This window comes from Oncorhynchus keta, unplaced genomic scaffold (genome assembly GCF_023373465.1).
Source record: "Oncorhynchus keta strain PuntledgeMale-10-30-2019 unplaced genomic scaffold, Oket_V2 Un_scaffold_6322_pilon_pilon, whole genome shotgun sequence".
NCBI lineage: Eukaryota > Metazoa > Chordata > Actinopteri > Salmoniformes > Salmonidae > Oncorhynchus > Oncorhynchus keta.
Window position 1 is genome coordinate 536,546 of NW_026290979.1, and position 72,089 is coordinate 608,634.

At 42.0% G+C, this 72,089-nt stretch overlaps 1 protein-coding gene and 2 long non-coding RNA genes across 17 annotated transcripts; 2 read left to right on the plus strand and 1 right to left on the minus strand.

Annotated features, from left to right (window-relative positions):
* Positions 1-9,260: 9,260 nt before the first annotated feature.
* LOC118372992 (paired box protein Pax-6) lies at positions 9,261-32,638 on the plus strand. 11 transcript variants are annotated; one of them, XM_052517250.1, is made up of 15 exons: positions 9,261-9,415; positions 15,374-15,532; positions 18,547-18,601; positions 18,890-18,943; positions 19,863-19,886; positions 22,487-22,617; positions 22,956-22,997; positions 23,088-23,318; positions 23,860-24,025; positions 28,136-28,294; positions 28,444-28,526; positions 28,661-28,811; positions 29,206-29,318; positions 29,697-29,832; positions 31,206-32,638. In XM_052517250.1, the coding sequence occupies exons 4-15, from the start codon at positions 18,931-18,933 to the stop codon at positions 31,289-31,291; spliced, it is 1,335 nt and encodes a 444-aa protein (XP_052373210.1). In that variant the 5' UTR covers positions 9,261-9,415; positions 15,374-15,532; positions 18,547-18,601; positions 18,890-18,930; the 3' UTR covers positions 31,292-32,638. The 11 variants fall into 11 exon arrangements, with proteins under 11 accessions (XP_052373210.1, XP_052373212.1, XP_052373202.1 ...); XM_052517252.1 differs by lacking the exon at positions 19,863-19,886; XM_052517242.1 differs by lacking the exon at positions 18,547-18,601.
* A 120-nt stretch (positions 32,639-32,758) lies between these two features.
* LOC127929274 (uncharacterized) lies at positions 32,759-34,804 on the plus strand. Of its 2 annotated transcripts, none has more exons than XR_008134208.1 (2): positions 32,759-32,899; positions 33,488-34,804. It is a non-coding gene; the product is annotated as an uncharacterized LOC127929274 (long non-coding RNA). The 2 variants fall into 2 exon arrangements; XR_008134209.1 differs by lacking the exon at positions 32,759-32,899 and adding an exon at positions 33,005-33,242.
* Positions 34,805-37,577: 2,773 nt separating this feature from the next.
* Positions 37,578-46,013, minus strand: LOC127929284 (uncharacterized). 4 transcript variants are annotated; one of them, XR_008134294.1, is made up of 7 exons: positions 45,883-45,948; positions 44,495-44,576; positions 40,832-40,896; positions 39,467-39,701; positions 38,980-39,030; positions 38,691-38,809; positions 37,578-37,825 (listed from the first exon to the last, which is right to left on the minus strand). It is a non-coding gene; the product is annotated as an uncharacterized LOC127929284 (long non-coding RNA). The 4 variants fall into 4 exon arrangements; XR_008134293.1 differs by lacking the exons at positions 37,578-37,825; positions 38,691-38,809; positions 38,980-39,030 and having other exon boundaries at positions 39,270-39,701; positions 45,931-46,013; XR_008134292.1 differs by lacking the exons at positions 37,578-37,825; positions 38,691-38,809; positions 38,980-39,030; positions 44,495-44,576 and adding an exon at positions 40,945-41,009 and having other exon boundaries at positions 39,270-39,701; positions 40,832-40,913.
* Between the last annotated feature and the right edge of the window lie 26,076 nt (positions 46,014-72,089).

Genomic DNA, 72,089 nt, shown 5'->3' on the forward strand with positions numbered 1-72,089 from the left:
CTCTCTCTCTCTCTCTCTCTCTCTCTCTCTCTCTCTCTCTCTCTCTCTCTCTCTCTCTCTCTCTCTCTCTCTCTCTCTCTCTCTCTCTCTCTCTCTCTCTCTCTCTCTCTCTCTCTCTCTCTCTCTCTCTCTCTCCTCCTTGGCCTTTCACTCTCCTGCGCTGTCTCCAAGAGAGGCCCTGGCGCCATACAGATGTAGGAACTTAATTTGAGCCTGTTTGCTACAGCAGAACGGTGAATTATTATGTGGACAAGGTAATCAAACGAAGATCTACATCTGTATACATAAAACATACAAACACCTCCCCCCTCAACACACACCTTTATTTTTTAAATATATATACATTTTTTACATTTGAATAATTTAGAAGACACTTATCTAGAGGAGTAATTATGTTTAAATTCCTTGTTCAAGGGTATATGGAGAGATTTTTTACCTAGTTGGCTCTGGATTCGAACCAGCAACCTTACGGTTACTGGCCCAACGTTCTTAACCGCTATGCTACCTGCTGCACACGCACACAAACACACGCACACACACCATTGTGGGTGAACTTGGCCTTATTAGTCCCTGAGGTACCAACACACTACAAGTGTAATTACCTTCCTCTGACTGCGTCCTGCAACGCGTCCAGTCGGATCCATATCCAGGCTAATTCTCCTGTTCGCCAGGTGCTGTGGTTTGCTGCTTGCCCTGCAGTGACACAGGCAGACAGGGAGGTGCTGGCTGTGAGAGGAACCAAAGGGCAGGTGATTTCATTACTGAAACCATGTCTATTTTTACCCCCTCGATTCGCCCGCTCCTCCAGAGCAGAACTGAGCCACAGTAAATCAAGATACTGCGTTGGATTAGAGTTCATCTAAATCTGCCGTAATTGCCATCCTCCCACTCCGACACACACCAGTTTACAAGTAGGTCTAACTGTGTGTTTGCTGTGTAATTGTCGGGGTATCATTTGAGGATACATGTGTCCATGCGTGTGCTTCTGTGTCTACGGTCAGTGTATACAACGGGAATGTCTGTTATACAATGCAACCTCCAAAGGGAGGTGACAAGGCAAAGGGGAAGTCTGACAAATACCGCGATATTGAACATTTTCTACAAAATTATCAAAAGCTTCTGGTCCTTCTGTGGCTCAGTTGGTAGAGCATGGCGCTTGTAACGCCAGGGTAGTGGGTTTGATTCCCGGGACCACCCATACGTAGAATGTATGCACACATGACTGTAAGTCGCTTTGGATAAAAGCGTCAGCTAAATGGCATATATTATTATTATTATAGCTTCAAATTTGAAGAATATGTGTTCATATACCTTTCATGTTCCATTCAGTCTTGTGCTCAAACTATGAACATGGGGGAAACTAGGGCATTTAGGTGAGAGATTGGGGACCGTTCACACTGCAGGGAGATACAGAGGGGTAGATGCCACGTCCTCAGATGATACGACAACCAATACATCTCCACCAGACATGTGACAGGAAGGAGCTCTAAGCATTCCGTGAGAGAATAAGCAGTATGGATGGGCCATCTCGCTCCTTCCTCTCTATTGGTCTAGATTAGGTCTATATGTCTATTTAGAACATGAATGTCTGCATCCTCAGCTGCTCTGTGAGAAACCCTGATGTTGGTCCTTGGATCACCCACTGCAGGTGGTTGTTTTATAACAAGGCCTTGGATGAATATCTATTGAAATAACTGAACGTCTCTTAAATAACACCAGGTGAACATTGGGTCTGGAACGTATAGGTAAATGATTTAAACATATGTACGTTGGATAGTGTATAGTGGTGTGGGGGCTGTGCTTTGGCAAAGTGGGTGGGGTTATATCCTTCCTGTTTGGCCCTGTCCGGGGGTGTCCTCGGATGGGGCCACAGTGTCTCCTGACCCCTCCTGTCTCAGCCTCCAGTATTTATGCTGCAGTAGTTTGTGTCGGGGGGCTAGGGTCAGTTTGTTATATCTGGAGTACTTCTCCTGTCCTATTCGGTGTCCTGTGTGAATCTAAGTGTGCGTTCTCTAATTCTCTCCTTCTTTCTTTCTCTCTCTCGGAGGACCTGAGCCCTAGGACCATGCCCCAGGACTACCTGACATGATGGCTCCTTGCTGTCCCCAGTCCACCTAGCCATGCTGCTGCTCCAGTTTCAACTGACCTGAGCCCTAGGACCATGCCCCAGGACTACCTGACATGATGACTCCTTGCTGTCCCCAGTCCACCTGGCCATGCTGCTGCTCCAGTTTCAACTGTTCTGCCTTACTATTATTTGACCATGCTGGTAATTTATGAAAATTTGAACATCTTGGCCATGTTCTGTTATAATCTCCACCCGGCACAGCCAGAAGAGGACTGGCCACCCCACATAGCCTGGTTCCTCTCTAGGTTTCTTCCTAGGTTTTGGCCTTTCTAGGGAGTTTTTCTAGGTGCTTCTACACCTGCATTGCTTGCTGTTTGGGGTTTTAGGCTGGGTTTCTGTACAGCACTTTGAGATATCAGCTGATGTACGAAGGGCTATATAAATAAAATTTGATTGATTGATTTGATGAATAAGGCCCTCTTTGTGGCGCTGAATCCAGGCCAACATCATTTTATTAACAGACGTGTAATATACATCCAGTATTTTGCGGTGCGTAATTAACTGCTGCGTTGTGGGGTTCAGGCGCCCCAACACGTTTGTATTTTGAACGGTGCAATACGGTTCCATTAAACGTTATTAAAGCGCAGGGTGTGACGAGCTCTCATTTGTCTTGTCAGGACATCTGACAACCTCGTTAGCTCCCATTTTCCCCTGTCAGCTCACAGTGCGACACGGACACTGACTTCAGCCACTCCTGGCTAGTGAGTGAGAAGTGCGCCTGCTCAGCCCCTCACGAAACACAGCATTATTGTTGCCAGCATCAGGCATCAGAATCAATCACGGGAGAGTCTGCTTGGCAGGTGTCAATCTCAAGTTTAAAAAAAAATTCAAGCCACTGTCAATCTTTAATCTAATTTCAAGGGTCAGAGATTTAGAGCAAATCCCCTCGTTAGTACTTTCCCTCTCGACTCTGTGGAAGGATAGACTGACTGACCGATAGCGCCACCACAATTACAGCGTCCACTGTACAGACGTGGGCCTTTCATTTGTATATAGCAGAGATGTGAGGTGTGAGCATTTGTGTGCAAATGGTGGCTCTTGTTATATAGGGAAGAGCAGCGCTTAATGGCGGAGGATTTTTCAGCTAGCTGCGCTTTCAGATGCAATTGTAGATCGAAGTCAGCCTTGTCACGTTGAGCCAAAGTGAATTCCTAACATCCAGGACGTGGCTGTCTACTCCGGACAAAATGCATCCAATCACCCCGGGGGAATTGGGATAATGGCTCGATCCAGGGCCAGGGAGCTGGGAGAAAACAAATCAAACCCTCCCTCCACACAGAGACGGAGGCTTATTAAAACATTTCACACATGATAGAGAGAGAGGGAGGGGAGAGACAGAGAGAGAGGGATAGGGAGGGAGAGGGGGGAGCGAAATAGAGAGAGGGGGAGAGAGAGCAAGATAGGGGAGATGGGGAGAGAGAGGAGGAGGGGAGATGGACTAATGGGGAATAGAGAGGAGAGAGAGAGAGCAAGAGAGAGAGAGAGAGAGAAATGGGGAGAGAGAGAGAGAGAAATAGACATGAGGGAGAAAAGAAGAGAAAAGGAGGGACAGAGACATGGGGATCAGAGAGAGCAGTGGAGAGAGAGAGGGGGAATAGAGAGGAGCAGTGGAGAGGGAGAGAGGGGGGAGAGGAGAGAGAGTGGGGGAGAGGGAGAGAGAATAGAGAGGAGCAGGGAGAGAGAGAGGGGGAAAGATAGGAGCATGAGGGGGGAGTGGAGGGAATAGAGAGGAGCAGTGGAGAGGGAGAGAGGGGGAACAGAGAGGATCAGTGGAGAGGGAGAGAGGGGGAACAGAGAGGAGCAGTGGAGAGGGAGAGAGGGGGAATAGAGAGGAGCAGTGGAGAGGGGGGAGAGAGGGGGAACAGAGAGGAGCAGTGGAGTGGAGAGGGAGAGAGGGGGAATAGAGAGGAGCAGTGGAGAGGGGAGAGATAGAGAGGAGCAGTGGAGAGGGAGAGAGGGGGAGAGAGGAGCAGTGGAGAGGAGAGGGGGAATGGAGCAGTGGAGAGAGAGGGGGAATAGAGAGGAGCAGTGGAGAGGGGAATAGAGGAGCAGTGGAGGGGAGTAAGAGGAGCAGTGGAGAGGGAGAGAGGGGGAATAGAGAGGAGCAGTGGAGAGGAGAGAGGGGGAATAGAGAGGAGCAGTGGAGAGGGAGAGAGGGGGAATAGAGAGGAGCAGTGGAGAGGGAGAGAGCAGGGGAAGAGGGGGAGAGGAGCAGTGGAGAGGGAGAGAGGGGGAATAGAGAGGAGCAGTGGAGAGGGAGAGGGGAGGGGAATAGAGAGGAGCAGTGGAGAGGGAGAGAGGGGGGGAGGAAGTGGAGAGGGAGAGAGGGGGAGCAGTGGAGAGGGAGAGGGGGAATAGGAGGAGCAGTGGGAGGGAGAGAGAAGGAGCAGTGAGGGGGAATAGAGAGGAGCAGTGGAGGGAGAGAGGGGGAATAGAGAGGAGCAGTGGAGAGGGAGCAGTGGAGAGGGGGAGGGGGAATAGAGAGGAGCAGTGGAGAGGGAGAGAGGGGGGGAATAGTGGAGAGGAGAGAGAATAGAGAGGAGCAGTGGAGAGGGAGAGAGGGGGGGGAACAGAGAGGAGCAGTGGAGAGGAGAGTGGAGAGGAGAGAGGGGGAGCAGAGAGGAGCAGTGGAGAGGAGAGAGAGGGGGAACAGAGAGGAGCAGTGGAGAGGGAGAGGGGAGAGAGGGGGGAATAGAGGGGGGAGAGAGGAGCAGTGGAGAGGGAGAGAGGGGGAACAGAGAGGAGCAGGGGGAACAGAGAGGAGCAGTGGAGAGGGAGAGAGGGGGAACAGAGAGGAGAGAGGGGGAATAGAGAGGAGCAGTGGAGAGGGAGAGAGGGGGAATAGAGAGGAGCAGTGGAGAGGGAGAGAGGGGGAATAGAGAGGAGCAGTGGAGAGGGAGAGAGGGGGAACAGAGAGGAGCAGTGGAGAGGGAGAGAGGGGGAATAGAGAGGAGCAGTGGAGAGGGAGAGGGGGAATAGAGAGGAGCAGTGGAGAGGGAGAGAGGGGGAATAGAGAGGAGCAGTGGAGAGGGAGGGAGAGGGGGAATAGAGAGGAGCAGTGGAGAGGGAGAGAGAGAGGGGAATAGAGAGGAGCAGTGGAGAGGGGGAGAGAGAGGGGGAATAGAGAGGAGCAGTGGAGAGGGAGAGAGGGGGAATAGAGAGGAGCAGTGGAGAGGGAGAGAGGGGGAATAGAGAGGAGCAGTGGAGAGGGAGAGAGAGGGAATAGAGAGGAGCAGTGGAGAGGAGAGGGGAATAGAAGGAGCAGTGGAGAGGGAGAGAGAGAGGAGCAGAGAGGGAGTGGGAGAGAGGGGGAATAGAGAGGAGCAGTGGAGAGGGAGAGAGGGGGAGAGGGAATGGAGAGGGAGGAGGGGCAGTGGAGAGGGGGAGAGGGGGGAGAGAGGGGAGGGAGAGAGGGGCAATAGAGAGGAGCAGTGAGGGAGAGAGGGGAGAGAGGGGGAAAGGAGGAGCAGTGGAGAGGAGAGAGGGAAAGAGAGGAGCAGTGGAGATGGAGAGAGGGGGAATAGAGAGGAGCAGTGGAGAGGGAGAGAGGGGGAATAGAGAGGAGCAGTGGAGAGGGAGAGAGGGGAATAGAGAGGAGCAGTGGAGAGGGAGAGAGGGGGAATAGAGAGGAGCAGTGGATAGGAGAGAGGAGGAATAGAGAGGAGCAGTGGAGAGGGGAGAGGGGGAATAGAGAGGAGCAGTGGGAGAGGGGGGAGAGAGGGTGGATAGAGAGGAGCAGAGGATGGAGGGGAGATGGAGAGAGGGGGAAGGGGGAGAGAGGAGCAGTGGAGAGGGAGAGAGAGGGGAATAGAGAGGAGCAGTGGAGGGGGAGAGAGTGGAGAGGGAGGGGGAACAGAGAGGAGCAGTGGAGAGGGAGAGAGGGGGAACAGAGAGGAGCAGTGGAGAGGGAGAGAGGGGGAATAGAGAGGAGCAGTGGAGAGGGAGAGAGGGGGAATAGAGAGGAGCAGTGGAGAGGGAGAGAGGGGGGGAAGAGAGAGGAGCAGTGGAGAGGGAGAGAGGGGGAACAGAGAGGAGCAGTGGAGAGGGAGAGAGGGGGAATAGAGAGGAGCAGTGGAGAGGGAGAGAGGGGGAATAGAGAGGAGCAGTGGGAGAGAGGAGGGGGAGAGAGAGGAGCAGTGGAGAGGGAGAGAGGGGGAGAGGAGCAGTGGAGAGGGAGAGAGGGGGAATAGAGAGGAGCAGTGGAGAGGGAGAGAGGGGGAATAGAGAGGAGCAGTGGAGAGGGAGAGAGGGGGAATAGAGAGGAGCAGTGGAGAGGGAGAGAGGGGGAATAGAGAGGAGCAGTGGAGAGGGAGAGAGGGGGAATAGAGAGGAGCAGTGGAGAGGGGGAATAGAGAGGAGCAGTGGAGATGGAGAGAGGGGAAATAGAGAGGAGAGGGGAACAGGGATTGATTACACATATGGGGCACATTAATTAACTAATTCGTGTGAACAGTTCTCTTAATAGGCCTATGTAGACTTATACATGCACAATTCGAATACATTCATACGGATTGCATTTTGGGCATATTAAGTCTTAATGGTGTGGCCTAATGGTGTCGCCTAACTGAGGTGGAAGACGTGATGTGACAGGCTATAGATGACCTAATTGATCTCTTATTCATTCCGAGTTCTGAAAACGGCGTTGAAATTAAAGCATGTATTGGATGTCACAATTAATAACATGTAGCTTTCCGTTCCCTTCAGCAGCTTGAGTTGAGCTCTCTCATGACGCGCCGTTTATCTCATTTTACTGTCTTGTTTGTTGATGTTCGTTTAGCTATCTATTCCATAAAAATAATAAACCATACAAATAACTTCACAATAGAGAACACACACAACAAATGTGATCGCTCCACACCATCTCGTCGGTGTTCAGACGTACCTTGCTGCCATTGCAATCAATCCAAACCAAGACGTGAAAATCCTCCTCCATTCAGAAGTCTTCAACTTTCTCCCTGTATCTCTCCGCTTCTCGTTAGGACCTTTATCTCTGTGTGCAACGGCGGCAGTAAACAGGCGGCTCGTGACGCGTATTTAGCAGCATAATGTTCTGCATGGCTGGAGAGGGGAGGATGAACATTACGGGATTTGTTTTACATTTTATCAGTCTGAGCGAACATGAGATTGTCATTCCCTGGATAGCTCGTGTTTCAATTGGACCCAAACTCTCCATCGAATTCCTTGCATTTCTGTCTCTTCGCTATTCACAATCAAAAGTACAAATATTAGGCCTATATATAAAATAATGTAAATCGGCCTATATATAAAACTATACTACATTGAAATAATTAGGTTATTATTGTTCTACTGTTATGATGCTATTGTTTTTTTCGCTTTTATTGCCACATTAATAATGTACTATAACTTTACAATATTTACACTGTAACAACACACATACTTTCAAGTATTTGCTGCCTGAAATATTTTTTTGCAGACAATTAGGCTTATTATTAATAAAATATCCACAATAAAAAAAATGTTGGGCCATCTCAACCTTTCCTATGAGAGAGAGAGAGAGAGAGAGAGAGAGAGAGAGAGAGAGAGAAGAGAGAGAGAGAGAGAGAGAGAGAGAGAGAGAGAGAGAGAGAGAGAGAGAGAGAGAGAGCGGCTGGTGTGGCTGTCTGTGTGTGCTGTTGTACTGTATGCATTAGGAAGCGGGGTGACGGTGGTAGAGGGAAGACCGGCTGGACAGATTTGCGTTCACGCCTGACCGGCTTCTGGAGAGCGGGGCCGTGTGGGCAGGGGACGGGAGCACCTGGTCTAGCCACAGCATCCCGTCTCGTTTTATTGACAGCCTGATAAGCGGGGCAAAGCCGTGCGGTTTCCAGCACGGATGTCAAGAACCCTGATGCGTTGCACGGTTTCACGACCTCTTAATGGTGGATAGTCCAAATAAAGGCCCAAACACAGGTAGTTCTGACCGCCCCGTACCTGCGCCGCCCGGACTCTTCCTGAGAGACGCGTGGCGCTGCTGTTGTCCATTTACTCTCCGACCTCCTGTTCAAATTGACACAAACGACAGAGGTTGTGACATGTGTCTGCGGGCTTTTAGCCTGCCTTTCTGAAGGGGGAAACTGGGGGCATATTACGGGTTATGGACCAATAATACATCAACTCCGCGCCACTGCCAGTGAAGATTGTAAACGTATCAACTTGTGCACATAAAGAAGAAGAAAAAAGGTTTTAGGATCACTTTATAAAACGACTAATGTAAAGGGGAAAGTGATCATTTTCAGGTTGCTATATATACATTGCTCTTCACAAACAATTCTAAAATGTTATTTTATAGCCTCTTCTCCGAACGTCAAGGCATGACAGAGGTGATACCTTCACTAAACCCTGAACTTATAGAACAATAAGTAGGTTACTGTGTTGATAAAAGAAAATATGAATTTTACACATTAACCATGTTAGTGAAATATCAATACTTTCAATATCTATTTAAAAAGTGGAAATATTTCCACATCGACGGGACATGATTTTCCAACACATAATCATGTTGTTTAATGCATATGACCCTCCGATGCTTCCTCCGCCCTCAATTCAACATGCTTCAACTCCTAGATCACCAACAATACTTCAGCTCCATGCGGACTTGTTTTTGTTTACTTGTAGGTCTTTGTGCGGTGTACTGCAAGTCAGCTTTTATCAAGTCTTATAATAATCTGATCCATGAAAACTGCGACCCCATATGCTATACAGGCCTATGGGATTCCATTTGCCATTCATGACTTAATGTGTACATTAGTAAATGGTGCACTAGTAAATATAAAAGTCCACATTCTAAATTGTCCTACTTCTATTTTGAACATATGTTCCCATTTTAACCTATCAAATAATTTTCTGAAACTTTATACATAGCCCAATGTTCAAATTCCATCCAATATACCATCTAATCAAGTTGCAAATAGATTTAAAATGTTTAAAAATCTAGCCTTTCTTTCAGTCAAAGTTAAAGACAATAAAGATGGTGGGTTGATCGAATTGTGGCGGGTGCATGTGCTCCGTATAGAACTTCCCCCATCCCATGCCTCCGAAGGTGACGTCGGACCGTCGCTCTAGCCAATCACTGCCAAGTTGAGGCTGATGCTAAGGGAAAGTTGGTGGTAAGCGAGGCAGTCTTTTTTCACTCTCATTGACATTTCAACTCCGCGGCGGATCCGAATGTAATCTGGACACATAACTTTATCTTGATTTGTTCCAGTGACAATTTGGAGGGTGAAGGAGCGAGTGCTGGTATCAGCAGGATATCGGTCAGAGGTCTGCGCCCTCTACAACCTACATCAGGTGAGTTTCACCGCATCAGGTGATTTATACATCTCACATTTCAATCGGATTCCTTACTGCATGTTTTCTTTCTTCGCTTCGGATTGTCAAAATATATAGAAGGATTTCGTTGTCCATGCGGTGTATTCTATCTATACTGTTACCCGGGATGGTAACATCAGTGGTCTGCTTTTTGTTGTTGCCAAAGCTTACAAACTTTAGAATGCATCTGATGTTTATGAAGGTGTTTGATGGATCCGTGTGGCTATACAGAAGGCTGAGTTTAAGTCGAGATAGTTTAACGTGGCTAATCTCAGTGTTACTGGAGGTAGTGTAAACACTGTTGTGCATGGTCTTTTGATGGGTCATGCGACTGTGCCTTTTGCTAGTATCGTAGCGCAGGAGTTGATGACTCGGGTAAGCGTGTAATTAGCGATCTTCACTGAGGTAGAAAGTAAGACGCGCTTACACAAGTCTTGTTATAAGCTTTAACGCGCACGGAGCTGGACATCGATATTGACATTTTATATTACTTATACTGCGATTGACGCTTTGTAATTCCAACAGTTTAGTATGAGTGATATAAACCATCCAAATGGTAATTGTGCATATTTCTTAAATGAACAAATAGCCTAACAAACCTACACACATTTTAGCCTGATTATCACGAGACTACGTTATATAATTATAATGATTCTACGTTATCACGAGTCTACGTTATAGTCTACGTTATATGCTTACTTTTAGCTCAAGTAAATTATTTGAAAGTTACACAATTTAAATATAAACTTTTAAAGAATAATTAAGGCAAATAAAATGATAATGTAGCTTTAAAATTGTTCACCGTTGTTTGAAAATGAGGTAGCCGAAGCTTTAGATCGTTAACTGAAATAGGGTTTTCAATATATCACACATGTTCTCGTCTTCAACCGAAGTTATAGGTTTTGCTCCTGTGCATTTTATAACATGCAATTACAGTGTGTTCCACGGTCCATTTCGTTCGAGCTGGTCGTTAATAAGTGGAGTACCGAGCCCTGGGCACCAAGGTCAACCTGTCGTGTTAGTTGTTATTGGTGACCGCGTTTCTCCAGCTGCCAGACCGGGGAGGAGCGCTGTGACACCATCACCTCCGAGCAGACCGTCTTCTGCCAGGAGAGGGCTTCACCGTCCATCCACACACCAGCCTTCTAGCGTCCTCGCGCCACTTTCCCTGCCAGACGTCAACCAAGGAGCTAAATTAGACAACTGAGATTACGAATTCACCTTGTAGGACTTTTCACTTCAATGCCTCACTCAGTGAAAGTTTGTTATCAAAGTTGAAGTGATGAGTTCAAGTCTATAGCTAACTTTACGCAAAGAAAGCCATTGTAATGTTGAGTACACTTTCAGCATCTTAGGCCTACGGCTGGTATTTTCACTAACACAATAACTCCCAAGTCGCTAAAAGAAGTTAGCATATTATATTAATAGAGCAAAATCAATTTTGAATCAAAGTATATGGGTCCAATTCGCAGACGTTATCGCGGGTCCAGCGAAATGCTTATAAAATGCTTTTTACGCACACATATATAGGCATACTGTATGTCGTGTTGACATCATTTCCCTTGCAGCCCAGAGCCTATAATGTCCAATTCAGTTCCCTCAGCTCGTAAGATAATTGTTTTGGGATGAGAGCAAACCATTATTCAACAACAAACTTTAGGTTGATCCTAAAATGTATTGTACGTATTTGTTTGCAGAATTCAGCTGGTTAGTGTGACGTGCGAAGAGGTATAGTTATGCCCTGACAGTAAAAGACGGCTGCATTCCCGACGGCACAAGCTTCACGGCACAATATGTCACAAAAAAGTACATTTCTAATATCTTTGAGCCATGCAGAAACCCGAATTAGCCTGGAGTTAATAAAATGGTTGTTGGTTTAAAACAGAATGGTGTGTAGGCCAAATACATTTGTTTACTTGCAAAATATATTTTATAAGGAATTATACGTCTTAAAATCTTATTTGGTGGAGTGTCTTCGAAGACATTTCGTTTTGTCGTATTTTCTATTAAATAACACAAATAATAATTATTATTATAACAACACCACATTATTATAGATGGTATATGTTAAATATGTTATAACAATATATTAGTCTAAATAATGTTATCTCCAATAATATTGGAGTAATTCAGTGCAAATGTTAATGCCAATGTAGGCTATATTTGAATGTCATTAGGCAGTAACTATAAAATAATTAATATATTAATTAATATCCCTATTATTATATTTTTCTAATCAAATGTATTTTAACCACCAAGGATAGTTATTCACTTTCGAAAAAATATGAAACAATTGGCAAATGCATTCATTTTCCATTTATTCTACGCTCATGCAATTTTGTCTGCTTGGCCCAGACTTTGTACTGTAATAGGCCTACAGAAGGAAGGGTCAGTGTCCTGAAGTCGCTGAATGATGACAGCTCCCTCCCTCTCATGGAAGACTCGTCCGCCTGCCTGCTCTACAATTAGAGAATTATTGAGATGATAAAGCTCTCTCTGTCGGTCCCAATGGCTCAACGGTCCCCATATCCCTCAAATCTGGAATCTGGATAAATCAATGGAGGCCAGCGCGCCCCTCTCAGCTTTGTTGATGTTTTCTAATAGACCACCTTCTCTCGCTCGCTCTCTCGCATGACGTCAGCCGTGTTCACCCCTCCTCCCTCCTATGATTTTTTTTCTCCAAAGTTTTTAGAGGGGCCTCAAAGACCACTTTGCCTCAGGGGAAAATAGCGACAAGATTAGGATTTCTTTTCAGGTCCTTTGGCATTGCTGCTAATCCGAATTGGGCTAATTGCTAGTCTGTATACAGTTACTCGTTTTACTACATTTTCACACTTACCCGGAAGAAGCTTCCCCTTAAACAGATAAATATATATATTTGCACTTCAACGAGCATGATCGTTCAAAAGGAATTATTATTTATTGCTATATTTGATCCGGAACTTTAAGTGAGTCAAGAAAAACTAAACGTTTCGTGAGTAGAAGAATGGAGACAACGCATATAGCACTCGGAGCGGATTTACTTTCCCAAATAAATCAATAATCTATTGGACGTATAGGCTATTGTCTGCAGAGAAAACAACTCGACACACTCATCAGGGATTCTGTCTTTCACTGAAGCGGGTTAGTAGTGAATTTTCGTCAGCTGCAGACTGCTTACAAGGGGATGGCTATTAAATTAGAATTACAATGTGGTGTGGTTACATATAAATGTCACTACTAGCAGTGTCCTTCGTAGAGACCTATATTTTGCCTGTAAATTAGCATCAATTTGATGTTATTCACTTTTTAAAGTTAGATTAGCCTAAGCATATTTAAATGCGTATACCAACATAATTCATAGTCGGTTATTATGTTTTATGATTCGTTGAAAAACAAACACTAGGCTACACTTTCAACAACACGAATCACGATTGTGTGTGTAGGATTTTGTAAAGGTGCATTCATTAAATCAAAATAAATATTGTAATTAAATAGGCTTAACAATGTTGTCATGCATTTGGGTTATAAGTGTTTTCACTGGCACAAAGTGTGCGCCTGCTGTAAGTACAACATTTCCATTCTATTCTGAAAGTATCAGGTGCAAAGTTTGGCGAATGTGGTGAATGTGGAGAATCTGGCCAATATAGTTGATTTGTTTTGCATTGTGCACAGTTCCCACCCCGTAAGTTCTTGCAACAACGATGTATGTAAACATGTGTGCTGGCATGTCATGCACGTGGCTGTAGTATAAAACTGTTCTGCTCACCTTACTGGCTGCACAAGCACTTTTAGGTTTATCATAAACTGCCAATTCCTCTATTATCAGAATAAAGTTTCCCTGAACAAGATACTCATTAGACCAACATGACTAATCTCCATGTAAAAACACACAAACACACTACCCCAAAACAAAGTCAAACACTAGAAACGAAAAAAATCATCTAGTCGAACAGGCCACCAGCTTCAGTGACTAAACACAGTGGAGGAGAAATGGGACAAAATGGTGGGTTAGTTTACAGCTTGTTTGGGGAGAAAGTTCTGGCCGAAGTGTTGTTCTTGTTCCTCACCGCAGGACTCTGGGTGACAGTTTGTGCTGGTCCTCGCGGCTCATTATCTCGCGCGCCCACTGAGGGCCCCATTCAGCCCCCCTTCAGGCAGCGTCGTTTGTCTCCTCATTGAACCCGTAGTTAGGAATGTGATGGTTGTCAGGGAGCCCTCTTTCACCTCCGAGGTAGTTTATTGATGAGCTCTGACTTTTTCACGTCAAAGGAAGTCAAGTGTAGGCCTCCCTCCATTACTTCATTTCATGCTCTGCACTCTCCAAATAAGAGCCCCATCCCATCCCATCCCCCTCTCCTCCTCCGTCTCTCCATCTCCCCCCTTTTTTGTACCCCAATTTTGCTTTGGGTTGGCTCCACACATCCAAACAGCTCGCATCCCCTCCTCCACCGGCCCTGGTCCTTTGGAATAAGCGACGGGGACTCCCAGCACTGAGACTGGTGTTTCGCAAGCTACGAGTGTAAGCTTCAACACGGGCTCGGAGGGGGTTGCTTTCGGATGCGCTGAGGTGTGTCGTAATGGCCGATAATTAAACCGGCGCAGTGAGGGAGCGTGTGGTCATTGCTGACCAGTCATTTGCTTCACTTTATTTACGCGTGTTATTTGCAGTCAGGTCATAGAAGTGACGTCGCCTTGTCTTGCAAATGCGTCCATAACAAGCAGCAGAGCTTGTCTAAAAGCAGGGGCCCTTTACGCATGGCGGGGAACCGTGTGTGTGTCTGTGTGTTTACAATGTCCATGACAGGCTGAGCAGTCAGTGAAGGTGATACAAAACAGTCAACAAAGGCACGTGGTGAAAGTTTGCGTTTGTTTTCAGCGAGTAGGTGACATTAGTGGTAATTTACAAGTGTACTTAATACACAAAGTAAACCGTTACCCCTTTAAAGGCCACAGCTGTCAATGGGGAGCCCTCCTCAGCTCATTTGTCATTAGTAGTGGCCCTGATCACCAAGGGCCAACTCACTATGCACTCCAGGGAGACACTTCACAACCATTGCAAACAGCCATGCAGAGCTGTTGACAGAAACTCAGAACCTATTTGTTTTCATGCAGACTTAAAGTAAATATGAAGTTTGTTCCAAAATTGCATTGGAACAATTAATACGTAAAATAATAGAGGCTGCATGATAGCAATACGCCTAAAACAGAAGAAAACATGTATCTGTAAGGCAAGTTTCCCACAGAAATAGCATAGCCTACGCTCGACAACGCAAGAACGATTTGAAATCAGCTCCGTGGAAAGAATGATCCATTCATGGAGCTGACTGCCTCAAAATGCGTCCACATCCTCCGTTCTCCCAGCGTCGTGCCCTCGGGTTTAGCTGTAAAACATGCCTGAGATTCCCACCACCACGGAACCAACTCGGCCTCTGCTGAGACCCACCAGGCCGTTGCTTTCTATCCAATGGGGATCTACGAGGCAATCCAGTTTCTTTGCATAGTAGGGCAGGCAATATTCAGATAGCGAGGGAAAGAGAGAGAGCGAGAGAATGAGAGAGAAAGAGGGGTATTTGCATGTGTCTGCTGATTAGTGGGTTGGGGAGACGGGTCTCTCTTCTCTCTCGCTCGGCCCCATTTCCCGCTTTGGTGGTGGGGGAAGTGTTTCCGTAGGGGCCGATGATGACAGAGGTCGAGGCAACGAGCACAGCAGAGCACAGCAGACCAGAAACACATACAGTAATACACTTGTACCATCACCAATCAGCATAGGTGTGTTCTCTCTTAGCCTCCAACCCCCTCTTCTTCTCCCATTCTTTCCCTCCCTCCCCTTCTCCCTCTCTCCTTCTCTGCCCCACTCTCTCATTCGCTATCTCGCTCACTCACACGAGCGCACATTCTCGCTCACTCCGCGGTCCTGACATCTGAGTTCACTGTCAATCTCTGTCTCTTTCGCAGGGATATCCCTTCCGTCTCCGCTGAAGATCACTGGAAAACTATTGTTTCCTCTTACTGAAAAACCACCACAATAAGACTGCCCTGCATTTGTTCTCTTTCTGTGGCACGGAGAACTATTTGACAAGGACTTTTGACAGCGGCGCAGGATGCCTCAAAAAGGTGAGAGTGGATATCTTCCCAATAAAAAATTGTCTGTGCATTTCAACCCAGTCTGCAACCCTGCAAACATATATAACTTAAAATAGGATAGATTAAATGCAGAACAATCAATAATTAAAAACGAATATATTATTATATTGCGCAATATGCATCTCCCAGGCTGCAGACTAGTATCGCTACTAGGTTGGAGTTTGTGTAGGAAGTGTAAGCCCTACTAGGCTGTTTATATTCCACTCCTACTCTGGAGTTGTAGAGTGCGATTTGAAGCGGCATTCGGGCTGGCTTTTCTGTTTATTTTATGTGCTCTTTAATGATCGGTTGTGTTGGTGTTTACGGATAGCTTAATGCTTATTTATGACAGCAAAGAGTAAAAAGTCACGTTAGGCCGAGACAGTGATCATCGTGGAGAATGGGGAGCAATGACCCGTTGAGGAATGGTGTCAGTTTGATTCATAGACAGCGGAGTCACCCAAGCGCCTTCTCTGAAATGCTCCGAGTACACGGTGGGCCTATTTATTTTTCCTCTTGTTTGCGTACCAAATAAAATATACCTCATATTGAACTTTTCTTTTAAGCAAGTGAAGTATTGTGCAGAAATATTTACAATTATCACTACAGGTATTTAAGCGTGCCTGCAAGTTACTAAAATAATTAGAATATAACAAAACAAAGCATTCATACTAAAAGGCTAAATACATAGCCTATTATAATATTGTCATATTTATGTTTTTATCAACATAGAAAGTACACATGCACAACTCAAACATTTTTAAGATAGCGTCACGTTCACTGATTCCAAATAAATACAACTGTCAAACGAAAGTAGCTGAAAGTTAGGCCTATATTTCATTAGTAGCCTAATCATAAATGTTATGGTTTAATTTGTGTCGTTAAATTAACATAGGCCTACTTCCCCTTACAAAAACGGGCTAATAACCCAGTATTACATTAAAGATAACACTAAGATGCTTAGTGCATGTAAATGCATAGTGCTCACAACTTCCTACCGAGCTATTGTTTGAGATCGTAATCTATTTCTGCATGTGAATGTTGTGAACTCGGGATCCAGCAGCCTGAATAAGCATGTTTAATTAAGACGATTGTTGTTGATTGTTGTTACGGATTAGGTACTACTAAAGGAAAAGAAATTCAGATTAGACCCTTGTTAACCTCAACAACAACCACAGAGTTTTCGACACTAAGTAAATGATTAACTAGGCCGATGGTGTCTATACAGACATGCGGGACACTGCTGAGACACTGCTGAATCGCAGTTCTCCAAATATTTAGCAGAAATATTGTTTTAAAGGCAGAGAGGAATTGAGGATTATTTTACCATTCGCCACTTCCGGGGCTGTTATGTGTATTGTTGAGAAATTTATTTTGCATTGGTGGGTTTGTACTTTTACGTAGTTAAAATATTGTAATGAATGTGGAGGAATCTAAATGAATGAGTTGAGAGCATTTGCATTTAAAAAATAAAATGCATTTTCAAGAGTTGTGTTTAACCACTTTTGGTGTTTTCAGACAGCCTACTTCAAAGATCAGGACTAACGTGAAAAAATATCGGATACATTTCCTCAACAAAATGATTCCTTCGTTTGCAACACAACAATTGTTACTGTTAACAGTTTTCTGATAAATTGCAAAATGCCATTGGAAACACGTTTTTTTTTGCAATAGGCTACTTTCTCCAGAAAGTAGGTACATGTAAGTCTCACTTCTCAGGCCAATTCATGTTTCCAAATCCTAGGTTCGGGTGCAGTACACACATGCCCACAACAGGGTTGTTTTTGCGAAAAGAGACTAAATTAAACTTCAGACTATTCCTTCACCGGCCCCCTTTTTAACCGTGCATTTGAATAGGTTCTTTATTGCGTTTGTCTTTTCTGATTGAGCTCCCCACTGAGCTCTTTTATCTTTTTACAACCGTCACTAGCTACACCATTACCTCCAGATATTTAGAACAAGAAATTACTTTTCCGTTTCCCAAAACGTAACAAACAAATCCCACATTGGGCTACGGGGACCCGAGGTCGCGGTCATCCGCTGTGCCAGTGAGAAGGTGTTGTGTGTATGGTCCCGGAGGGGGCGGATGCCTTCGGTTCTTTGTATTCTGGAGTTGTTGGTACGTTTAGTGGGAAGATGTGTTGCTAGTTGTGGAGGCAGAGTTGTGCGGCCCTGGGTTTGGGTATGGTGGTAGAAAGGGGTGCATTGTTGGGACTCCGGCAGGCTTTGTATGCCGGCCTCTACCCCCTCCTGGTTGGTACTTTTGCAGAGCATTGAGGCGAGTTAGACAGCGTGTGTCACTGTACACATTGGGCGATAGGGTTTTTATAGATTTTTATATAACTAGAAACACCCTCTGTGGCCGTTGCTTTATGTTTAGGCCTGTTTATAAGCCATCAAGTAGAACAAAACAAAAACATGTCAAGGAATCAGAAACAGGTGATCAATAAACCATGCAGGTGCCAACGAATAGCAAACCATCGCAACTCGACGTAATTGATTTATTTTACCGTCTTCAATAAGGCCTATTAAAGTGCCCGTTTCTTCGAACTTCAGGCTGCCCAAAATAAATACATAGATATAATTACAGAAATACAAATGCTCTCATATGAATAACACGCCAAATCGACAGTAGCCTATTTATTCATTACAATTATAATTCAATAATAATTTTTATGAGGCTTTACTTGTCAAATGTAACACACAGTCTTCGCTGTACTATTAGTACTAGGGCTGTACTATTAGTACTAGGGCTGTACTATTAGTACTAGGGCTGTACTATTAGTACTAGGGCTGTACTATTAGTACTAGGGCTGTACTATTAGTACGAGGGCTGTACTATTAGTACTAGGGCTGTACTATTAGTACTAGGGCTGTACTATTAGTACTAGGGCTGTACTATTAGTACTAGGGCTGTACTATTAGTACTAGGGCTGTACTATTAGTACTAGGGCTGTACTATTAGTACTAGGGCTGTACTAATATACTGTTTTGCTTTGTCCTAGGGAGACATTAAGATTGGCTAAATTGTTTTAAGCCGAGAGTCAACTCTTTTTCCAGGCAAGTTTAATGCTAAAATATATATACAATGGGGATGTGCCAATTCACATGGATTATGGCTAAGTGGAATTTATAATTACAGAGCAACATTAAGATTGGTTTGCACCAAAGTATCCGCCCTAATTGCCTTGGAATTCGAAGTAACGAAAAGGGAAAAAATACGAATTATATATATTTTTTAAAAGAGAGAACATTTGTGAATTGTAATTCCTAACTTTGAATAGCCATTACATTGTAATTATGCTGATACTAACATTGTTATCATTGTTATTTCCTTATGACGCACAGAATACCACAGCCAAGCCACGTGGGAGTCTGGCGTAGCCTCGATGATGCAGAACAGTAAGTGGATTTGCATATTTTTGTTTTTACACTTTGATACTAACCGCACGTGGAGATATGAACGCATGCAGCCACAACTACCCTTCTGTCTTTATGGGCCCTTAACATAACTTACCCTTAACATCCTCCTTAGCATATTAGCTTTATTTTATTATTTTTTCCCACAGCTTATGATTTGTTTTTAGTTTCAATATTTAAAATGGTGTGTCGCTCTTGATGTTGTTCATTTCGCCGTGTCCTTGTGTTTATATGTAATGCATGTTATATGGCCCCTTCCAGACCGCAGAGTTACTGAACATTGACAGTTAAGAGTCTAATTATATATCCTCCATTCATCTCCACAGATTGTTTTAGTTTTGTGCTATGTGCGAGAGAGAAAGAGAGAAAGAGAGAGAGAGGGGGCGAGGGGAGAGAGTAGAGGGGGTTGGGTTGAAGAGGGAGATTTTTCTTTCCGCCTGAGTTGGTATTAAATAATTGCACAGCCGTCTGCATTAGCTTTAGAGCTGACTGCCAGGCTGCGTACACTATTAGCTGGGGCGGAGAATGGGAAGGGAAAGAAGGACATTGTGTGAAAAAGGACGAATATTGATTGTCTAATGTAGACTAGTCTCCTCATGAACAGAGCCGGAGTTAGAATGGAGATTCCCTCATTACAATAACAACAGAGTAGAACTGTACTTATTGGCCTAAACTCACGGCAAAACAACAACACGATACAACATGATATTGTCTTGCATGGGCGCCATAAAGGAAAAGTGACTGTGTGTTGGCCTATATTGCTTTGTAGTCTGTAGTGTGTTATTGCTTGTCTGGATTGTTTATCATAATGGTCCAGATGAGTTGCTGACTGGCGAAATGAACTAAACCATAAAGGATGAAAAGTAACGTTATTTTCTCTCTTGTCTTGCTGCTGGACTAGAGGTCTATGACATCTGTGATGAAGGTGTGTGGAATGATTTCCTCTGCTATTCTCCTCACCTTGATGACGTGCCTGTGCTGTAACACCTGCCTATATAGTCACATTTGAACCTGTCTGAATTCAATGTACCTATAGCTAGATCATATTGTAACCTTGTTGTAGGCCGAGGTTATATTTGCAATGCAAGTAGGGAATGTGATATTGTTCCCTATAAGGGAAAATGACAACATACAGAACAAAAGGCCTGAATGTAGGTCAGATTAAGTAGGACAATTGATACAGGAATGTTTCATTGAAGACTATTTATTTTGTATCATAGTTTTTTAAACGTCTAAATACATAGTCTATTGAATATCATTTTGAACAACATGGGAAGCCCATTATGCGTCATAGAGGCCATCTTGGCATTACCCAGTGCTCTATGCGCTGACAAATGGCTTAATCACAGATGATGTTTGCTTGCCAGTTCTCCTTTATTGAGATGATGTTTTAAACGAGGCGTCGTTAAAGCTATGTACAGCCCCCTCTGCTCCTGCTTTGCCCCAAATTGATGTTAATGGGATGCTCCCCTGGTTTGGCTTGTGATTTCTGGTGCGAATGGCCGAGGAGATATCATTGGGCCCGGCTCTATGTGTTGTTTAAAGGTCGCGGCGGCCTCGGTGGCTTTTGTGCTAACAACTCCTGGGTGTATATGAAGGGGAGCGTCCAAATTGACACCATATGTTTTCCTATTAGTCGACTAGTAATAGAATACAAGGCGCATAATCAGCGCCAGCGGGCGAGATCGACGCTGCTCGCCGTGGGGAATTGGGCACATGATTAAGACTTAACCTTTGAAGAGATGAAATGGCATGCGATATCCTTATCTGACGGCTTTATCGATCCTGTGGATGTATATGATGGTTATAAATGTGTTGAGGTGACGGTGCAACCATGTAAACCCACAGCGAACCGCTGTTTAGCGCGGGTAGGCCAATTTGAGAGTAAGACGTCTATAAATTCCACTTAATCCTGGAATTACCAAAGAGCCAGAGGGATGATAATGGATTTGCTATTAATCAGGTCCACGTTGGATAAGGATCATTGCACACAGTAGCCTAAGAGCAGTGTTTAATTATGTTAAACAGATTTATTTTCACTCAAAACATGGCTTTTAATTGGCACAAAACGTGCGTAATGCGTATTGTTCGCATTTATAGCGCACATACAACGTATTCCCAAGCAGATCGCCCACTGATTGCACACAACAGGATTGTAGTGGCTGGGAGGATTTGTTGCCAAATACAAACAAGAGAAAAAAACCGAGATGTCAGATTTAATATGTTGAGAATTCAAGCGCGCCCTCGTTGTTGTGCCCGCGCGTCGCCCCTGGTCACCTTAAAACGAAGCTTCCCTCGAAGGGTAAACGAGTAGCGTCCAATTTTGTCTGAGTGATATCCAAATCCAGACAGAAAGGGTCGTTTTATCGTGCTACTATTTGTCGTGACGATGCGTTTTTCAAAAGCAGAGCTGTGTCATAAAGTGACATGCCTGCCACAAGTGCTCCAACTGATCTTTTCAATTAGCCTTCCCATGCATGATCCGAGGCGACTTCCGCCTATTTCCAGAAATTAAGCTCAAACTTGACGTGCAGCTAGCTTTATTTTAAAGACAAATGTCAGCCAGCCTCATCACATTCCCCCTCTTCTATATCTGGAGCTTATTTATTGCTAAGGAGCCTCTGCTCCCGGAGTCAATGTAGCAGGCGGCAGCGCAAGAGAAGGCAGCGGAGATCTGGAGCACAGTAAGGCACTCCGGGGAGGCATCCGTCCCACTTGGCTTCAGGTTTGCTGGCTCTTTCCATGCTTTAATCAACCTCCTTATCGACTACAACCCGCCTCTTAATTAAGTGTTTTAAAAATACTTATATTTCGATAACATTTATTGAGGTTTGTTTTATTTGAGGCTACCTAAATGGTTGGTGTTTTGGTGTGCTTGTGTTGAAGGTACATTGGTGTGTTTGTGTTGAGGGTACATTGGTATGCGTGTGCGTAACAACACATTGGAATAGCGGTGAGGAGGATTGGGGGATTTAATTTCGAAGTTTGGGGATTTGAAGACGCTGAATTTGGGGTTGGCTTGCTCACTTGGCGAAATAATGCTGGACAACTCGAGTATGACTGAATTCACCTTTGGAAAAGCCGATTTCACCTTTAAATTGCTGATTTCACCTTTCAATAGCTGATTTCATCTGAGTTGGATGGGGATGTTTTGGTCCAGATCATTGGATGCTGTTGACACTTGCCGTGCATGTGTTGATTCAAGGCTATTCCATTACAGTGACTATTGTCTAGAGTGCTGATAAGAATAGAACAATAAATAACTATTAGATATTAATTTTGGTGATAATTGTACTATTAGACTATCTGTATTTCCTGTTTCATTCTAAGTGTAGCGTTTTGTTCAAGATGAATGCCTCCCCTCAACGTTATTGTTTCACCCTTTGCTCTGAAAGCTAACCATCTGAAAGGAAAAGCATTACCTGACTCAAGCTATTTTGTTATATAACATATTGTTGTGATCATAACCTTGTTGTTACATTGCAACCGTAGCCTATAATTGGGCTCCCATTTGTCTCTGTTCAGGTCACAGCGGTGTGAACCAGCTGGGCGGTGTGTTTGTTAACGGTAGACCGCTACCGGACACCACCAGGCAGAAAATCGTCGAACTTGCTCATAGTGGCGCGCGGCCGTGCGACATCTCCAGGATTCTGCAGGTGACCAGGGCATTCTTTCTGTCTGGTGCAGGAAACCCTAGCTTTCAGTGTTTTTTATTTTATTTTTTCAAGCTACCACAAAATAAAACATAACAATGGGATTTAGTTTTCCTTACTGTAGCCTTTTTATTAATTTAAAAACGTTTTTCGATAATTGTTGGCCGTAAGAAGGCCAGACAAAGCCTAATTGCTTCTCATTATAATCTATATCCTATTCAAATAACATTACGGGTAACATATCGTAAGTAGGCCACCACTTTCCCCCCTAAGAATAGTTGCATTTTAGAAAGTGCACACTGTTATCCTATACCATTTAAGGCATATTTTTTTGTTTATAGACCCATGATGACTCAAAAGTCCAAGTGCTGGAAAATGAAAACGTAAGCTTATCATTGTTTGACGTAATCTTCAAAATTTCGCAACTAGTCTTAAATAATGTATGTGAATTGTGTCTATTGTTTTCTATCCAGGTGTCCAACGGGTGCGTGAGTAAGATCCTTGGCAGATACTATGAGACTGGCTCCATAAGACCGAGAGCGATCGGAGGCAGCAAGCCGAGGGTAGCCACTCCAGAGGTGGTGGGGAAGATAGCGCAGTACAAGAGGGAGTGCCCGTCTATTTTCGCCTGGGAGATCCGCGACAGACTGTTGTCGGAGGGGGTCTGCACCAACGACAATATACCCAGTGTAAGTGCAGTGAGTGTAAGTTATGAGCATGATTTTTTTTACCACCTGAAATGATTTCTCAGAGACGGAAAGCATGCATGATTATTAGCCAACCATTTAATCATGAGATCATGACTGCGTTATATGTGAAAGACATGCATTACGTATTTCCAACAAATGGTTAGCATGAGTTAAACTTGTAGAGACATTCATACTTTTCATTATTTATATTTGATTCGTAATTAGCTAATTTTGCACCACATAGGGCCTACATGTAAAATACAATTGACAATTGTTGATGTTTATAACAGGCATATTTTCAATGTTTGGCTAGTTATTAAAATGTATTTTCTCAAAAATTATTTGGAAATGCTCTGTTTACATCTTTACTTCCAGCTCACTTGTCAGGATGTGACGTATGTGTGCGCGTGCGTGCATGTGTAAATGTGTGCACCATAGACATTAATAAGGTTTGCACGCTCAGTGTTCGCATGCCTACACACTATAACGGCGGTGGCGCGCATTTTTCAATCATGGCAGGCGCTAATCAAACCGTTCCGTTTTGTTTGTCTTTCAGGTGTCATCGATAAACAGAGTTCTCCGCAACCTGGCTAGCGAGAAGCAACAGATGGGCGCAGATGGCATGTATGACAAACTGAGAATGCTCAACGGTCAGACAGGAACTTGGGGGACACGGCCCGGCTGGTACCCCGGAACTTCAGTGCCAGGGCAGCCCAACCAAGGTGAACCTCAGTCACTAATAATTTGACGATGAAGAAGCCTATAGATATAATTACATTTGCGCTATTCGTGAAATCATATAATTATCTCACAATTATCCGAATGTAGGCCTATAGATTAATCCATTATTTGTCAATGCATTCCGTTTGACTTTTGGAAGAAGGAGTATTAGGGTTTTTATAAACCAAATTGTTGAAATGACCTAAGGGTCCATGTAAACATTAATATCACACACGTTTTTACTATCATAAGAACAATGGATGTAATGTTATATTGCAAATGTTAGGCCTATACCCTGGCCCACAGTATATCTTCGCTTCTTTCATACATGACTAAACGGTCACTTTACGCATGGGTTCTAGCTAGACGAGTATGACGCAACTGATTAGTGAGTAGTGTAACTTTGTAGGTAAACCTTAAGCTAAGGTCACAATTACAAATATGTTACGTAATAAACATCTTAAATTATTATTTGTATTTAACATTTATTTAACTAGACAACTCAGTGAAGAACAAATTCTTATTTACAGTGATGGCCTACACCGGCCAAACCCGGACGGCGCTGTGCCAATTGTGCGCTGCCCTATGGGACTCCCAATCACGTCCGGTTGTGATACATCCTGGATTCGAACCAGGCTGTCTGTAGTGACGCCTCTCACACTGAGATGCAGTACCTTAGACCGCTGCGCCACTCGGGGGCCCAAGCCATAGTAGTTTTCAGTGGGTTTTGGGCATTTGCTCATTTAGTATGATTGGATGTCGTTTATGATTGGTCAGCATATCAAGCAGGTATTGTAAACATGTTTTGATGCCTTTGGTGGACAAAATTCCCAATTAATCATTGAGTAGTCGATTAGTGAACGGCCAATTAATCAGCAGTCTCAATGCCCACACTGTCTCCGGTGGGGATATGCGTGACAGAGGCCTGGCCTTTCAGCGGAGGTGTCCGTCCAACAACCCGCATTTCCCTCCTCTCCTGGCAGGGAAAAAAAGCCTGAGGATCCGTGTGCGGGATATCAGTACAAAGGAATGTTTTCCTTCACACGCAAGGATTGGTTATGGGAACGGGTCTGCTATGTGTAATTGCTCATTAGAGAGAGCTTCGTCTCTCGTTATGGTGACATGCAGGAGTGTCTAGTTGAGGGAGACTGATGGAGAAATGTTCCACAGGAGACCCCTGGACACGGGATGACAGGCGGAGCGATTAGCCATGAAAACAGGAACGTTATAAAGATAAATGTTTATCTTGTAGTTATGGTTTTGTGCTCTAATAGACTATTGTGAAATACAGAGCCTAACAGAAATAAAGTCATTGCACCTGCTCAGGGCTGGGTATGAAAAACAGTGTTATAATTCGATAAGCATCAAGATATGTTTCTGCACAGAATTTAATTTGCTTTGAACATAAAGGCCTTTTGTTTTAGTCTTATGTGGACCTAAACATTATTTTTTCATGTTTATTTTATTTGTATTTTTTAAATAATGTACAATAAACTATTGTCTTACTTCCAGAACTAGACATAGTTATTCACTATGTTTACACTCTGATTGATTTAATGTCATTATTGATACTAATAATAGTAGGCTATTAATAATAACAATATCGCTATATAATTAATATATATATAATTAATAACATTAATATATAATAACAATATTATTAATAATAATAACAATAGGCCTAATAATAATAATACTTTTTTATAAGTATTTTAATGCAATATTTTTAGGCCCTCAATGCAATATTGCTTTTCAGTTTCTTCGATTGAAAATTAAATGACATGGGCATTTACATCAAATTTCATTGGGAATTGTTTCCAGGAGTTCATTTCAGGAGGCCCATAAGGTCTAAACCATACGGCAAGGGTAGGTCTCTGAGGAGAACGAAATATGGTCCCTGTCAAACAACAGCTACGCAACAGTGGCTAAAATAATGGTTACAGGGAGTGTGACAGGGCTTGAAAGGAGACAACTCTATCTAGAGAGGCGGAATAAAACTCTGTGGCAATTCATTATTTTTTCTCTTTCTCTCATTTCGTTCTGATATGGTACTAAATCCCGTCTGTAGAATTTAGACCAGTCACTTTCTCTTTCAGTTTAATCGGTTTCTTAAGTATTTTTGATCCAGTCTCTGTTGGCTAAAAGGTGCCGTTATCTATTTCGGCTGTTTCTCCGTGCCACTGCCGGAGACACAGTGATACCAAAGAATGAGTTTATTTCCCAGGGCTTTTTAAAAAAGAAAACAAATCCCAAACCTCGCGTCAGTGGGTCTGGCGGAGGGATAATAGGCCGCAAATTCACTCCTTTTTGTGGATTATCCTTCGGGAAGAAAGACAAAGCGCTGATCGGACGGACACAGGCTGTATGAAGAAAAAAAGTGAATTTATTTCAAAACGATTAAGATATTTTAAAAAGAGACATTTTAATAGTCATAATCCTATTAACACATTAATGTCAACCGAAAACAAATCCAGGCAATTATCATTATGTGCTATAATTTAGCACTTGCTAGATGTCTGTGGTAGTATGTCTAATTCATGGGCTATTTAGTCTAGGCTACCACAATGTTATCGTCCTAAACCTAAAATATGACAGGTTCCTTATGATTAATTTTCTTACATAACATGCAATGTCATGGTCATTTTGTGCGTATTTAAACTGTTGTTATGCAAATAATATTACAACAAATGTTTTCTGGAATCTCCCAGGGGGAAACTAGCCTGGGTACCGTGTCGTATGCCAAATATGTTTAGCGTGGCTGGAGTGGAAAGAGTGGAATGATAGCTAAAAAGACTGGTACCCAGGCTAGTGGAAACATTCGATTCTATACATTTGTTTAAATAGGCCTATGGATATGTCAGAGAAGAGTAGCCTGGCCGTGACTCCAGTGTAAGTACTGTGTCATGTCCGAGACTACCCAAGCTGGTAAACTCAGAACATTTGCTGTATGCAGGTGCACCTCACGAAACGACTGGTCAAACAGCGTCACACACATAAAAACCGACATTCTCCAAAAGCAGCCCTTAATTGCTTCATTTCATATTAACTTCTCGAATGGATAATGATGTGCAAAACCCAAGGCAGGCATTAGTCAATATGGCTGTCCCTAGAACAGAAGCGCATATAGGCCTACCACGGACAACTAGGAGCCGTGAAGAGATCGACCCTATTCAGCTTGTACAGGGGGTTGCATGCTCTCTCCTCACTCATTTGTTTCCAATTTAAGATATACATTTTGACTGGCGTTTAGCTGGCCGGGGGACGTGATTAATGATGCTAGTGGATAAGGGTTAACACACTGAACTCAAAGCTCTGTTGACCGGGATCCTCGTGCGCACAATAGTTCACCAAAGCACAGAGAGAATCCTTTTGTCACCTCGTCCGATTGAGCTGCTCCATTTTCCTCTGGTGATATTCTGCCCACGAAGAGTTCGCTGTAGCCAGCTCTCGCTGTGTGCACAGAGTTTAATGGTTTCCCTTACCCCAAACGGCATTGTTTCATTGTGAAAAGCACCTCCTTCTATTCAAGTATTGGTGGTCACCTCAATGGCTATACGAAAGCCCATATGGGGACGGCCATTGAGGCATCGCAACGCTCCTAAAAGGGGGAGAGAGTTTGGGCCTGAAAGGAGTTCGCCACATCTAGTCACATTTCTCTTAACCCTTTGAGCACATGTGCCATTGTTGAGAGGTGATAAAGGATCTAAGTTCACGCAGCATTGCTGAGCAATGGTCTTTTTCCCACAATATTTTACAAATAACTAGTCGGTCTTTTATGGCTATTGATGTCTCTGAAAACAAGCAGCGATCAATATGTTAGCGAGATCATTCATCCGTCATCATTCAATGTCCATCCTCAGTCGGTGTTATGCCAACCAGGCCTACAATGACAGCGTTTCGTTATTCTTCTAACAGGTTGCTTTTAACAGGAACACACATAAATATAATAGAACTATATAAATTAATTCCCTATGGGCTATTGCGAGGATGACATGTTATTTTTCGCAGTTTACTTTCAGAAAAATTAAATTAAATAAACAATATATTAACGCATGCTTTTTGGAGATGTAGTAGGCAGGCCAATTCATATTTGTTTATTGATTTATTTCCAGATGGCTGCCAGCCACAGGACGGTGCAGGAGAGAACACCAACTCCATCAGTTCGAATGGGGAGGATTCTGACGAGACGCAGATGCGACTCCAACTAAAGAGGAAACTACAGAGAAACCGCACGTCGTTCACCCAAGAGCAGATTGAAGCACTGGAAAAAGGTGAATTTGAATTGACAAGATATTCATATTTTAATGTAACGTCTAATTGAACGAATAGCAACACAAACCCTAGTAACTTACACATAATTCAATTACAACAATATGTTTCATAGCCTATACTAAAGATACGTTTTCATATCGTATTCCAGAATTTGAAAGGACTCATTATCCTGACGTTTTCGCGAGGGAAAGACTGGCAGCGAAAATAGATCTGCCTGAAGCAAGAATACAGGTGAGCGGACACATTTTGAAATATGCATTGCACTACATTCCATTAACATTTTGCTGCTTGGTTCTGAAAAAGACACACAAGAATCCATGAAGAGCCTACATACGCGACTAATGTATGATTGACGTACTGTGCAGGTGTGGTTCTCAAACAGAAGAGCGAAGTGGAGGCGGGAGGAGAAGCTCCGGAACCAGCGTCGTCAGGCCAGCAACTCCTCCAGTCACATCCCCATCAGCAGCAGCTTCAGCACCAGCGTCTACCAGCCCATGCCTCAGCCCACCACACCGGGTAAGCACGACACTCATATAACATTCCATCCATCCACAGTGGGACACTTGTCAACATTAGGAATATTTCAGTAGGTCCACCACTCATTTCAATGCCAGACAACTTAATTAAAGACTAAAATAGGTATAAGGGATATTTTTCTTTGATATAAAGTTGAGTTGAATAATAACTCATCATCTGCTTCAAATGACAGTTGATGAAATAATTTTTGCTGATTTAGGCTACTTTCAATGGTTCATTGGTTAATCATGCATGTAAGCAGTGAAAAACAAAATCCCCTGAGTTACCTGTCAAGGAGGGCGTGGCTTTACTCACACTATGCTCCCTATCTGCCATCACTGAATGTATGAACTAAAACAGATTTTAACCAAACATTTCTCCCCCTCTTCCTCAGTGTCCTTCACATCTGGGTCTATGTTGGGCAGACCTGACACGGCCCTCACTAACACGTACAGCGCACTGCCTCCCATGCCCAGCTTCACCATGGCCAACAACCTGCCTATGCAAGTAAGTCCACAGCCAGGTACTAACTAACCCTGACCCTGTTCTGTCTTCGTTAACTGTGTCAACAAATGTCTAGGTTGTGTTCTCGTCTCAAATGTGCAAATAGTACAGTTACAATTGTATTTCAAAAGCCAAATACCATTATCGCCAAGATAGTTGTATTCAACCTTCGTAGGTACAATGATTATGTTCTCTTCTAATCCTAAAAACAGGTTGAGGAGAAATCAAACTGTAGTCATAAACATTTCTAAATGCCTAAAGGAATATAATAGCCTGCATCCCTAGCTGGGCATTGCTGTAAGGACTGACTGACTGCTGAGCTGAAGAGGGTATATAGTTGGCTAAGCTAATATATAAACGTTATTCTCTCCCTATCTATAGCCCAGCCAGACCTATTCCTGCATGCTGCCTACCAGTCCGTCTGTGAATGGGCGGAGCTACGACACATATACGCCCCCTCATATGCAGGCACATATGAACAGCCAATCAATGACCACTTCTGGTACCACCTCAACAGGTAGGCAGAAAGTCCATTGTTTCCGAAACACGTTTGGCCATTAGCGAAAATGAACAAATCACGTTTAGTCTCTTAGCTAACTAACCATCTGCCACCGAACCTTTAAATAGGGGAGGCTGCATAGCCATACACACATTCTCTTTCTTAATTCATGCTCTACATTTCCCCATAATCCGCCATTTTCTTTTTTCTCTTTGATCAGACTACAGACACATACTGTACCTCTACGTTACACACCATCTCCTGACATTCTAATCTTAGTGCATGAACGCACCCCATTCCATTCCAGCTCAACGTCATAATGTCATTTAAACCACTCTAGACGGAGGTTTTAGTTCCAACCCATTACGTTGCTGTTGGAGGGCCATATATACTGGTCATTGTCATGAAGGGTTAATGGACCATTGACACATTTCCCCTAAGCTAAATCGCTAATTCATTTGATTCATTTTCTGTTGTACTCTCTGCGAGGCCTCCATCAATCTATCTAACTTATTACTGATGTCCTGAAGTGTTAAACAATGGGATTCATAAAGCTACTGTTCTGTGTGCTAAACTTCTTATTGCTGAATACTCAAAGGCTTAGTCCTCTGTGCTTAAAGGCCAAGTGCAGTCAAACATGTGATTTACTGTGTTTTACATATATTTACACACTATGTTGGTATAATACTGTGAAATTGGGAAAATTATGACAATGTCCTTTTCGTGTAATAACTGTTTGAATAGACCGTCTGAAATTTCAACCTGTTTTTGTGGGATGGAGTTTTGTCCTGCCTGGTGACATCACCAGGCAGTAAATGAGTTAATAGACCAATAAGAAAGACAGTTCCAAACCTCTTTGCCAATAACAGCTAGTTTTCAGTCCCAGACAGTCCTAGAAAAATTCTTGCTTGAGAAATTGCTATTTTGGAACACTGTAATTGAAAACAACCACTGTAAATGACTTAATTGTTACACAGAAAAGTATTTGATATTGAGATAAAAATGACTGAATTGTACCTTTAAGCTTTCTAATGACCTATCCTCTATGGCTGTGGGTTCTGTGCTAAAGCATTCATCAACTCGGATGCATGCTATGTGCTACGGCACTTACCTCTCAATGTCCTATTTTGCGTAATGGTTAGTCTCTCAACATGACAGTAATTTATCGGGCTAAAGAAATTCTGAACTCAAGCTCTCCTTACCAAACACAGTACAGTACAGAGACACTGGGCCATTTGGACTGAACTCAAGCTCTCCTTACCAAACACAGTACAGTACAGAGACACTGGGCCATTTGGACTGAACTCAAGCTCCCCCTTACCAAACACAGTACAGTACAGAGACGCTGGGCCGTTTGGACTGATATGTGTCTCTCTTCCCTCTCTCCCCAGGACTCATCTCTCCTGGAGTGTCTGTCCCTGTCCAAGTCCCAGGCGGCGAGCCTGACATGTCTCAGTACTGGTCAAGACTACAATAGAGAGAAGAGCTACTTCTCCCTGTAACTGTTCACCCACCGCCCTCCGCTGGGAGCTCACACACACATGGAGAGAAGTGGAGGAGAGAGAGACTCTGGGAGTGCCCTAGGACTACAGGGTGTGGTTGTTTCCACTGGGACCGTGTGCTGTTCTGTAGTCTTGGCACACATGAGGACTGGGGAGAACAACGATGGGAAGAGAGGGGGAAGAAGAAGACAAAACGTGGACCTCTGTAAAGTGCCCGGTGTTTAACATTTTCATGGAACAAAAACTTCATTTTTTTTCTCACTTTTCAAGTAATTGTTTCTTTTTTTCTGTCTGTCTCTTGTGTTTGTATATGGCCGTGTGTATGTTATGATGAAAAACCCAGATCAAGTACTGATAGATGGACTGCTAGAAAACCATGTTGGTCTTGTGTTTGTTTTTGAGGTAAAGGAGAACCCAAGAGATTTCTGCCATGACTATTTTTATATCTGCTTACATGGAGACTTTCTACCAGACTTTGCACAGTCTGTGGACTCATGCGAAACTGTTGCATATCACCCGAGAGGAGAGCTGTGGGGAATAGAACCTATTTATTGGTCATACTCCTTCAAAATGGCCGTCAGCAGAGGAGGACCTCCAGTCAATCCACCCACCTCAGCCTTGGGTCTTTGACTCCTGCAATATCACACAAACTGTATAGGCCTGGATATTTCACTGTGGTCACAGACAACCACATTATCACAGGAATCGTACAGACAACCACCACTAACAGTTTGCAAGGACAGTGGGAAATTCAAGACTTGTTCATGGACTTCTGCTGTGGTGGATGGATTGATTCTAGGTTCAAGACTTGTTCACGGACTTCTGCTGTGGTGGATGGATTGATTAACGGTCCAAGTGAAGAGCTATAGATGCAGAGGAGCTGTGGAGAAAAACAGTTGAATCGCTAAATGGTAGACTGTGTCTTCGATATAATCCAATTTGTTCATGTCAAATTGTAAGTATGTCTTCCCTAGAAATCAAAAGATTTCTCCAATAAAAGTACATTTACATTTTTATCCCCCCAAGAATATTCTATAAATGTTTTCTACACATTTTCATGCATCATAAAAATACATTTCTTTAGGTCAGGTACAATTAGTCTCTTAGGTATAGTTGTATTATAGTGTCCTATTGTCAAATCATTTTGTGCAACTAGAAAGATTTAATTCCTATAATTATGATTAAACATGCTTGACAAAGTTTGAAACATAAGTGTTTGGCAGTTGTTTACAAGTACATATCAGATTTAATCATTGTTGATTGTAAAACAGACCAAAGCCTTTGTATTTCATCTATTACACAATGCTTTTTGTTGTTGAAGATATTAGTCTTGTGTTGCATCATTTTGTAAACATTTGATGTTCTATTACAGTGACCTAGAGTATGTTTGACTGTGGACTAATCGAGCAGTCCTTATTTATAATTGAAGACCATGGGTGACTGTGGACTAATGGAGCAGTCCTTATTTATAATTGAAGACCATGGGTGACTGTGGACTAATCGAACAGTCCTTATTTATAATTGAAGACCATGGGTGACTGTGGACTAATCGAGCAGTCCTTATTTATAATTGAAGACCATGGGTGACTGTGGACTAATCGAGCAATCCTTATTTATAATTGAAGACCATGGGTGACAGTGGACTAATCGAACAGTCCTTATTTATAATTGAAGACCACGGGTGACTGTGGACTAATCGAGCAGTCCTTATTTATAATTGAAGACCACTGGTGACTGTGGACTAATCGAGCAGTCCTTATTTATAATTGAAGACCATGGGTGACTGTGGACTAATCGAACAGTCCTTATTTATAATTGAAGACCACTGGTGACTGTGGACTAATCGAGCAGTCCTTATTTATAATTGAAGACCACGGGTGACTGTGGACTAATCGAGCAGTCCTTATTTATAATTGAAGACCATGGGTGACTGCGGACTAATCGAACAGTCCTTATTTATAATTGAAGACCACGGGTGACTGTGGACTAATCGAGCAGTCCTTATTTATAATTGAAGACCATGGGTGACTGGGGACTAATCGAGCAGTCCTTATTTATAATTGAAGACCACGGGTGACTGTGGACTAATCGAACAGTCCTTATTTATAATTGAAGACCATGGGTGACTGCGGACTAATCGAACAGTCCTTATTTATAATTGAAGACCATAGGTGACTGTGGACTAATCGAGCAGTCCTTATTTATAATTGAAGACCATGGGTGACTGTGGACTAATCGAACAGTCCTTATTTATAATTGAAGACCATGGGTGACTGCGGACTAATCGAACAGTCCTTATTTATAATTGAAGACCATGGGTGACTGCGGACCAATCAAACAGTCCTTATTTATAATTGAAGACCATAGGTGACTGTGGACTAATCGAGCAGTCCTTATTTATAATTGAAGACCATGGGTGACTGTGGACTAATCGAGCAGTCCTTATTTATAATTGAAGACCATGGGTGACTGTGGACTAATCGAACAGTCCTTATTTATAATTGAAGACCATGGGTGACTGTGGACTAATCGAGCAGTCCTTATTTATAATTGAAGACCACTGGTGACTGTGGACTAATCGAGCAGTCCTTATTTATAATTGAAGACCATGGGTGACTGTGGACTAATCGAGCAGTCCTTATTTATAATTGAAGACCACGGGTGACTGTGGACTAATCGAGCAGTCCTTATTTATAATTGAAGACCACGGGTGACTGTGGACTAATCGAGCAGTCCTTATTTATAATTGAAGACCACGGGTGACTGTGGACTAATCGAGCAGTCCTTATTTATAATTGAAGACCATGGGTGACTGTGGACTAATCGAGCAGTCCTTATTTATAATTGAAGACCATGGGTGACTGCGGACTAATCGAGCAGTCCTTATTTATAATTGAAGACCATGGGTGACTGTGGACTAATCGAGCAGTCCTTATTTATAATTGAAGACCATGGGTGACTGTGGACTAATCGAGCAGTCCTTATTTATAATTGAAGACCATGGGTGACTGTGGACTAATCGAGCAGTCCTTATTTATAATTGAAGACCATGGGTGACTGTGGACTAATCGAGCAGTCCTTATTTATAATTGAAGACCATGGGTGACTGTGGACTAATCGAGCAGTCCTTATTTATAATTGAAGACCATGGGTGACTGTGGACTAATCGAGCAGTCCTTATTTATAATTGAAGACCATGGGTGACTGTGGACTAATCGAGCAGTCCTTATTTATAATTGAAGACGTGTGGCGTTTTCTAGCGTCGTCTGTCATGCTTTTTTGAGTTCTGCGTTGTTTTTCAAATATGTGTACATAGAACGTGGACGCGTATACAGGGTCTACGTCTGAGAAATGCTTTTGAGATGAAACGTCTAAACTGTCTCTTAAATATTTACATTTAATTTGATTTAAAATGGAGCTTTCTAAATGTATTTTGTGAAAACTATATAAAAAAAAAACATTTTGTACAGTAAATATAGTGAAAGCTTTTTTCGTGTTATTAATTCTTTAGCCAACATGAAAAACGATGCACCGGGTGAGAATAACTACACAACATATTACCACAGACCATTTTGAATGGTGCAAAGAGTATTTGTTGTACCACTCAACTACAAATGAGTTGATAGAGAATTTCCATACAAACAAACCAAAGTGGGGCCAGTTCCAACCTGACATCTCTTCCAAACAGCCCATATCCTATGTGATGCATGGCCCTCACCGGCTACACACAGACCACACAGTTTAACAACACGCAACAATGGAAAAGGTCACTCAATTCAACACCCCTTGTTTTGATAGAGTTGCACCAATGGTAGGGAAAGGGAGGGATACAGAGAGGGAGGAAAACTAGGAACACTCCGAGTGAGGCAGAGGAGAGATTGTGTGGCAGAATGAGTTATTTTGCTTCACTTGCTGCCACAGCAGGGGGTTGTGTGTGTCTGTGTGTTGAGAGGGATGGGAATAGCTGGAGGGGGAGGGGGACCTGGAGAGAGCTAGGTCAGATATCACCTGGGAGTTATTGTTGGGTTGTGTTTGCTCTAACACTAACAGGACATGCAGGTGTTCTATTTGTCACAGGAAATTAAACTTGTGTATTCAAGTTTTAAAAGGCTTTTCAAGTTTGTAATTTCCACTGTAAAACGTCAGACTTCATTTTCCCTTACGAAAAATGTATCAATCCCTACAAAAATGTCCATGAATTATAATCCACACAATAATTCACATTTCCTGTTACTGCAGGATTATTCCCCTGCTGTGAGAAACTGATAAAGAAAATAAAACACTGTTTTTATTGTCACTTACACTCTGTAGGTGCAGTGAAATGTGTCGTTTTACACGGTCACCCATAGTTGTATGGTGCCCTTGGAGCAAATTAGGATTAAGTGCCTTGCTCAAGGGCACATCGACAGATTTTTCACCTTGTCGGCTCGGGTATTCGAACTAACAACCTTTCGGTTACTGGCCTATCGCTCTAACCGCTAGGCTACCTGCTGCAGATCTGTACATTACACACCACATCAGTGATTTCAGAACTAACTCTTGTTGAAGACCAATAGAAGCAAATGAAGGTAATGTTAATAACAGTTTTTTGGGGGAAGGGGAGACGGTCTCTCTATTCAAACCATTGTTCAGTTCTTTATGCAAACTATTACAACACAATACGTTTGCAACTCTTCAACACCAGGCTGGAGCAGGGATGTCGTGAGAAAGGAGGGAGACAGAACACTTTAGACAGCTGCATTGACAGAGAGAAAAACATCCATATTTACAGGCGAGAGAGAGAGCAGACACGAGGGATGAGGGATGAGGGTTGAGCGATACAGGTACAATAACATGCTAAAAGAAAAAAAGCATCAATTATAAACAGTCACATGGTCCATGTAAGAGCGTGAGTCACCATTCAAACAGGGCCAAGTCAAATAAAATATCAAATCAAATCAAATGTTATTGGCCACATACACATATTTAGCAGATGTTATTGCGGGAATAGCAAAATTCTTGTTCTGATAGAAGTGATAAAATGTACATTTTTCTCTGCCATCTTTGGTCCATCTATGTTTGAGCAGTGACACAATGATCGTGGCTTGTTTGTAGGGAGTTGGTCTGCACACACACAACGGCAAACATAAGCAGACTCTCACCCATTCAGAGGTGTCAACCGGATCAGTCACTTTCAATGGAGCAGTATCACTCAGACTTAAGGACTCTCTCTCTCTCTCTGAAAGCCGGACGTCTCTGCAGTGTGTTCTGTACAGTATTCTATGATAAAAGCACTCCATTGTTTTCCCATCACTATCGAATATAGGAACATCATATGAATATCTAATTCATGAGCACCTAGCATATGCATTCTCATTAGCACTATTTCATTTAACCCCCTATGAGCCTCCTGTATATCCTGCAGCACCATATAATTGAACCCCCTATGAGCCTCCTGTATATCCTGCAGCACCATATAATTGAACCCCCTATGAGCCTCCTGTATATCCTGCAGCACCATATAATTGAACCCCCTATGAGCCTCCAAAGTTACCCTGTAAAGTCAACAGAGAAGGAACTGAAGAGGGACCGTGTCAACAACACTTGTTGTAGTCGACTAGAGGACAGACAAGGAGGGGACACACCATGTTGACATGCTGAACACACTGAAGTGAGAAAGAGAAAAGAAAAGCTGTCTCGACCAATAAGACGACAGGGAGGAGGAGGGGGATCCAAGGAGGTGATGCATGAATCACAACTTGACCTGTTTGAGAAAGATACTGTGTGAACAAAGAGAAAGGTTGGACAACCTGAAATGGACAACACAACACAAGCTTATATATGTGTTCATTAGAACTCCACCCAGATAGGAGATACTAGGTAATAACATTACACTACACGTCAGCTTTACATTTCTTAGATTTTAAGGCAATTTAGATCACGTTATACTTAACATCACCTTATATTTAACACCTTATATTTAATATCACCTTATATTTAACATCACCATATATTTAATATCTCCTTATACTTAATATCACCTGATACTTAACATCACCTTATACTTAACACCTTATATTTAACATCACCTTATATTTAATATCACCTTATACTTAACATCACCTTATACTTAACATCACCTTAACATCACCATATATTTAATATCCCCTTATATTTAACATCACCTTATATTTAATATCCCCTTATATTTAATATCACCTTATATTTAATATCCCCTTATATTTAATATCACCTTATACTTAACATCACCTTAACATCACCATATATTTAATATCACCTTATATTTAATATCCCCATATATTTAATATCCCCTTATACTTAACATCACCTTATACTTAACATCTCCTTATATTTAATATCACCTTATATTTAACACCTTATATTTAACATCACCTTATATTTAATATCCCCTTATACTTAACATCACCTTATATTTAATATCCCCTTATATTTAACACCTTATATTTAACATCACCTTATATTTAACATCACCTTATACTTAACATCACCTTATATTTAATATCCCCTTATATTTAACACCATATACTTAACATCACCTTATATTTAATATCACCTTATACTTAACATCACCTTATATTTAATATCACCTTATACTTAACATCACCTTATATTTAATATCACCTTATATTTAACATCACCTTATATTTAATATCACATCACCTTATATTTATACTTAACATCACCTTATATTTAATATCACCTTATACTTAACATCACTTATATTTAATATCACCTTATATTTAATATCCCCTTATATTTAACATCCTTATATTTAACATCACCTTATACTTAACATCACCTTATATTTATCACCTTATATTTAACATCACCTTATATTTAACATCACCTTATATTTAACATCACCTTATATTTAACATCACCTTATACTTAACATCACCTTATATTTAACATCACCTTATATTTAATATCACCTTTATTTAACATCACCTTATATTTAACATCACCTTATATTTAACATCACCTTATATTTAACATCACCTTATATTTAACATCACCTTATACTTAACATCACCTTATACTTAACATCACCTTATATTTAACATCACCTTATACTTAACATCACCTTATACTTAACATCACCTTATATTTAACACCTTATATTTAACATCACCTTATACTTAACATCACCTTATACTTAACATCACCTTATATTTAACATCACCTTATACTTAACATCACCTTATACTTAACATCACCTTATATTTAACATCACCTTATATTTAACATCACCTTATACTTAACATCACCTTATACTTAACATCACCTTATATTTAACATCACCTTATATTTAACATCACCTTATACTTAACATCACCTTATATTTAACATCACCTTATATTTAACATCACCTTATACTTAACATCTCCTTATACTTAACATCACCTTATACTTAACATCACCTTATACTTAACATCACCTTATATTTAACATCACCTTATACTTAACATCTCCTTATACTTAACATCACCTTATACTTAACATCACCTTATACTTAACATCTCTTTATATTTAACATCACCTTATACTTAACATCACCTTATACTTAACATCACCTTATACTTAACATCACCTTATACTTAACATCACCTTATATTTAACATCACCTTATATTTAATATCACCTTATACTTAACATCACCTTATATTTAACATCACCTTATATTTAACATCACCTTATACTTAACATCACCTTATATTTAATATCACCTTATATTTAATATCACCTTATACTTAACATCACCTTATATTTAACATCACCTTATACTTAACATCACCTTATATTTAACATCACCTTATACTTAACATCACCTTATACTTAACATCACCTTATACTTAACATCACCTTATATTTAATATCACCTTATACTTAACATCACCTTATATTTAACATCACCTTATATTTAACATCACCTTATATTTAACATCACCTTATACTTAACATCACCTTATATTTAATATCACCTTATATTTAACATCACCTTATACTTAACATCACCTTATATTTAACACCTTATATTTAACACCTTATATTTAACATCACCTTATACTTAACATCACCTTATACTTAACATCACCTTATACTTAACATCACCTTATACTTAACATCACCTTATACTTAACATCTCCTTATATTTAATATCACCTTATATTTAACATCACCTTATACTTAACATCACCTTATATTTAACATCACCTTATACTTAACATCACCTTATATTTAATATCACCTTATATTTAACATCACCTTATACTTAACATCACCTTATATTTAACATCACCTTATACTTAACATCACCTTATATTTAACATCACCTTATATTTAACATCACCTTATATTTAACACCTTATATTTAACATCACCTTATATTTAACATCACCTTATATTTAATATCACCTTATATTTAACATCACCTTATATTTAACATCACCTTATATTTAATATCACCTTATATTTAATATCACCTTATACTTAACACCTTATATTTAACATCACCTTATATTTAATATCACCTTATACTTAACATCACCTTATATTTAACATCACCTTGTATTTAATATCACCTTATATTTAACATCACCTTATACTTAACATCACCTTATATTTAACACCTTATACTTAACATCACCTTATATTTAATATCCCCTTATATTTAACATCACCTTATATTTAACATCACCTTATATTTAATATCCCCTTATATTTAACATCACCTTATATTTAACATCACCTTATATTTAACATCACCTTATATTTATCACCTTATATTTTAACACCTTATTTAATCACCTTATATTTAAATCACCTTATATTTAACACCTTATATTTAACACCTTATATTTAACATCACCTTATATTTAATATCCCCTTATATTTAACATCACCTTATATTTAATATCTCCTTATATTTAACATCACCTTATATTTAACATCACCTTATATTTAACATCACCTTATATTTAACATCACCTTATATTTAACACCTTATATTTAACACCTTATATTTAACACCTTATATTTAACACCTTATATTTAATATCCCCTTATATTTAACACCTTATATTTAACACCTTATATTTAACATCACCTTATATTTAACATCACCTTATATTTAACACCTTATATTTAACATCACCTTATATTTAACACCTTATACTTAACATCACCTTATATTTAATATCACCTTATATTTAACATCACCTTATATTTAAACCTTATATTTAACATCACCTTATATTTAACCTTATACTTAACATCACCTTATATTTAATATCCCTTATATTTAACCTTATATCACCTTATATTTTAATCACCACCTATATTTAACACCTTATATTTAACACCTTATATTTAACATCACCTTATATTTAATATCCCTGGTTATATTTAACATCACCTTATATTTAACATCACCTTATATTTAATATCCCCTTATATTTAACACCTTATATTTAACACCTTATATTTAACATCACCTTATATTTAACACCTTATATTTAACATCACCTTATATTTAACATCACCTTATATTTAACATCACCTTATATTTAACATCACCTTATATTTAACACCTTATACTTAACATCACCTTATATTTAACACCTTATACTTAACATCACCTTATATTTAATATCCCCTTATATTTAACATCACCTTATATTTAACATCACCTTATATTTAACATCACCTTATATTTAACATCACCTTATATTTAACATCACCTTATATTTAACATCACCTTATATTTAATATCCCCTTATATAACACCTTATATTTAATATCCCCTTATATTTAACACCTTATATTTAATACCTTATATTTAACATCACCTTATATTTAATACCTTATATTTAACATCACCTTATATTTAACATCACCTTATATTTAATACCTTATATTTAACACCTTATATTTAATATCACCTTATACTTAACATCACCTTATATTTAATATCCCCTTATATTTAACACCTTATATTTAACATCACCTTATATTTAACATCACATTATACTTAACATCACCTTATATTTAACACCTTATATTTATCACCTTATATTTAACATCACCTTATACTTAACATCACCTTATACTTAACATCACCTTATATTTAACATCACCTTATACTTAACATCACCTTATACTTAACATCACCTTATACTTAACATCACCTTATATTTAATATCACCTTATACTTAACATCACCTTATATTTAATATCACCTTATATTTAACATCACCTTATATTTAACACCTTATATTTAACACCTTATATTTAACACCTTATATTTAACACCTTATATTTAACATCACCTTATATTTAACATCACCTTATATTTAACATCACCTTATATTTAACACCTTATATTTAACATCACCTTATATTTAACATCACCTTATATTTAACACCTTATATTTAACACCTTATATTTAACATCACCTTATATTTAATACCTTATATTTAATACCTTATATTTAACACCTTATATTTAACACCTTATATTTAACATCACCTTATATTTAACACCTTATATTTAATACCTTATATTTAACACCTTATACTTAACATCACCTTATATTTAACACCTTATATTTAACATCACCTTATATTTAACACCTTATATTTAACACCTTATATTTAACACCTTATATTTAACACCTTATATTTAACACCTTATACTTAACATCACCTTATACTTAACATCACCTTATATTTAATACCTTATATTTAACACCTTATATTTAACACCTTATATTTAACACCTTATATTTAACATCACCTTATATTTAACACCTTATATTTAACACCTTATATTTAACACCTTATATTTAACACCTTATATTTAACACCTTATATTTAACATCACCTTATATTTAACATCACCTTATATTTAATACCTTATATTTAACACCTTATATTTAACACCTTATATTTAATACCTTATATTTAACACCACCTTATATTTAACATCACCTTATATTTAACATCACCTTATACTTAACATCACCTTATATTTAACATCACCTTATACTTAACATCACCTTATACTTAACACCTTATATTTAACACCTTATATTTAACATCACCTTATACTTAACATCACCTTATACTTAACATCACCTTATACTTAACATCACCTTATACTTAACATCACCTTATACTTAACATCACCTTATATTTAATATCACCTTATATTTAACATCACCTTATATTTAACACCTTATACTTAACATCACCTTATATTTAACCCCTTATATTTAACACCTTATATTTAACATCACCTTATATTTAACACCTTATACTTAACATCACCTTATATTTAAATCACCTTATATTTAACATCACCTTATTTTAACATCAGGTTATATTTAACACCTTATATTTAACACCTTATATTTAACATCACCTTATATTTAACATCACCTTATACTTAACATCACCTTATATTTGGCCTTATATTTAACATCACCTTATATTTAACATCACCTTATATTTAACATCACCTTATATTTAACATCACCTTATATTTAACACCTTATATTTAACATCAGGTTATATTTAACATCACCTTATATTTAATATCACCTTATATTTAACATCACCTTATATTTAACACCTTATATTTAACACCTTATATTTAACACCTTATATTTAACACCTTATATTTAACATCTGGTCACCTTATATTTAACACCTTATATTTAACACCTGGTTATTTAACATCACCTTATATTTCTGGTTAAATATTTAACATCAGGTTATATTTAACACCTTATATTTAACACCTTATATTTAACACCTTATATTTAACACCTTATATTTAACACCACCTTATATTTAACACCTTATATTTAACACCACCTTATACTTAACATCACCTTATATTTAATATCCCCTTATATTTAACACCTTATATTTAACACCTTATATTTAACATCACCTTATATTTAATATCCCCTTATATTTAACATCACCTTATATTTAATATCCCCTTATATTTAACACCTTATATTTAACACCTTATATTTAACATCACCTTATATTTAACATCACCTTATATTTAACATCACCTTATATTTAATATCCCCTTATATTTAACACCTTATATTTAACACCTTATATTTAACATCACCTTATATTTGGTCTACCTGGTTATATTTAACACCTGGTATATTTAACACCTTATACTTAACATCACCTTATATTTAACATCACCTTATACTTAACATCACCTTATACTTAACACCTTATATTTAACACCTTATATTTAACATCACCTTATACTTAACATCACCTTATACTTAACATCACCTTATACTTAACATCACCTTATACTTAACATCACCTTATACTTAACATCAACTTATACTTAACATCACCTTATATTTAATATCACCTGGTTATATTTAACATCACCTTATACTTAACATCACCTTATATTTAACACCTTATACTTAACATCACCTGGTTATATTTAATATCCCCTTATATTTAACATCACCTTATATTTAACATCACCTTATATTTAACACCTTATACTTAACATCACCTGGTTATATTTAACATCACCTTATATTTAACATCACCTTATATTTAACATCACCTGGTTATATTTAACACCTATATTTAACACCTTATATTTAACATCACCTTATATTTAACATCACCTTATACTTAACATCACCTGGTTATATTTAATATCTACCTTATATTTAACATCCCCTTATATTTAACATCACCTTATATTTAACATCACCTTATATTTAACATCACCTTATATTTAACATCCCCTTATATTTAACATCACCTGGTATATTTAACATCACCTATATTTAACATCACCTTATATTTAACATCACCTGATATTTAACACCTGGTATATTTAAACCTTATATTTAACACCTTATATTTAACACCTTATATTTAACACCACCTTATATTTAAAGTTATATTTAACACCTTATATTTAACATCATCTTATATTTAAACCTTATATTTGATCTGGTCACCTGGTATATTTAAAGGTGATATTTAACACCTTATATTTAACACCTTATATTTAACACCTTATATTTAACACCACCTGGTTATTTAAAGGTTATATTTAACACCTTATATTTAAATCACCTTATATTTAACACCTTATATTTAACATCACCTTATATTTAACACCTTATACTTAACATCACCTTATATTTAATATCCCCTTATATTTAACATCACCTATATTTAACATCACCTTATATTTAACATCACCTTATATTTAACATCACCTTATATTTAACACCACCTTATATTTAACACCTTATATTTAACACCACCTTATATTTAACACCTTATATTTAACACCACCTTATACTTAACATCACCTTATATTTAATATCCCCTTATATTTAACACCTTATATTTAACACCTTATATTTAACATCACCTTATATTTAATATCCTTATATTTAACACCTTATATTTAACACCTTATATTTAACATCACCTTATATTTAAATCTGGTTATATTTAATCACCTTATATTTAACATCACCTTATATTTAAAGGTGATCACCTTATATTTCACCTTATATTTAACATCACCTTATATTTAACATCACCTTATATTTAATATCACCTTATATTTAACATCACCTTATATTTAACACCTTATATTTAACATCACCTTATATTTAACACCTTATACTTAACATCACCTTATATTTAATATCCCCTTATATTTAATATCACCTTATATTTAATATCTCCTTATACTTAACATCACCTTATACTTAACATCTCCTTATATTTAATATCACCTTATATTTAACACCTTATATTTAACACCTTATATTTAACATCACCTTATATTTAACATCACCTTATATTTAATACCTTATATTTAATATCACCTTATATTTAACATCACCTTATATTTAAGGTATCACCTTATATTTAAAGGTTATATTTAATACCTTATATTTAACACCTTATATTTAATCACCTTATATTTAACATCACCTTATATGGTAATACCTTATATTTTTATATTTAACACCTTATATTTAACACCTTATATTTAATACCTTATATTTAACATCACCTTATATTTACACCTTATATTTAACACCTTATATTTATACTTAACATCACCTTATATTTAAACCTTATATTTAACACCTTATATTTAATATATTTAACACCACCTTATATTTAACATCACCTTATATTTAACATCACCTTATACTTAACATCACCTTATATTTAAATCACCTTATACTTAACATCACCTTATACTTAACACCTTATATTTAATACCTTATATTTAACATCACCTTATATTAAATCACCTTATACTTAACATCACCTTATATTTAACATCACCTTATACTTAACATCACCTTATACTTAACATCACCTTATATTTAATATCACCTTATACTTAACATCACCTTATATTTAAACCACCTTATATTTAACATCACCTTATATTTAACACCTTATATTTAATACCTTATATTTAACACCTTATATTTAACACCACCTTATATTTAACATCACCTTATATTTAACATCACCTTATATTTAACACCTTATATTTAACATCACCTTATATTTAACATCACCTTATATTTAACACCTTATATTTAACACCTTATATTTAACATCACCTTATATTTAATACCTTATATTTAATACCTGGTTATATTTAACACCTTATATTTAACACCTTATATTTAACATCACCTTATATTTAACACTTATATTTAATACCTTATATTTAACACCTTATACTTAACATCACCTTATATTTAAACCTTATATTTAACATCACCTTATATTTAAACTTATATTTCACCTATATTTAATATATTTAACATCACCTTATATTTAACACCTTATATTTAACACCTTATATTTAACACCTTATATTTAACACCTTATATAACACCTTTAAATAACACCTTATACTTAACATCACCTTATATTTAACACCTTATATTTAACACCTTATATTTAAATCACCTTATACTTCATCACCTTATATTTAACAGGTTATATTTAACACCTTATATTTAAATCACCTTATATTTAATACCTTATATTTAACATCACCTATATGGTTAACTGGTTATATTTAAACCTTATATTTCACCTTATATTTAACAGGTGATCTGGTTATATTTAACACCTTATATTTAACACCTTATATTTAACACCTTATATTTAACATCACCCTTAACATGGTATATTTAACACCTTATATTTAACACCTTATATAAAGCATCACCTTATATTTAACATCACCTTATATTTAACATCACCTTATACTTAACACCTTATATTTAACACCTTATATTTAATATCACCTTATACTTAACATCACCTTATATTTAACACCTTATATTTAACACCTTATATTTAACACCTTATATTTAATATCACCTTATACTTAACATCACCTTATATTTAATATCACATATTTCACAACACCTTATATTTTGCCTCTATGGCCTATTTATTGCCTTACCTCCCTAATCTTACTACATTTGCACACACTTCACATAGATTTTTCTACTGTATTATTGATTGTATGTTTGTTTATCTCATGTGTAACTCTGTGTTGTTTGTGTCGAACTGCTTTGCTTTATCTTGGTCAGGTCGCATTAGTAAATGAGAACTTGTTCTCAACTGGCCTACCTGGTTTAATAAAGGTGATCTGGTCTACCTGGTTTAATAAAGGTGATCTGGTCTACCTGGTTAAATAAAGGTGATCTGGTCTACCTGGTTAAATAAAGGTGATCTGGTCTACCTGGTTAAATAAAGGTACCTGGTTAAATAAAGGTGATCTGGTCTACCTGGTTAAATAAAGGTGATCTGGTCTACCTGGTTAAATAAAGGTGATCTGGTCTACCTGGTTAAATAAAGGTACCTGGTTAAATAAAGGTGATCTGGTCTACCTGGTTAAATAAAGGTGATCTGGTCTACCTGGTTAAATAAAGGTGATCTGGCCTACCTGGTTAAATAAAGGTGATCTGGTCTACCTGGTTAAATAAATGTGATCTGGTCTACCTGGTTAAATAAAGGTGATCTGGTCTACCTGGTTAAATAAAGGTACCTGGTTAAATAAAGGTGATCTGGTCTACCTGGTTAAATACAGGTGATCTGGTCTACCTGGTTAAATAAAGGTGATCTGGTCTACCTGGTTAAATAAAGGTGATCTGGCCTACCTGGTTAAATAAAGGTGATCTGGTCTACCTGGTTAAATAAAGGTGATCTGGTCTACCTGGTTAAATAAAGGTGATCTGGTCTACCTGGTTAAATAAAGGTGATCTGGTCTACCTGGTTAAATAAAGGTGATCTGGTCTACCTGGTTAAATAAAGGTGATCTGGTCTACCTGGTTAAATAAAGGTACCTGGTTAAATAAAGGTGATCTGGTCTACCTGGTTAAATAAAGGTGATCTGGTCTACCTGGTTAAATAAAGGTGATCTGGTCTACCTGGTTAAATAAAGGTACCTGGTTAAATAAAGGTGATCTGGTCTACCTGGTTAAATAAGGGTGATCTGGTCTACCTGGTTAAACAAAGGTGATCTGGCCTACCTGGTTAAATAAAGGTGATCTGGTCTACCTGGTTAAATAAATGTGATCTGGTCTACCTGGTTAAATAAAGGTGATCTGGTCTACCTGGTTAAATAAAGGTACCTGGTTAAATAAAGGTGATCTGGTCTACCTGGTTAAATACAGGTGATCTGGTCTACCTGGTTAAATAAAGGTGATCTGGTCTACCTGGTTAAATAAAGGTGATCTGGTCTACCTGGTTAAATACAGGTGATCTGGTCTACCTGGTTAAATAAAGGTGATCTGGCCTTCCTGGTTTCCCATGTGGTCGTCCACAAGGTCCAGAGGTCCACAGTGAATATGTGATATATTTCCCATGTGGTCATCCACAAGGTCCAGAGCTCCACAGTGAATATGTGATATATTTCCCATGTGGTCGTCCACAAGGTCCAGAGGTCCACAGTGAATATGTGATATATTTCCCATGTGGTCGTCCACAAGGCCCAGAGGTCCACAGTGAATATGTGATATATTTCCCATGTGGTCGTCCACAAGGTCCAGAGGTCCACAGTGAATATGTGATATATTTCCCATGTGGTCGTCCACAAGGTCCAGAGGTCCACAGTGAATATGTGATATATTTCCCATGTGGTCGTCCACAAGGCTCCAGAGGTCCACAGTGAATATGTGATATAAGGTCCACAGTCCAGGTCCACAGTGAATATGTGATATATTTCCCATGTGGTCGTCCACAAGGTCCAGAGGTCCACAGTGAATATGTGATATATTTCCCATGTGGTCGTCCACAAGGCCCAGAGGTCCACAGTGAATATGTGATATATTTCCCATGTGGTCGTCCACAAGGTCCAGAGCTCCACAGTGAATATGTGATATATTTCCCATGTGGTCGTCCACAAGGTCCAGAGCTCCACAGTGAATATGTGATATATTTCCCATGTGGTCGTCCACAAGGTCCAGAGGTCCACAGTGAATATGTGATATATTTCCCATGTGGTCGTCCACAAGGTCCAGAGCTCCACAGTGAATATGTGATATATTTCCCATGTGGTCGTCCACAAGGTCCAGAGCTCCACAGTGAATATGTGATATATTTCCCATGTGGTCGTCCACAAGGCCCAGAGCTCCACAGTGAATATGTGATATATTTCCCATGTGGTCGTCCACAAGGTCCAGAGGTCCACAGTGAATATGTGATATATTTCCCATGTGGTCGTCCACAAGGTCCAGAGCTCCACAGTGAATATGTGATATATTTCCCATGTGGTCGTCCACAAGGTCCAGAGGTCCACAGTGAATATGTGATATATTTCCCATGTGGTCGTCCACAAGGCCCAGAGCTCCACAGTGAATATGTGATATATTTCCCATGTGGTCGTCCACAAGGTCCAGAGGTCCACAGTGAATATGTGATATATTTCCCATGTGGTCGTCCACAAGGTCCAGAGGTCCACAGTGAATATGTGATATATTTCCCATGTGGTCGTCCACAAGGTCCAGAGGTCCACAGTGAATATGTGATATATTTCCCATGTGGTCAGTGAATATGTGTCCACAAGGTCCAGAGGTCCACAGTGAATATGTGATATATTTCCCATGTGGTCGTCCACAAGGCCCAGAGCTCCACAGTGAATATGTGATATATTTCCCATGTGGTCGTCCACAAGGCCCAGAGGTCCACAGTGAATATGTGATATATTTCCCATGTGGTCGTCCACAAGGTCCAGAGGTCCACAGTGAATATGTGATATATTTCCCATGTGGTCGTCCACAAGGTCCAGAGGTCCACAGTGAATATGTGATATATTTCCCATGTGGTCGTCCACAAGGCCCAGAGGTCCACAGTGAATATGTGATATATTTCCCATGTGGTCGTCCACAAGGCCCAGAGGTCCACAGTGAATATGTGATATATTTCCCATGTGGTGATATATTTCCCACAAGGTCCAGAGGTCCACAGTGAATATGTGATATATTTCCCATGTGGTCGTCCACAAGGTCCAGAGGTCCACAGTGAATATGTGATATATTTCCCATGTGGTCGTCCACAAGGTCCAGAGGTCCACAGTGAATATGTGATATATTTCCCATGTGGTCGTCCACAAGGCCCAGAGCTCCACAGTGAATATGTGATATATTTCCCATGTGGTCGTCCACAAGGCCCAGAGGTCCACAGTGAATATGTGATATATTTCCCATGTGGTCGTCCACAAGGTCCAGAGGTCCACAGTGAATATGTGATATATTTCCCATGTGGTCGTCCACAAGGCCCAGAGCTCCACAGTGAATATGTGATATATTTCCCATGTGGTCGTCCACAAGGTCCAGAGGTCCACAGTGAATATGTGATATATTTCCCATGTGGTCGTCCCAGTGAATATGTGATATATTTCCAGAGAGTCCACAGTGAATATGTGATATATTTCCCATGTGGTCGTCCACAAGGCCCAGAGCTCCACAGTGAATATGTGATATATTTCCCATGTGGTCGTCCACAAGGTCCAGAGCTCCACAGTGAATATGTGATATATTTCCCATGTGGTCGTCCACAAGGCCCAGAGCTCCACAGTGAATATGTGATATATTTCCCATGTGGTCGTCCACAAGGTCCAGAGCTCCACAGTGAATATGTGATATATTTCCCATGTGGTCGTCCACAAGGCCCAGAGGTCCACAGTGAATATGTGATATATTTCCCATGTGGTCGTCCACAAGGCCCAGAGCTCCACAGTGAATATGTGATATATTTCCCATGTGGTCGTCCACAAGGTCCAGAGCTCCACAGTGAATATGTGATATATTTCCCATGTGGTCGTCCACAAGGCCCAGAGCTCCACAGTGAATATGTGATATATTTCCCATGTGGTCGTCCACAAGGTCCAGAGGTCCACAGTGAATATGTGATATATTTCCCATGTGGTCGTCCACAAGGCCCAGAGGTCCACAGTGAATATGTGATATATTTCCCATGTGGTCGTCCACAAGGTCCAGAGCTCCACAGTGAATATGTGATATATTTCCCATGTGGTCGTCCACAAGGTCCAGAGCTCCACAGTGAATATGTGATATATTTCCCATGTGGTCGTCCACAAGGCCCAGAGGTCCACAGTGAATATGTGATATATTTCCCATGTGGTCGTCCACAAGGCCCAGAGCTCCACAGTGAATATGTGATATATTTCCCATGTGGTCGTCCACAAGGCCCAGAGCTCCACAGTGAATATGTGATATATTTCCCATGTGGTCGTCCACAAGGTCCAGAGGTCCACAGTGAATATGTGATATATTTCCCATGTGGTCGTCCACAAGGCCCAGAGGTCCACAGTGAATATGTGATATATTTCCCATGTGGTCGTCCACAAGGCCCAGAGGTCCACAGTGAATATGTGATATATTTCCCATGTGGTCGTCCACAAGGCCCAGAGTCCACAGTGAATATGTGATATATTTCCCATGTGGTCGTCCACAAGGCCCAGAGGTCCACAGTGAATATGTGATATATTTCCCATGTGGTCGTCCACAAGGTCCAGAGGTCCACAGTGAATATGTGATATATTTCCCATGTGGTCGTCCACAAGGCCCAGAGTCCACAGTGAATATGTGATATATTTCCCATGTGGTCCACAGTGAATATGTGATCCATGTGGGCCCAGAGCTCCACAGTGAATATGTGATATATTTCCCATGTGGTCGTCCACAAGGCCCAGAGGTCCACAGTGAATATGTGATATATTTCCCATGTGGTCGTCCACAAGGCCCAGAGCTCCACAGTGAATATGTGATATATTTCCCATGTGGTCGTCCACAAGGTCCAGAGGTCCACAGTGAATATGTGATATATTTCCCATGTGGTCGTCCACAAGGCCCAGAGCTCCACAGTGAATATGTGATATATTTCCCATGTGGTCGTCCACAAGGCCCAGAGCTCCACAGTGAATATGTGATATATTTCCCATGTGGTCGTCCACAAGGTCCAGAGGTCCACAGTGAATATGTGATATATTTCCCATGTGGTCGTCCACAAGGCCCAGAGGTCCACAGTGAATATGTGATATATTTCCCATGTGGTCGTCCACAAGGCCCAGAGCTCCACAGTGAATATGTGATATATTTCCCATGTGGTCGTCCACAAGGCCCAGAGGTCCACAGTGAATATGTGATATATTTCCCATGTGGTCGTCCACATGTGATATATTTCCCAGGCCCAGAGCTCCACAGTGAATATGTGATATATTTCAAGGCCCAGATCCACAGTGGTCGTCCACAAGGCCCAGAGTCCACAGTGAATATGTGATATATTTCCCATGTGGTCGTCCACAAGGCCCAGAGGTCCACAGTGAATATGTGATATATTTCCCATGTGGTCGTCCACAAGGCCCAGAGGTCCACAGTGAATATGTGATATATTTCCCATGTCCACAAGGCCCGTCCACAGTGAATATGTGATATAAGGCCCAGAGTCCACAGTGAATATGTGATATATTTCCCATGTGGTCGTCCACAAGGCCCAGAGGTCCACAGTGAATATGTGATATATTTCCCATGTGGTCGTCCACAAGGCCCAGAGCTCCACAGTGAATATGTGATATATTTCCCATGTGGTCGTCCACAAGGCCCAGAGGTCCACAGTGAATATGTGATATATTTCCCATGTGGTCGTCCACAAGGCCCAGAGGTCCACAGTGAATATGTGATATATTTCCCATGTGGTCGTCCACAAGGCCCAGAGGTCCACAGTGAATATGTGAATATATATTTCCCATGTGGTCGTCCACAAGGTCCAGAGCTCCACAGTGAATATGTGATATATTTCCCATGTGGTCGTCCACAAGGTCCAGAGGTCCACAGTGAATATGTGATATATTTCCCATGTCCAGAGGTCCACAGTGAATATGTGATATATTTCGTCCACAAGGCCCAGAGCTCCACAGTGAATATGTGATATATTTCCCATGTGGTCGTCCACAAGGTCCAGAGCTCCACAGTGAATATGTGATATATTTCCCATGTGGTCGTCCACAAGGCCCAGAGCTCCACAGTGAATATGTGATATATTTCCCATGTGGTCGTCCACAAGGCCCAGAGCTCCACAGTGAATATGTGATATATTTCCCATGTGGTCGTCCACAAGGCCCAGAGCTCCACAGTGAATATGTGATATATTTCCCATGTGGTCGTCCACAAGGCCCAGAGCTCCACAGTGAAAGTGATATATTTCCCAGAGGCCCAGAGTCCACAGTGAATATGTGATATATTTCCCATGTGGTCGTCCACAAGGTCCAGAGGTCCACAGTGAATATGTGATATATTTCATGTGGTCGTCCACAAGGCCCAGAGCTCCACAGTGAATGGTCGTCCACAAGGCCCAGAGGTCCACAGTGAATATGTGATATATTTCCCATGTGGTCGTCCACAAGGTCCAGAGGTCCACAGTGAATATGTGATATATTTCCCATGTGGTCGTCCACAAGGCCCAGAGCTCCACAGTGAATATGTGATATATTTCCCATGTGGTCGTCCACAAGGCCCAGAGCTCCACAGTGAATATGTGATATATTTCCCATGTGGTCGTCCACAAGGCCCAGAGCTCCACAGTGAATATGTGATATATTTCCCATGTGGTCGTCCACAAGGTCCAGAGCTCCACAGTGAATATGTGATATATTTCCCATGTGGTCGTCCACAAGGCCCAGAGGTCCACAGTGAATATGTGATATATTTCCCATGTGGTCGTCCACAAGGCCCAGAGCTCCACAGTGAATATGTGATATATTTCCCATGTGGTCGTCCACAAGGTCCAGAGCTCCACAGTGAATATGTGATATATTTCCCATGTGGTCGTCCACAAGGCCCAGAGCTCCACAGTGAATATGTGATATATTTCCCATGTGGTCGTCCACAAGGCCCAGAGGTCCACAGTGAATATGTGATATATTTCCCATGTGGTCGTCCACAAGGTCCAGAGCTCCACAGTGAATATGTGATATATATATTTCCCAGTGTGTGTCGTCCACAAGGCCCAGAGGTCCACAGTGAATATGTGATATATTTCCCATGTGGTCGTCCACAAGGTCCAGAGGTCCACAGTGAATATGTGATATATTTCCCATGTGGTCGTCCACAAGGCCCAGAGGTCCACAGTGAATATGTGATATATTTCCCATGTGGTCGTCCACAAGGCCCAGAGGTCCACAGTGAATATGTGATATATTTCCCATGTGGTCGTCCACAAGGTCCAGAGGTCCACAGTGAATATGTGATATATTTCCCATGTGGTCGTCCACAAGGCCCAGAGGTCCACAGTGAATATGTGATATATTTCCCATGTGGTCGTCCACAAGGCCCAGAGCTCCACAGTGAATATGTGATATATTTCCCATGTGGTCGTCCACAAGGCCCAGAGCTCCACAGTGAATATGTGATATATTTCCCATGTGGTCGTCCACAAGGCCCAGAGGTCCACAGTGAATATGTGATATATTTCCCATGTGGTCGTCCACAAGGCCCAGAGCTCCACAGTGAATATGTGATATATTTCCCATGTGGTCGTCCACAAGGCCCAGAGGTCCACAGTGAATATGTGATATATTTCCCATGTGGTCGTCCACAAGGCCCAGAGCTCCACAGTGAATATGTGATATATTTCCCATGTGGTCGTCCACAAGGCCCAGAGCTCCACAGTGAATATGTGATATATTTCCCATGTGGTCGTCCACAAGGCCCAGAGCTCCACAGTGAATATGTGATATATTTCCCATGTGGTCGTCCACAAGGCCCAGAGGTCCACAGTGAATATGTGATATATTTCCCATGTGGTCGTCCACAAGGCCCAGAGCTCCACAGTGAATATGTGATATATTTCCCATGTGGTCGTCCACAAGGCCCAGAGGTCCACAGTGAATATGTGATATATTTCCCATGTGGTCGTCCACAAGGCCCAGAGCTCCACAGTGAATATGTGATATATTTCCCAGAGGTCCACAGTGAATATGTGATATATTTCCCATGTGGTCCACAAGGCCCAGAGGTCCACAGTGAATATGTGATATATTTCCCATGTGGTCGTCCACAAGGCCCAGAGGTCCACAGTGAATATGTGATATATTTCCCATGTGGTCGTCCACAAGGCCCAGAGCTCCACAGTGAATATGTGATATATTTCCCATGTGGTCGTCCACAAGGCCCAGAGCTCCACAGTGAATATGTGATATATTTCCCATGTGGTCGTCCACAAGGCCCAGAGGTCCACAGTGAATATGTGATATATTTCCCAGTCCACAAGGTCCAGAGGTCCACAGTGAATATGTGATATATTTCCCATGTGGTCGTCCACAAGGTCCAGAGGTCCACAGTGAATATGTGATATATTTCCCATGTGGTCGTCCACAAGGCCCAGAGGTCCACAGTGAATATGTGATATATTTCCCATGTGGTCGTCCACAAGGTCCAGAGGTCCACAGTGAATATGTGATATATTTCCCATGTGGTCGTCCACAAGGCCCAGAGGTCCACAGTGAATATGTGATATATTTCCCATGTGGTCGTCCACAAGGCCCAGAGGTCCACAGTGAATATGTGATATATTTCCCATGTGGTCGTCCACAAGGCCCAGAGCTCCACAGTGAATATGTGATATATTTCCCATGTGGTCGTCCACAAGGCCCAGAGCTCCACAGTGAATATGTGATATATTTCCCATGTGGTCGTCCACAAGGCCCAGAGTCCACAGTGAATATGTGATATATTTCCCATGTGGTCGTCCACAAGGCCCAGAGCTCCACAGTGAATATGTGATATATTTCCCATGTGGTCGTCCACAAGGCCCAGAGGTCCACAGTGAATATGTGATATATTTCCCATGTGGTCGTCCACAAGGTCCAGAGGTCCACAGTGAATATGTGATATATTTCCCATGTGGGTCCACAAGGCCCAGAGCTCCACAGTGAATATGTGATATATTTCCCATGTGGTCGTCCACAAGGCCCAGAGGTCCACAGTGAATATGTGATATATTTCCCATGTGGTCGTCCACAAGGCCCAGAGGTCCACAGTGAATATGTGATATATTTCCCATGTGGTCAGAGGTCCCACAAGGCCCAGAGGTCCACAGTGAATATGTGATATATTTCCCATGTGGTCAGTCCACAAGGTCCAGAGGTCCACAGTGAATATGTGATATATTTCCCATGTGGTCGTCCACAAGGCCCAGAGCTCCAGTGAACAGTGAATATGTGAATATATATTTCCCATGTGGTCGTCCACAAGGTCCAGAGGTCCACAGTGAATATGTGATATATTTCCCATGTGGTCGTCCACAAGGCCCAGAGGTCCACAGTGAATATGTGATATATTTCCCATGTGGTCGTCCACAAGGCCCAGAGCTCCACAGTGAATATGTGATATATTTCCCATGTGGTCGTCCACAAGGCCCAGAGCTCCACAGTGAATATGTGATATATTTCCCATGTGGTCGTCCACAAGGCCCAGAGCTCCACAGTGAATATGTGATATATTTCCCATGTGGTCGTCCACAAGGCCCAGAGGTCCACAGTGAATATGTGATATATTTCCCATGTGGTCGTCCACAAGGCCCAGAGGTCCACAGTGAATATGTGATATATTTCCCATGTGGTCGTCCACAAGGCCCAGAGCTCCACAGTGAATATGTGATATATTTCCCATGTGGTCGTCCACAAGGCCCAGAGGTCCACAGTGAATATGTGATATATTTCCCATGTGGTCGTCCACAAGGCCCAGAGGTCCACAGTGAATATGTGATATATTTCCCATGTGGTCGTCCACAAGGTCCAGAGGTCCACAGTGAATATGTGATATTTATTTCACAAGGCCCAGAGGTCCACAGTGAATATGTGATATATTTCCCGTCCACAAGGTCCAGAGCTCCACAGTGAATATGTGATATATTTCCCATGTGGTCGTCCACAAGGCCCAGAGCTCCACAGTGAATATGTGATATATTTCCCATGTGGTCGTCCACAAGGTCCAGAGGTCCACAGTGAATATGTGATATATTTCCCATGTGGTCGTCCACAAGGCCCAGAGGTCCACAGTGAATATGTGATATATTTCCCATGTGGTCGTCCACAAGGCCCAGAGGTCCACAGTGAATATGTGATATATTTCCCATGTGGTCGTCCACAAGGCCCAGAGGTCCACAGTGAATATGTGATATATTTCCCATGTGGTCGTCCACAAGGCCCAGAGGTCCACAGTGAATATGTGATATATTTCCCATGTGGTCAGTCCACAAGGCCCAGAGGTCCACAGTGAATGAATGTGATATATTTCCCATGTGGTCGTCCACAAGGCCCAGAGGTCCACAGTGAATATGTGATATATTTCCCATGTGGTCGTCCACAAGGTCCAGAGCTCCACAGTGAATATGTGATATAATGTGGGTCCACAAGGCCCAGAGGTCCACAGTGAATATGTGATATATTTCCCATGTGGTCGTCCACAAGGCCCAGAGGTCCACAGTGAATATGTGATATATTTCCCATGTGGTCAAGGTCCAGAGTCCACAGTGAATATGTGATATATTTCCCAGAGCTCCACAGTGAATATGTGATATATTTCCCATGTGGTCGTCCACAAGGCCCAGAGGTCCACAGTGAATATGTGATATATTTCCCATGTGGTCGTCCACAAGGCCCAGAGCTCCACAGTGAATATGTGATATATTTCCCATGTGGTCGTCCACAAGGCCCAGAGCTCCACAGTGAATATGTGATATATGTGGTCGTCCACAATTTCCACAGTGAATATGTGATATATTTCCCATGTGGTCGTCCACAAGGCCCAGAGGTCCACAGTGAATATGTGATATATTTCCCATGTGGTCGTCCACAAGGCCCAGAGTCCACAGTGAATATGTGATATATTTCCCATGTGGTCGTCCACAAGGCCCAGAGCTCCACAGTGAATATGTGATATATTTCCCATGTGGTCGTCCACAAGGCCCAGAGGTCCACAGTGAATATGTGATATATTTCCCATGTGGTCGTCCACAAGGCCCAGAGCTCCACAGTGAATATGTGATATATTTCCCATGTGGTCGTCCACAAGGCCCAGAGCTCCACAGTGAATATGTGATATATTTCCCATGTGGTCGTCCACAAGGCCCAGAGGTCCACAGTGAATATGTGATATATTTCCCAGGCCCAGAGGTCCACAGTGAATATGTGATATATTTCCCATGTGGTCGTCCACAAGGCCCAGAGCTCCACAGTGAATATGTGATATATTTCCCATGTGGTCGTCCACAAGGCCCAGAGCTCCACAGTGAATATGTGATATATTTCCCATGTGGTCGTCCACAAGGCCCAGGTCCACAGTGAATATGTGATATATTTCCCATGTGGTCGTCCACAAGGTCCAGAGGTCCACAGTGAATATGTGTTATATTTCCCATGAATATGGATATATTTCATGTGGTCCACAAGGTCCAGAGGTCCACAGTGAATATGTGATATATTTCCCATGTGGTCGTCCACAAGGTCCAGAGGTCCACAGTGAATATGTGATATATTTCCCATGTGGTCGTCCACAAGGCCCAGAGGTCCACAGTGAATATGTGATATATTTCCCATGTGGTCGTCCACAAGGTCCAGAGGTCCACAGTGAATATGTGATATATTTCCCATGTGGTGTCCACAAGGCCCAGAGGTCCACAGTGAATATGTGATATATTTCCCACAAGGTCCAGAGGTCCACAGTGAATATGTGATATATTTCCCATGTGGGCCCAAGGCCCAGAGTCCACAGTGAATATGTGATATATTTCCCATGTGGTTCCACAAGGCCCAGAGCTCCACAGTGAATATGTGATATATTTCCCATGTGGTCGTCCACAAGGCCCAGAGCTCCACAGTGAATATGTGATATATTTATGTGGTGTCCACAAGGCCCAGAGCTCCACAGTGAATATGTGATATATTTCCCATGTGGTCGTCCACAAGGCCCAGAGGTCCACAGTGAATATGTGATATATTTCCCATGTGGTCGTCCACAAGGCCCAGAGCTCCACAGTGAATATGTGATATATTTCCCATGTGGTCGTCCACAAGGCCCAGAGGTCCACAGTGAATATGTGATATATTTCCCATGTGGTCGTCCACAAGGCCCAGAGCTCCACAGTGAATACAGTGAATATGTGATATATTTCCCATGTGGTCGTCCACAAGGTCCAGAGCTCCACAGTGAATATGTGATATATTTCCCATGTGGTCGTCCACAAGGCCCAGAGGTCCACAGTGAATATGTGATATATTTCCCATGTGGTCGTCCACAAGGCCCAGAGCTCCACAGTGAATATGTGATATATTTCCCATGTGGTCGTCCACAAGGCCCAGAGCTCCACAGTGAATATGTGATATATTTCCCATGTGGTCGTCCACAAGGCCCAGAGCTCCACAGTGAATATGTGATATATTTCCCATGTGGTTCCCAGATCCACAGTGAATATGTGATATATTTCCCATGTGGTCGTCCACAAGGCCCAGAGCTCCACAGTGAATATGTGATATATTTCCCATGTGGTCGTCCACAAGGCCCAGAGGTCCACAGTGAATATGTGATATATTTCCCATGTGGTCGTCCACAAGGTCCAGAGGTCCACAGTGAATATGTGATATATTTCCCATGTGGTCGTCCACAAGGCCCAGAGGTCCACAGTGAATATGTGATATATTTCCCATGTGGGTCCACAAGGTCCAGAGCTCCACAGTGAATATGTGATATATTTCCCATGTGGTCGTCCCAAGGCCCAGAGGTCCACAGTGAATATGTGATATATTTCCCATGTGGTCGTCCACAAGGTCCAGAGGTCCACAGTGAATATGTGATATATTTCCCATGTGGTCGTCCACAAGGCCCAGAGCTCCACAGTGAATATGTGATATATTTCCCAGTCCACAAGGCCCAGAGCTCCACAGTGAATATGTGATATATTTCCCATGTGGTCGTCCACAAGGCCCAGAGCTCCACAGTGAATATGTGATATATTTCCCATGTGGTCGTCCACAAGGTGTCCACAGTGAATAGTGATATATTTCCCAGAGCTCCACAGTGAATATGTGATATATTTCCCAGTCCACAAGGCCCAGAGGTCCACAGTGAATATGTGATATATTTCCCATGTGGTCGTCCACAAGGCCCAGAGCTCCACAGTGAATATGTGATATATTTCACAAGGCCCAGATCCACAGTGGTGATATATTTCCCATGTGGTCGTCCAGCAAGGCCCAGAGGTCCACAGTGAATATGTGATATATTTCCCATGTGGTCGTCCACAAGGCCCAGAGGTCCACAGTGAATATGTGATATATTTCCCATGTGGTCGTCCACAAGGCCCAGAGCTCCACAGTGAATATGTGATATATTTCCCATGTGGTCGTCCACAAGGCCCAGAGCTCCACAGTGAATATGTGATATATTTCCCATGTGGTCGTCCACAAGGCCCAGAGCTCCACAGTGAATATGTGATATATTTCCCATGTGGTCGTCCACAAGGCCCAGAGGTCCACAGTGAATATGTGATATATTTCCCATGTGGTCGTCCACAAGGCCCAGAGCTCCACAGTGAATATGTGATATATTTCCCATGTGGTCGTCCACAAGGCCCAGAGGTCCACAGTGAATATGTGATATATTTCCCATGTGGTCGTCCACAAGGCCCAGAGCTCCACAGTGAATATGTGATATATTTCCCATGTGGTCGTCCACAAGGCCCAGAGCTCCACAGTGAATATGTGATATATTTCCCATGTGGTCGTCCACAAGGCCCAGAGGTCCACAGTGAATATGTGATATATTTCCCATGTGGTCGTCCACAAGGCCCAGAGCTCCACAGTGAATATGTGATATATTTCCCATGTGGTCGTCCACAAGGCCCAGAGGTCCACAGTGAATATGTGATATATTTCCCATGTGGTCGTCCACAAGGTCCAGAGGTCCACAGTGAATATGTGTTATATTTCCCATGTGGTGAATATGTGATATATTTCACAAGGTCCAGAGGTCCACAGTGAATATGTGATATATTTCCCATGTGGTCGTCCACAAGGTCCAGAGGTCCACAGTGAATATGTGATATATTTCCCATGTGGTCGTCCACAAGGCCCAGAGGTCCACAGTGAATATGTGATATATTTCCCATGTGGTCGTCCACAAGGTCCAGAGGTCCACAGTGAATATGTGATATATTTCCCATGTGGTCGTCCACAAGGCCCAGAGGTCCACAGTGAATATGTGATATATTTCCCATGTGGTCGTCCACAAGGTCCAGAGCTCCACAGTGAATATGTGATATATTTCCCATGTGGTCGTCCACAAGGCCCAGAGCTCCACAGTGAATATGTGATATATTTCCCATTTCCCAGTGAATATGTGATATATTTCCCATGTGGTCGTCCACAAGGCCCAGAGCTCCACAGTGAATATGTGATATATTTCCCATGTGGTTCCACAAGGCCCAGAGCTCCACAGTGAATATGTGATATATTTCCCATGTGGTCGTCCACAAGGCCCAGAGGTCCACAGTGAATATGTGATATATTTCCCATGTGGTCGTCCACAAGGCCCAGAGCTCCACAGTGAATATGTGATATATTTCCCATGTGGTCGTCCACAAGGCCCAGAGCTCCACAGTGAATATGTGATATATTTCCCATGTGGTCGTCCACAAGGCCCAGAGCTCCACAGTGAATATGTGATATATTTCCCATGTGGTCGTCCACAGGCCCAGAGGTCCCAGAAGTGATATATTTCCCCACAGTGAATGAATGTGTTATATTTCCCATGTGGTCGTCCACAAGGCCCAGAGCTCCACAGTGAATATGTGATATATTTCCCATGTGGTCGTCCACAAGGCCCAGAGGTCCACAGTGAATATGTGATATATTTCCCATGTGGTCGTCCACAAGGTCCAGAGGTCCACAGTGAATATGTGATATATTTCCCATGTGGTCGTCCACAAGGCCCAGAGCTCCACAGTGAATATGTGATATATTTCCCATGTGGTCGTCCACAGGCCCAGGTCCACAGTGAATATGTGATATATTTCCGTCCACAAGGCCCAGAGCTCCACAGTGAATATGTGATATATTTCCCATGTGGTCGTCCACAAGGCCCAGAGCTCCACAGTGAATATGTGATATATTTCCCATGTGGTCGTCCACAAGGCCCAGAGGTCCACAGTGAATATGTGATATATTTCCCATGTGGTCGTCCACAAGGCCCAGAGCTCCACAGTGAATATGTGATATATTTCCCATGTGGTCGTCCACAAGGTCCAGAGGTCCACAGTGAATATGTGATATATTTCCCATGTGGTCGTCCACAAGGCCCAGAGGTCCACAGTGAATATGTGATATATTTCCCAGATGTGGTGATATATTTCCCATGTGGTCCACAAGGCCCAGAGCTCCACAGTGAATATGTGATATATTTCCCATGTGGTCGTCCACAAGGCCCAGAGCTCCACAGTGAATATGTGATATATTTCCCATGTGGTCGTCCACAAGGCCCAGAGGTCCACAGTGAATATGTGATATATTTCCCATGTGGTCGTCCACAAGGCCCAGAGGTCCACAGTGAATATGTGATATATTTCCCATGTGGTCGTCCACAAGGCCCAGAGCTCCACAGTGAATATGTGATATATTTCCCATGTGGTCGTCCACAAGGTCCAGAGCTCCACAGTGAATATGTGATATATTTCCCATGTGGTCGTCAAGGCCCACAAGGATATATTTCCCAGAGGTCCTCCACAGTGAATATGTGATATATTTCCCATGTGGTCGTCCACAAGGCCCAGAGGTCCACAGTGAATATGTGATATATTTCCCATGTGGTCGTCCACAAGGCCCAGAGGTCCACAGTGAATATGTGATATATTTCCCATGTGGTCGTCCACAAGGCCCAGAGGTCCACAGTGAATATGTGATATATTTCCCATGTGGTCGTCCACAAGGCCCAGAGGTCCACAGTGAATATGTGATATATTTCCCATGTGGTCGTCCACAAGGCCCAGAGCTCCACAGTGAATATGTGATATATTTCCCATGTGGTCGTCCACAAGGCCCAGAGCTCCACAGTGAATAGTGAATGATATATTTCCCATGTGGTCGTCCACAAGGCCCAGAGCTCCACAGTGAATATGTGATATATTTCCCATGTGGTCGTCCACAAGGCCCAGAGGTCCACAGTGAATATGTGATATATTTCCCATGTGGTCGTCCACAAGGCCCAGAGGTCCACAGTGAATATGTGATATATTTCCCATGTGGTCGTCCACAAGGCCCAGAGGTCCACAGTGAATATGTGATATATTTCCCATGTGGTCGTCCACAAGGCCCAGAGCTCCACAGTGAATATGTGATATATTTCCCATGTGGTCGTCCACAAGGCCCACAAGGTCCAGAGGTCCACAGTGAATATGTGATATATTTCCCATGTGGTCGTCCACAAGGCCCAGAGCTCCACAGTGAATATGTGATATATTTCCCATGTGGTCGTCCACAAGGTCCAGAGCTCCACAGTGAATATGTGATATATTTCCCATGTGGTCGTCCACAAGGCCCAGAGGTCCACAGTGAATATGTGATATATTTCCCATGTGGTCGTCCACAAGGTCCACAGTGAATATGTGATATATTTCCCATGTGGTCGTCCACAAGGCCCAGAGGTCCACAGTGAATATGTGATATATTTCCCATGTGGTCGTCCACAAGGTCCAGAGGTCCACAGTGAATATGTGATATATTTCCCATGTGGTCGTCCACAAGGCCCAGAGCTCCACAGTGAATATGTGATATATTTCCCATGTGGTCGTCCACAAGGCCCAGAGCTCCACAGTGAATATGTGATATATTTCCCATGTCGTCCACAAGGCCCAGAGTCCACAGTGAATATGTGATATATTTCCCAGAGGTCCAGAGGTCCACAGTGAATATGTGATATATTTCCCATGTGGTCGTCCACAAGGCCCAGAGGTCCACAGTGAATATGTGATATATTTCCCATGTGGGTCCACAAGGCCCAGAGGTCCACAGTGAATATGTGATATATTTCCCATGTGGTCGTCCACAAGGCCCAGAGTCCACAGTGAATATGTGATATATTTCCCATGTGGTCGTCCACAAGGCCCAGAGCTCCACAGTGAATATGTGATATATTTCCCATGTGGTCGTCCACAAGGCCCAGATCCACAGTGAATATGTGATATATTTCCCATGTGGTAGTCCACAAGGCCCAGAGACAGTGAATATGTGATATATTTCCCATGTGGTCGTCCACAAGTCCAGAGGTCCACAGTGAATATGTGATATATTTCCCATGTGGTCGTCCACAAGGCCCAGAGGTCCACAGTGAATATGTGATATATTTCCCATGTGGTCGTCCACAAGGCCCAGAGGTCCACAGTGAATATGTGATATATTTCCCATGTGGTCGTCCACAAGGCCCAGAGGTCCACAGTGAATATGTGATATATTTCCCATGTGGTCGTCCACAAGGCCCAGAGCTCCACAGTGAATATGTGATATATTTCCCATGTGGTCGTCCACAAGGTCCAGAGGTCCACAGTGAATATGTGTTATATTTCCTCGCTTTCAACATTGGCACAAAAATATTCCTCTATCCATCTTTTTCTTAAATGTTTGATGCTGCCTGACTGTCTAGCTTTCATCTGGGTGATTATTAGTGAGCTGGACACAATCAAGAATCTGTGTGAATGTAGGTCCATGATCATTCCCACACTTTCCATTTGGTTGTATTCATTTTAAAGTAGTTAGTCTCACCCCGGGATTACAGTACAGGAACACAGTCATGTGACTTAAGTAGGGCACCTAGATTGAGACACTGTAGTTACTTCACACAGAGAACTATAGTTGCGTGCATTAAAGTAAATGTACGCAGGCAGAGCCAGACGAATCAGCCTCTCCCCCCTCCACAAGGAGATTTACGTAACCCCTAGGATGCATAATGCAGGGCTCACCATTTCTACATTACCAATACAAGTTCCCCTGGAGTCAAATAAGGTTGTGTCAACTGAAATATGAGCTGGGACAACATGTGTGCATGTTACAGACAGACCCAAACAACAAGCTTAGTTTAATATTTTAGACGACTTGCAATAGAAGGCCTCCGGGTTCCATTGCTGCTATCGATAGCCTTTCAAAAAACTTCAAGTCTACAAAATCTCTTTTACCAAACACTCCAGACGCCATACATCATATTTATTGCGTCACAAATCTCTGACCACCTTGTATGAAGTCATAGGTTGATCTTTAAAGAATGACCTAGTGACCTTACACCAGTAAATGTGAATTGCTTGGGGGAAATGCACACACACACACACACACACACACACACACACACACACACACACACACACACACACACACACACACACACACACACACACACACACACACACACACACACACACACACACACACACACACACACACACACACACACCAATCATAAACCGCAGAAGAGAAACACAGTGACATGCTGTATATTCAGTCTTTCTCCATGTCACCATCTGACCTCATTTGTTGTTTTGGTCTTGTCATAGCAGAGCCGCCCATCCAGATAACAGACCTGATGAGCTGTGAAGCCTGCGCCCACATCCAACCCTTTACTCCTGGTTGCCCCTAACTACAGATCTAGGATCAGCTTCCCCTATCCACATGCTCACCTCAACCATTACTAGGGAACAAGCCAGACAGAAAAGATCTATGGAGAATATGGGTGTTACGATAGAAACCTCCAAAGTTGTAAATAAGCTAGAAAACAGGCTATGAAACATGGAGATATGAATTTATACACATTTATTCAACTTATCAAAAAACATATTTTCAAGATGCCTTTGATTGAATGGTGAAATAGCAGGATGGTGAAATAGCAGGATGATGAAATAGCAGAATGGTGAAATAGCAGGATGATGAAATAGCAGAATGGTGAAATAGCAGGATGGTGAAATAGCAGGATGGTGAAATAGCAGGATGATGAAATAGCAGAATGGTGAAATAGCAGGATGGTGAAATAGCAGGATGGTGAAATAGCAGGATGGTGAAATAGCAGGATGATGAAATAGCAGGATGGTGAAATAGCAGGATGGTGAAATAGCAGAATGGTGAAATAGCAGGATGGTGAAATAGCAGGACGGTGAAATAGCAGGATGATGAAATAGCAGGATGGTGAAATAGCAGGATGGTGAAATAGCAGGATGATGAAATAGCAGGATGGTGAAATAGCAGGATGGTGAAATAGCAGGATGATGAAATAGCAATAGCAGAAAGGTGTATCTTGTGTTTCATTACATTTCATTACAGATATCCCGTTGAAATGATTCCCCCACCTTCTCTCTCTCTTTCCCTGAGACAGGCCCAGTCACAACAAGATGACAGAGTTACATAGAGGGGCTTGGATGGCGTGTCGCTGCCTCCTTACTTCAATACACCTACTGTAAGTCGCGCTAGACAATAGCATTTACTAAAATATCAAATGTCAAAGTGTCCTAGTAAAGGAAGGAGCTGCTAGGCCACTTGGACAGTTGAAGGGAAAGATTGGCGGGTGAAAACGGTTGGCAGGGAAACAGTTGACAATGTGGTGAGGGGGTTCTAGAAGTCCAGGTGTTTGTTGCCAGCGGTGATAATGGTGAGGGGGTTCTAGAAGTCCAGGTGTTTGTTGCCAGCGGTGATAATGGTGAGGGGGTTCTAGAAGACCAGATGTTTGCTGCCAGCGGTGATAATGGTGAGGGGGTTCTAGAAGTCCAGGTGTTTGCTGCCAGCGGTGATAATGGTGAGGGGGTTCTAGAAGTCCAGATGTTTGCTGCCAGCGGTGATAATGGTGAGGGGGTTCTAGAAGTCCAGGTGTTTGTTGCCAGCGGTGATAATGGTGAGGGGGTTCTAGAAGTCCAGGTGTTTGTTGCCAGCGGTGATAATGGTGAGGGGGTTCTAGAAGTCCAGATGTTTGCTGCCAGCGGTGATAATGGTGAGGGGGTTCTAGAAGTCCAGATGTTTGTTGCCAGCGGTGATAATGGTGAGGGGGTTCTAGAAGTCCAGATGTTTGCTGCCAGCGGTGATAATGGTGAGGGGGTTCTAGAAGTCCAGATGTTTGCTGCCAGCGGTGATAATGGTGAGGGGGTTCTAGAAGTCCAGATGTTTGTTGCCAGCGGTGATAATGGTGAGGGGGTTCTAGAAGTCCAGATGTTTGCTGCCAGCGGTGATAATGGTGAGGGGGTTCTAGAAGTCCAGATGTTTGCTGCCAGCGGTGATAATGGTGAGGGGGTTCTAGAAGTCCAGATGTTTGTTGCCAGCGGTGATAATGGTGAGGGGGTTCTAGAAGTCCAGATGTTTGCTGCCAGCGGTGATAATGGTGAGGGGGTTCTAGAAGTCCAGATGTTTGCTGCCAGCGGTGATAATGGTGAGGGGGTTCTAGAAGTCCAGATGTTTGCTGCCAGCGGTGATAATGGTGAGGGGGTTCTAGAAGTCCAGATGTTTGCTGCCAGCGGTGATAATGGTGAGGGGGTTCTAGAAGTCCAGATGTTTGCTGCCAGCGGTGATAATGGTGAGGGGGTTCTAGAAGTCCAGATGTTTGCTGCCAGCGGTGATAATGGTGAGGGGGTTCTAGAAGTCCAGATGTTTGCTGCCAGCGGTGATAATGGTGAGGGGGTTCTAGAAGTCCAGATGTTTGCTGCCAGCGGTGATAATGGTGAGGGGGTTCTAGAAGTCCAGATGTTTGCTGCCAGCGGTGATAATGGTGAGGGAGTTCTAGAAGTCCAGATGTTTGTTGCCAGTGGTGATAATGGTGAGGGGGTTCTAGAAGTCCAGATGTTTGTTGCCAGTGGTGATAATGGTGAGGGGGTTCTAGAAGTCCAGATGTTTGTTGCCAGTGGTGATAATGGTGAGGGGGGTTCTAGAAGTCCAGATGTCTGTTGCCAGTGGAGCCGGAGCCACAGCCTGAGGAGCCCACCATGGCTGTCCCTGTCAGCTCTCCCCGGCTCACACGACTCACTGTCTCTGACAGGTCTGGAGGCAGATGTAGTCTCTGAACACAGAGAGAGAGAAAGAGAGAGAGGGGAGAGAAGGGAAAGAGGGGAAAGAGCGCAACAGAGAGTGAGAGAGAGGGGAGAGAGAAAGAGGAAAGAGAGAGAGAGAGAGGGAGAGAAAGAGGAAAGAGAGAGAGAGAGAGGGAGAGAAAGAGGAAAGGGGGGGAGAGAGAGAGAGAGAGAGAGAGAGAGAGAGAGAGAGAGAGAGAGAGAGAGAGAGAGCAAAAAAGTGAGAGGGGAGATAGAGGGGGAAAAAAGAGGGAGAGACATTATTTCATTTGTTGACAGAAACACATCAACATAAACAGTGTCACTCTCCACTCCAGTGATGTTGTGGTCACAGAGAGCCCATGTTTGGTGTAAATCAGAGCTCTCTAACGCTGTTCCTGGAGAGCTACCGTCCTGCAGGTTGTTTCTACAAACCTAATCTAGCACACCTGATTCTAATAACTAGCTGGTTGGAGAGAAAAGCTCCAGGAGGGTATCTCTCCAGGAACAGGGTTGAGAGCTCTGGTGTAAGTGGTTTCAGCTGCTTTAGGACCCTTCTGCTCAGCACGGCCAGTGTGGAGGAAACCTGCTAGCGTGTCGCTAAATACCTCAGAGAGATTTAGCTCTGTGACAGCTCAGAGGGGACACGGTGTGTGTGTGCTTTGTCAAGGTGTGCATAGAGTAATGTGTATGCGTGAGATTGTACGAGTTTGAGAATCTGTGTGGAGAGTGTTTGTGTGAGTGTGTAACACACTTGACTAGGGCTAATACCGGAGTCATTAGAATCAAGCTCTTTAGCAGCAAGAGTAACTTGTTCCCCAGCAGGACTAATCTCTGGAGCTGCTCTGTGCCAACATAACAACACAAAGACACTAGGCTACTGACGTAAAGCCTCAACGCTAACACGTTAACTACTCAACAGGCTAAGAGGGGCTGCCCTGGTCCTCTTGGAGGGTCATAACACAAAGACACTAGGCTACTGACGTAAAGCCTCAACGCTAACACGTTAACTACTCAACAGGCTATGAGGGGCTGCCCTGGTCCTCTTGGAGGGTCATAACACAAAGACACTAGGCTACTGACGTAAAGCCTCAACGCTAACACGTTAACTACTCAACAGGCTAAGAGGGGCTGCCCTGGTCCTCTTGGAGGGTCATAACACAAAGACGCTAGGCTAATGTGGCCTACTGACGTAAAGCCTCAACGCTAACAACTCAACAGGCTATGAGGGGCTGCCCTGGTCCTCCCGAGGGGTCATAAGAGTGGCCGTTAACGGCACTTCATGAGGCGATGAGTCGGCCCAGTGGAGGCGATGAGTCGGCCCAGTGTGTGTATGTATGTATGTTTACGGACAGAGGCTGCTTCTGAGTATCTCTGGGCTGTAAGCGAGGATCTCTCTAAATTAAGATTGTGTGTGTGTGTTATCAGAGTTTATGTGTATTGGGGAAATGAGTGTGTGTACTGTATGGTGAGGAAATGTGTGGGATGGCAGTGTTCTGCTCTGCCCAATAGAACCTAAACCCCTATAATTTACCTCAAGTGGAATCTACTAGACATCCGAAACCCAGTGGTCCACACCTCCACCCACCTCTCTTAACCCCCTGTGCCTGCCCGACCCTCACCCCCTCCAGCCACGCAGCTTAAGGAGAGCCCCTCTCCTCCCAGAGATCCTCATCTGTCCTCTAATGACTATGTGTTTGGGTACAGGGATAACAGCATCCCTACATGAAGAGATGACATCCCACTCCACAAAGCCTCTGGGGGTGGACCTGCACATTCCACTTGGCTACAGCATTATCAGGGCTTCTAGATTGGGGCTTTACAGTTGATCTGATATGGCTCATTTTAATAGAACTTCTAACAAGCTGGTACCATTGCCGTTGCATTCAACAAAGTTTGTACTGAAATGTTTAATTTCCTTTCTAAATGTCTATTGTAAAGGGTATTGAGATCTCCCAAATGCAGTTTTGAATTAAATTGGATTTAAAGGGATTCTCAAGCCCCTCCAGCAGCTCCTAGGTCAGCAGTCAGTCTGTCACATGGACAACTGAACCTCTCCTGTCCAGTGAACATGCCTCCCCTGTGTTGTCAGGGTGAAGTATGTCAGACCATAAAGATACACCATACCAATGACCTACGTGTCTGACAGGCAGCAGCAGGAAACAGGAGGAATCAGAGCCCAGAGGTGATCTATGGGCAGGTAAAGCCTGGAGAATATAGATGAGGAGCAAGAGGTTCATCTGGAGATGCTAAAGTCTAGAGAGGATGTTGTTAAGACCATGCTTAACCTAAGGTGACAGAGGGTAAGGACAGACGATGCCTACCGGTAGTGTCTACAGGAATGGTGAGAGAGGGTAAGGACAGACGATGCCTACCGGTAGTGTCTACAGGAATGGTGAGAGAGGGTAAGGACAGACGATGCCTACCGGTAGTGTCTACAGGAATGGTGAGAGAGGGTAAGGACAGACGATGCCTACCGGTAGTGTCTACAGGAATGGTGAGAGAGGGTAAGGACAGACGATGCCTACCGGTAGTGTCTACAGGAATGGTGAGAGAGGGTAAGGACAGACGATGCCTACCGGTAGTGTCTACAGGAATGGTGAGAGAGGGTAAGGACAGACGATGCCTGCCGGTAGTGCCTACAGGAATGGTGAGAGAGGGTAAGGACAGACGATGCCTACCGGTAGTGTCTACAGGAATGGTGAGAGAGGGTAAGGACAGACGACCGGAGGTGCCTACAGGAATGGTGAGAGAGGGTAAGGACAGACGATGCGTACCGGAGGTGCCTACAGGAATGGTGAGAGAGGGTAAGGACAGACGATGCCTACCGGAGGTGCCTACAGGAATGGTGAGAGAGGGAAAGGACAGACGATGCCTACCGGTAGTGTCTACAGGAATGGTGAGAGAGGGTAAGGACAGACGATGTCTACCGGAGGTGCCTACAGGAATGGTGAGAGAGGGTAAGGACAGACGATGCCTGCCGGTAGTGCCTACAGGAATGGTGAGAGAGGGTAAGGACAGACGATGCCTACCGGTAGTGTCTACAGGAATGGTGAGAGAGGGTAAGGACAGACGATGCCTACCGGTAGTGACTACAGGAATGGTGAGAGAGGGTAAGGACAGACGATTACTACCGGTAGTGTCTACAGGAATGGTGAGAGAGGGTAAGGACAGACGATGCCTACCGGTAGTGTCTACAGGAATGGTGAGAGAGGGTAAGGACAGACGATGCCTACCGGAGGTGCCTACAGGAATGGTGAGAGAGGGTAAGGACAGACGATTACTACCGGTAGTGTCTACAGGAATGGTGAGAGAGGGTAAGGACAGACGATGCCTACCGGTAGTGTCTACAGGAATGGTTAGAGAGGGTAAGGACAGACGATGCCTGCCGGTAGTGCCTACAGGAATGGTGAGAGAGGGTAAGGACAGACGATGCCTACCGGTAGTGACTACAGGAATGGTGAGAGAGGGTAAGGACAGACGATTACTACCGGTAGTGTCTACAGGAATGGTGAGAGAGGGTAAGGACAGACGATGCCTACCGGTAGTGTCTACAGGAATGGTGAGAGAGGGTAAGGACAGACGATGCCTACCGGAGGTGCCTACAGGAATGGTGAGAGAGGGTAAGGACAGACGATGCCTACCGGTAGTGTCTACAGGAATGGTGAGAGAGGGTAAGGACAGACGATTACTACCGGTAGTGTCTACAGGAATGGTGAGAGAGGGTAAGGACAGATGATGCCTACCGATAGTGTCTACAGGAATGGTGAGAGAGGGTAAGGACAGACGATTACTACCGGTAGTGTCTACAGGAATGGTGAGAGAGGGTAAGGACAGACGATGCCTACCGGTAGTGTCTACAGGAATGGTGAGAGAGGGTAAGGACAGACGATGCCTACCGGTAGTGTCTACAGGAATGGTGAGAGAGGGTAAGGACAGACGATGTCTACCGGTAGTGTCTACAGGAATGGTGAGAGAGGGTATGGACAGACGATGCCTACGGTAGTGTCTACAGGAATGGTGAGAGAGGGTAAGGACAGACGATGCCTGCCGGTAGTGCCTACAGGAATGGTGAGAGAGGGTAAGGACAGACGATGCCTACCG

Bases quoted from the DNA above. Each gene is read 5' to 3' on its own strand.
- LOC118372992 (XM_052517242.1), top strand. The intron at 22,998-23,087 runs GTAAGCTTATCA...TTTTCTATCCAG, and splicing joins AAGTGCTGGAAAATGAAAAC to GTGTCCAACGGGTGCGTGAG. The intron at 28,527-28,660 runs GTGAGCGGACAC...CGTACTGTGCAG, and splicing joins TGCCTGAAGCAAGAATACAG to GTGTGGTTCTCAAACAGAAG.